This window comes from Galendromus occidentalis, unplaced genomic scaffold, assembly GCF_000255335.2.
Source record: "Galendromus occidentalis unplaced genomic scaffold, Mocc_1.1 scf7180000077451, whole genome shotgun sequence".
NCBI classification, from domain to species: Eukaryota; Metazoa; Arthropoda; class Arachnida; order Mesostigmata; family Phytoseiidae; genus Galendromus; species Galendromus occidentalis.
The window spans coordinates 1235720-1288550 of NW_003805439.1; the positions used below are offsets into that span (position 1 = coordinate 1235720).

General features: G+C 51.7%; 1 protein-coding gene across 1 annotated transcript; it reads right to left on the minus strand.

Annotated features, from left to right (window-relative positions):
- Nucleotides 1-752: 752 nt before the first annotated feature.
- LOC100903561 (monocarboxylate transporter 12) lies at nt 753-38830 on the minus strand. The gene is made up of 11 exons (XM_003743844.2): nt 38404-38830; nt 7912-8091; nt 7178-7331; nt 6103-6235; nt 3971-4114; nt 3108-3269; nt 2777-3002; nt 2454-2646; nt 1851-2125; nt 1357-1538; nt 753-1252 (listed from the first exon to the last, which is right to left on the minus strand). The coding sequence occupies exons 1-11, from the start codon at nt 38828-38830 to the stop codon at nt 1079-1081; spliced, it is 2250 nt and encodes a 749-aa protein (XP_003743892.1). The 3' UTR covers nt 753-1078.
- Between the last annotated feature and the right edge of the window lie 14001 nt (nt 38831-52831).

Consider the following 52831-nt stretch of genomic DNA (forward strand, 5'->3'; position numbering starts at 1 on the left):
GAGTCTCACGAAGCTCGGATGAGCGAGCGCTGGGAGGCTCTCCATCGTTATTTTAGAGCCGGAGCGATTCTTCCTCCTCTGGGAAGGCTCTCATGATCTCTGTGAGGTTTGAGCCCGGGTTTTTTTCTTTGTTTACAGATGACTTTTGTTCCGTTTACGTATCTGGCTAGAGTTCCCTTCATTGTACAAGCTGCACCTCTCCGTTCCATAGTAAATATCACAATTCACACATCACATTCAAGTTCACCGATCCGATGACGAACGCAAGAAGAATTCCCCGTGTGCTAATCGAAATACTGACATTCCTCATGTACCCGTTGAGTGATCCCTCGATACCCTCTCTAAGGGCAAGTTCTAGAAATGCTCATTCTCCGGCTATCGTCACGCGGATCGCTTCATTCAAGCGTCGCTCTTGAATCTACCGAATACACATTCTTCATCGTCTAGAAAATAAGTTCTACAGCACTCTTGCGCTCATGTACAAATCGCACAGAAGATTTACAGAGTCTATCTAGCCCATTCGCTAGCATCATTCAGACAGTCGCGCTTTGTGCTCGTTGCCCCCATCCCTGGAAGGGGAGTCTTAGCCAAATTCCACACTATATAGGAAATTCGAGTGGATGAAAGTCAATGTCTCTGAATGGAGTCAATTCGAGACTCCTTCTCGTGTTTACAGATAATGTATGACCTAAAGTGGCAGTTGAGTATTTCGGATTCCCAGCATCGTTGCCAGTTCTCAATAGGTGACTCAAAAATTGGATATATGATTCGGCAGTTTTCTCTTGGTATCGCCTTAATTCTTCGAGGACACTCGACCCCTTCGTAATGAATAGTGAGATGATTTGCATATCGTTCCACAACTTGGGACCCGGATCTTTCCTGGTCCCGGCTCTACCATCGACTAGCATCGGAAGAAGTCTGGCCATCGGAGACGGGTAAGACTCCCCGCTGGAACGAGACTCCTCGTTGATGCGGTGCAGGTGACATGGACTGGGTGGAGAGCTCTAGATTAGGTCCCTCGAATCGGATTCGGAACCTATCGGCTCGATCCTAGAAATTATTCTGTTCCCGAAAGCGACTACACGGTTGAAGTGACTTCTTCGATTGGCGTCATGGCCGGCTGCCACTGATGCAGATGGCCGAAAGAGCCTTGAGGACGTTTATCCTTTACTGGAGATTCCGGCGACGGACTCAAATCCTCATCGAAGGGTTCGCATTCACAGCAATCCGAGAGAAGTATTGTGGGATCCACCTGAATAGAGCACCGAGAAACTTCTTTAGACTAACGACCGAGCCGGGACCGCTCGGAACGCCTCATTGATTCCCGAATCGATGTTCGGGTTGCACTCGACATACCATTTCAACGAGACCCTCTTCCGATATACACGTGAGGAGCTCTGGTCGTTTGCCTATTTCGTTGAAATCGTCATTGTCCTCGAAATCACTGATTTGCGCGTTGAGCAGATCAACTGAAGTGGCCCACGAAACCGTTCTTTGAAGCCGGTCCAAACGCTGGCGACACGAAACGCATTCTTCCGCTGCAAGTAAATCAGGCCATCTAGGAGGTCTGAGGAGTGAAATGCCTAGACATGATGACGCTAATCTCCGAAAAAAAAAGCAGACGAAGAGAAGAACGGAGATCAATGTTCCCTTTGGAAAGATCAGGCGTTTCCGAACCGAATAGCGACGAAGGGGAGTATAATCAAATTGCGTACCCGTCTGCGATATGGGGGCGCCTGACACTACTGCTCCCCAACCCCGTATCTAACATATTCCCTCTCTCCCAGGGTTTCCGGAGCTCGCTTCCTGGGGGAGGCAGTTACTGGAATTCCCGGTTGCTTGTGACTTGCCTTCAGGTGGCCCGTTCATTCCAGAGCCCGACGCAACTGGTCCCGCTGACAGCGATATCCCGACCGGGGTGTGGGGCCTCTCTCTGAACCTCGCACTCCCGTTTCCAGATGATGTACTGCCGAGCGCGTTCTGTACAGCTCCTGCTCCGACTCCTGTACCGGCGTTCCCCACGTTGACGTTTTGAGATGCTTTTCTCCTTGATGCGCTCGAGTTATTGCGAATACTACTTCCCGAAAGACTGCACGTATGCCAACTGCTCGACAAGCTACCGTTCCTGAAACACGAGCGCATTATTCCTGCGCGACCGTTTCCTCTTGAGACTGCTGCCATTGTCTCTTATGCACCCGAGAGACAAGAGAAAAAGTACCTAGTACATGGGCAGACGAGCAAGAAGGACAGAGCGAGACTTGGCTCCAACCTCGGGAGCTTTACCTCATGTGCCCCACGAAAGGTCAGAATGAAGTACATATTATGCCTATTATAGATTCAAGGGTCACCGGGAGACTCCGTTGCCACCCGCCTGTCAAACACGCCGACAGGCAAATACGCTTTCTTCGTGGATCTCAAAGGATGCGGCATTCCCGGAAACAAAATCAACAAACCTCTGAAACGGATCGGCATATACGATTCTACAGGCTGCCCGATGCGATACGGGCAGGGCGAACAGCAGAAGGCACGCGAGCAGAGCGCAGCCCGAGGACACGTAAAACGCCGCGCGGAAGTCCCACAGCGTGGCTCCCGGAAGAGCGATTCCAGGACCTGCGGGTCCTACGGCGGACGAATCCGAAATGAATTCTGCGCAAGGAAATCGGTTATTTGACCACAGACTTTATATCTGTCACTCCTCTCACGACTATTCGGCTGACTATCGAATCTCAACCTGAAATAAATTGCCTGTTGATGAACTTGCTGAGTTTTTACTCACGCGTTATCGGCACGATGAGCACGATAGGTAGACTCATGGCCCAATGCACGAAACCCCACGCCCTCGAGAAGTGCCTTGCCCGTAGACGTTCGAAAACTAATAGTTTCAGAGAGTAGCTTAGACCTCCTGACAGGGCTCCGCATAAGACTGCGAGTAACGAAAGACCTCGGAAGCCCCCAAGAGCCAGCGGAGATACACAAGAGAAGCTTAAACCGAGTAGGCCGGCCTGAAAACGGAAAGTAGCCTCAGCTCCATCAGTCATTGTGTCATTCAATGACTTAGCAGCTCGATAGACTCGATCCACGTCTAAACAGCTTAATACCAAGCCCACCTGTGATAGGTATCTTCTGCCGACATAGCAATCGTCGCTATTCCCCACGACCAGCATGCCAAATAAACAGCTGCCGAACGCGTGCGCTAATCCCACAATGGTTTGCAGTAAATACGAGTCTACAACTCCAGCTCCGCCGTCCTCATTGTCCGCCAGAGGAACCTGGAACAGAATTTCATTTGACATTCGTGGCGAGTTCAGCTGGTGAACGAAGCGACGTGAGATCATAGGCTAGACAACCTCCCGAGCGTGTTTTACGCAGGAGAATAAGCTCGTTTGATATGTGCCGCTGCTTCCACCTGTGAGCCTCCAGCAGCCGACGCCGCAGCGACCCGAGTCGTCGTTGTTTCAGGATTCGTTTGGAATAGTGGGAACGGCCGTGCACTGCTCATAACAGCTGCGCTGTTGGGGGCAATTGTACAGCGCCGTCGACGAGAAACAGAAGGGAGGAGTTCGTCCAAATGGGACAACGACAGCATTTCGACTCAGTCACTACTCAACAAAATATACGACTGGCTGAGTGAGAGGATTGTATGACGACCTTGCAACCATCCGGTGTCATCGATGCCCGGATTCTGCTCGTGATAAACATCGATTTGGTCACCCGCCCCTTTCGCTGGTTCCTTGCAGATATCGATGCGTCGACATATATATGTACCTATGTGATCGGCTCGCTCAATCGTGATCGGATTCGACTCGAATCACGATGAGAAATCGTGCGTTTTCAAATTGCGTGGGGATTTTTAAGCATGACTATTCCACAGAAAATGAATAAAGATGGAGAAGGCTTCGAAATGAAACAGTCGGTTATGAAGTGTGGTCGTCGGCTGCGACGAGTGTGAACAAAGGTAGAGGGAACTCACAATGAACAGGAAAGGCGTGTAGATGGCGAAGGATGCCATAAAACAGACTGCCATGAGGACTTTGACAGTCTTGGTTCGAAGGGTGGAGAATTCGAAGAATGGAGCTTTCTGTGTTGTTGGATTCTTCTCCTTGATCTTCCGTCGCTGGAAATACAAATCGTCTCCATGTTATTGCTGAAACCTCCCATGCTCATCGACGCCGAGCTGCCACCATTTTTCCAGCTGTTTGCGAAAAGATCTGAAACATGTGCCGTTTTCTCTCGGATTAATCACTTAAAAACGATTAGTAGGAGCTATTCGTATGCGAAGCGCGAGGATCGGGAATACCCACTTCATCCGACGCGTCCTCTGACAAATTGCTCGTCGTCAGTTTTTTCCGAGGACTAGATTCCATTCTAACTCGCTTTATTCTGCCCGGGATGAGCCACCGTATCTCGCAGCGAAGTCTCAACCCAGGAGAGAAGCCCGAGCAAAGGCTCCCGATTCAAGGAACATTATTCAAAAAGCTCACTAGGTTGCCCGAGGTCTCGCTCGTGTTCAGTCTCAATCATTCACAGCTCTTTTGTAGACTCGCATATCACCTCTCATGGCATCATGTCTATTTCGAGCCGCGGCCCGAGCTCTCGAGTCGGAAGGCGACATGCTCTCCGTCTGGTGATTTCCACCGAAAAAAGCCCGGTTGGTCCGCGAAGAATTATTCGCCCTCTTCATACCGCTCTCGATCAGAGACCACGACAATCCCCGAGTCGGCAATCAAGCGCTTTCGAACTTTCAACTAATTTATGGACTCCTCGATGAGTCGCCGCGCCGTTCCCCGGGAAATAGCGCAGCGCAGCGGGGCTCGATGCCAAGAAATTCGTATTTTTAGGTCCGATTCTAAGGGTCAGAGCGTGAGTTATGAAACATCGTCAAACAGGTCACAAGGCTGTTGGGTGTTCGAGGATATTTAGCATGACATCAGGTGATCTACAGTACTTCCCCTTCAACAGCCGGCGTGTTACCCTCGCGAGGAGATCTCGTTTGTAAGGATCTTGAAGCATGAATCTTTTTCACGTAGGCGAGTAAACTGTCTGTCTAGACGCACGGACCAGGTTTGAGTTAGACGCATATCTGCCCGAGCAGCAGTTCAAAAAGCTATCGATGAGAGAAGACAGAGCACTAATGCTCTCACGGGGAGAAAACCTCTTGAGAATTCGCAGACTGAGTCACCGAAGAATTCTGATCTGCGCGGCATCGAAGCCCGTAGTCAGCTATTCCGCCTCCCAGACAGCAAGATGCTGTCATGATGTCTGTGAGAGATGCATCGGCTGCAGACCGGAGGAAGAAGAGTAGTCTTCTTGATTTATTGCAATGTATCTTCGATACGGCTCTCCGGAGAAGGAAATGGCCAATACCAATTCATAAGAATCGCCTGTTCATATTGAGAACGAGTTCATCCAGACCAGGCCCTCGTTGGAGCACTTTGTCGGGCCGAAAATTGCGTTGGACACATTGATAGGTCTGAGGGCGCACCCCATTCTCATTGCAGACAATTTAATCAATGATTCCCACGAGCTGATAGAGTTCGACGGTCCTTGGCGTCTCAGAGCGTCCGGGAGGTCCGTTGAACTCAACCTCAGATTTTCACTCTGAAGCATTATGCCCGAATCTGGAACAATCCTGGATCCTCCATTCGTTCGTTCCGGGCATTCAATCGTTCGACGAAATTAAACGACTGGGGGGATCAATCTAAAGCGATTTCCTCGCCCCCCCCCCGCCAATTTTTCGGAATCTCTTCAGCCTGAGGCTGATACGATAAGATTTAGCACCCGCTGAGAAGAGTAGTTCACTATTGAATTCCTCCTCACGTCCTCGGGGAAGAATAATTTCTAACTGACCAATTCGGATAAGGGAGGGTTCGTTCATCTTTCGGCGTCGGGAACCCCAGATTTCAGCGAACTCGAGTCCAAGTGAGCTCGAAAAATAATATTGCACCTGCGAGTTCAAATAATTAGAATCTCATTCCGGCGAAACCGAGGTGGGAGTCCTGCCGAATTCCATATTATGGTCACTCGAAGCGCAGCTGCAACGCGTTCGAGCTCGCATGGCACCGTCCTGGATTCGAGCCCGAGCTGTGTCTCGGGTGAGCTTACCTGGTTCTTGAGGTGAACTATGGCTCTTCGCTGCGGATGATAAAGCGAAGCGGGACGGTAAAGCATCCCGATGATGAATAGAGATGACAGGAGTCCTGTTGTCGCTTGAAGTCCGAACCTCCAATTGAGTTTACTGCAATGTGCAATCAGTGAGACCATTACGAACAACACCGAATTTTTGGTTTGAAGCAGTTCGTCTCGGGAAATCGCTGAAATTCCACGAGTTGTTCTCGGCTAATTTAGGGTACATGAAGAATGCTCGAGGTTGTGCGAGGGGATCATCAAGCAAATGTCACTTAAGCTAAAGGTCCTAATCACGCAGGAGCCACGCATCGGTTCAGCCCTTATATACATATATTTTGGTCGATCTCCGCAGAAAAATTGAGCATCTTGTAGATGGTGGACTGTCGCTGCGGGAAGAGGCAGAGCCACTTCTTCCAGATGCATTACATAGCGTGTCGGGGTCGGTACGCTCACGGAAAAGAAAAACACGGCCCTAGTGGTGCCCGCTCGCGCGCACAATCTTTTTTCTACTCTCAGTATCTTCTTGAGCTCCTGCTCTGGTCGATGTCTCCTACTCTCCCTCATGCTTGCTCTCTCAGCTTTCCACTAGGCTCTTTGAGCACAAGGGCAGTATCTGTTGTAATCTCAACGATCTGTCTTAGCTGAGCAGATCGTTAGTTCTGCACAGCTGATACGAGTTGCTCATAATTTATAACATGTTCGCCTCATAAGAAGCTTCATTGGCCTAGGTCGGAGCTTTCTCGCAGCTAGTAGTAGCAATTTTCTCTGTATTAGTGAAAGGATGGCGTTGTGCGCGCAGGGACGATCGCGAATGAGCTCGAGACAGCGATAAGCCGACGGAGGCGGAATTCATGATCGGACCAGTGTCTGAAGGGATTCCAGAAGAAATCCACAAATGTTTGCCAGTGCTCTCATCTTAGCCGTAAGCCGCGGGAGTCCCTCAAGCCTCGTTAGAGAGCGAACCCGAATCTCGGGAGCGGCTGACTGGGCTCTGACTGGTACTGATTAATCTGGAACAAGACAATCGTAATGCATTCATGACTTCACCAACCTGAGTACGTGATGTAGAAAATGATTAAATAGCGCTACTCCGATTCCGGTTCCCATGAGGCAAACTAGCTCGACTGATTCTCTTCTTCGTTTGAAATACGATCCGACCATTATATTAGCGGCTTCGCGGACGATCCCAAGTCCGATGCCCACAACTGCGAAAGATGGAGGAAGAAGCGTAAGAATAAGATCTGGTGACTGGCCGCATTCGGATGCACTGCTTCCACCGACAGCGTCTTCTGTGAGAGTGGCGACACCATCGAATATCATCTTTACCGCAATCGGATCAGATGTTTCATCGAGCAATTTTCGTTCGGGTTATTATCGCGTTTCCTTATGACGACGGTAGCCGCGAGCAGAAAGCGGAGGAACATATGTATATTGCGGATGGAAATCGAATTCATTGTCCCCGGTATTCGCTGAGTTTGAGCCACGCTTGGAAGCAGCGTCGTTTCACGAAGACATCATTCTGGCAGCGGGACATCTGTCTTGTCAGGCAGAATTAGCTTCATATAATGGATAGAACAGATTGAACTCTCGAGCCAGTGAGCGATTATACGCATTAAGGGACTGACAGCGAGCAACCGCACACAAACACGCGGTAGGGAACTCTGAGCCTCGGCCCACGCGTGTTTGTTCAAGTAAGCGTTAATAAGCATGGAACGTCCTCTGCGCGAAACGGAGACAACGGACGACAAGCGCGACATCAGAATGTTGATCCGCAGAAGCACTCACCGAAACACCACGACACGAAGATTTGGTGAAATTGAGTCGTGAACGATGTGAAGAGGCAGCCCAGCGTCGAGATAAGTCCGCCCATGATCGCGGTCACTCGCGGCGACTTTTTACGACAAGTCGCCACGATGATCGGACTCATGAATGTCGACAATGCCAGTGAAATCGCCCCGGGATAGACTGTGAAGACAAGGAAGATTATTAGATCGTTCAACAAGGACGAGCTGTCGACAAATACCACGCTTCGGAGACCCGAAACTAGGATCCGCAACCACAGACACTCTTCTTGGAACCGATTCGCTCGAGTAATCGATGTGGGCTGTGGTTCCGGAAAATAAGGTTGCTCCTATCACGTCTACGTCGTCTACAGATTTCGTTTTTCCATACCTAGATCGTCAAACAGACGGCTCCGCAACTCAGCCTCGAAGATTACCCAAATCATGAGGGATTTGCTGACTTTCCCCCCTCTCGGCGGTGAAGTCGAGAAAACATCCTGTTGACTGGGCTAAGATTCGGGCTTGCGTTGCTGCTGTCGATTTTGTGCCGCTGGCCTATGGGCCCCTACCGAATATCCTCTATAATTAATCCACCCTACCACGCTAAGAATAATGGGTCTAATGCCTCCCCCCCCCCCCGAGCGATGCGTGGCTCCAATGCAAATAGGGTTCTGCATGCTTCGATAACTACCGGACTCTCTAATAGACGCAAGGAGGAACAAGGACAGGATATTGATAGCGTGAGAGTGCACGTTGGGATGATTTTACAATGCTCTCCCGGAGCTGATCGATGAGGCAAGTCACATTCCGTCGATTGCCTCTCCGCAAGTTTCAGCTGACGGTGTACTCATGTAGCTGAAGATGAAGCCTTTCAGGCTCCATCGGGGATGTCAGCGCCCCCAACTTCGCAGAATTCGGTGGAGCATTTTCCGTCTCGCATGCGAGGAGCCAGAGGATTGGAAACTCCATTCTCTCCTCCCAGCACTCGGGCTCTTTACGAAGAAAGGCTTTTCTGTGGTATCTGGGATTCCCGTTCCGAAAGGCGCATATGACTCCGTGGAGCGACTCTCTCCCGCCTTGAGGAAATGCTGCTCCTATGGGAGCGGGCGTCTCAGGCGTAGGTCCCCGTCAGGCTGCTCCCGTCAGGGAACCCGAAACGGTTTTCATCAGAACTTCTATGGGGAAGGCTTCATTCGCGCTGCCGCCGGACCTATTGTGATCCTAGCCGGGAATTTCCGGATTTTGAGATCTGTCCTCGGCCTCCATTTCTCTCCGGTCATGCCAGGAGTGTCGAATGGACGGCTCCACGGCTCAGCTCACAAGAGTACTCAAAATGATTACCCACGATGCTCCTAGTCGTACGCCCGCTTTCCACGAGTCGTCGAACTCAAACTCCGGCTTCGAGTTGTAATACCTCGACTCGAGACAGATGTGATCCATGCTGAACTGCAAGCGGAGGAGCGAGAGACTGATGCTAAATTTTGTTTGTCGTCTCTACGAACGGACAACAAAACCGAGCAATAGCTGGTCGAGCGGGCCTGGGAAATCCCGGTTTATAAGCATGATGATAAAACCACAACAACGAGCGATCAATAAAATCTTTGTAAAAGTGTTTTGATTCTGAAGACTTGTTCCTCTTCATCTACTGGGCTATCTGTGTCGACGCGACGGATCGGGTCGACAAGACTTTCTCAGCCGGTGTCGGCCGTCCGGAGGAGAGCTCAATCGCGCCGAGTTCTGAGCAAAGCAAGCAAGCAACCATCCATCCGAAATCCGATATCATTCTCAATTGAAGCGAATAGGGGGCCCATCAAGCTGGTTTCCGCAGGTTCCGAGTTTTTATGGCGTCCAGATCGAAGGCCCAGGAGCAGTTTGCTGGAGTCCGGCTTCTGGCGGCGCGCAGTCACTCCATGAACTCCGAGAAGCATGCACTCCGACCTTTTAATCTGAAGCGTACCCGATGGGCGGTAGCGTATAGGACAAAAACGCGACGAAAGATAATGCGGGACCTGTGGATCGATGGACTACGCAGTTTTATGCACGAATGGGCTCCTGCCCAAAGATGCAAAACACGTATATAACCTCCGCATCCGTTGTAGCTGGCTAGCGTTCACAGTATGAAGGATGGCTTCATAAATATCGTACTAGGACGAGACCGCGGTCGTCTACGAGGCCGATTACACACGTGCAGGAGCGCGAGCGCGTTCAGGGAAGCCGCCGTGTTATCGCGCACCGTCTTGGTTCCGAGCTGGCGATGAGCGGGAGAATTGATTTTCGAAACTGGCTCCGAAAAAGCGCCCACGAACGAGGGCGGAATCGAAGCGAGCCAGAGCGGCCAGCATCGAGTCGGAAATGGAGTTTCGTTCCGCACAGAAAGTGCAAATGGAGTTCTGCGGATCGAGCCGACGGCGGTTAGCTCCACGATCCATTAATTTTAGCTTCCTGATCACGGAGGTGACATAATTGAACGAAAGGTGTTGCCAAATCGTTGTTACAGAACGAGGATTTATTGATGCTCTTCCGATGATTTACATACGTTCCGGCCCGCATGAGGGACAGACTTGAGGAAAGTTCCTCCAAATGAAATCACTCAGCCGAGCTCCCAGTGAATCATGGGCAGGAGCTGTTCTGCTACACCGACCCCTATATACCTCCTACTTGTGCTCACAAGGAGGGGAGGTCTGCGCGGAACATCCGACGGGCGAAGAAGAAAAATGAGCGAGCGGTATCCGACGAGTACATGGAATTTCTGTTCCGAAGCCTCGCGCTTCCTGACGCGTCCGTTCCCTCCTGCTCTACCGTCTTCCGGGAGGAAAAGCCTCACGATTTAGCGGATACCTACTAGCTCTCTGAAGTCGCGTGAAAAGCTCGAGACCGTCCGGCTCCAGGATCAACACATCGGAGGATCGTGCGCAACGGAGATCGATCCGACTTCAGTCCGGAATATCCGTCGGAGAGCTTCATTGTTCGACACGGGTAGCTTCTGGGAACTTCCCACACCAAACACATTCTTCCGCGGGGAGTGAGCGCGAACCGACTAACGAGCGAGAAAGCCTTCCGAAACTGCGGCTGAAGCTGTCAGCTCGCTTCAAATGCATATTCGAGCTTGGGATGTGGGCTCAAATATCTGCCTGAAGAAGGCCAGTAGCAAGGCGAGAAGAACAGGGATGATGACAACGTTTCAGACGGACTCGCTGAGTGATTGATCGATTGTAATGGTATAGACTCGAAACACCTTGAGGAAACAAGGCTCGAGAGACTTTCCTGTTACAAACTTTCCATGAATACCACCGCTCGTTTCAGGTGTACCTAAGCGAACCAGTCTCGAAGATCCTCGTAGAGTGACGAGACGACACGGTTTCTCGACAAAGCCAGAAAGTCGAATTTGTAACAGAGTAGCCGCGAGATTTCGCGAAGCAGATACCGTCGTCAAATTTCGACATCAGCTGAGAATGCATTATCATTCATTATTTCATAAAATCTCGACCGGCAAATACACGATACAGCAGGCCGATCGCTAAATCTCGACATCTCGGCGACGAGCGACATCTTGAATTCTGTCGTAAGAGAGTAGCCTGACCTCGACCGTTCCTGTGTGCTCTCCGGGTAAGTCAAGGAAAGCGAGAATTCGAGCTTGAATCGTCCGCCTTCCAAAGTCCACTCTGCAGGGGGCTCAGCAAGCCAGCGAGCGGATTGACCGACGACGTCCGAAACGGAGGCATCACCGCGCGTCATGTTTCGAGATCGATACTGATGTATCGTTCCATTGCGCTTTTGCGCAGGTCGTGACCGTAAAAGCGATCTGCGTCTTGTTTCTGTGCGTCACTTTCGAGGGAAATTGTCGCACTCGCCTCGGAACACTGCGGCCGTCGTCGCATGGATCACTAATCATCCTCAGAATTCCTCCGACGTTTTTCGAAACTGATGTTGTGGCATGCAACGATCATCATCGGAGCTGCATGTCTGACAAGGATTAATTGTTTCCCGATCTGACGCACGAGGCATTCCAGAACGGCAAGGAAAGAAAATGAACCTCGGACGATACTCCATGCTCAGGAACAACTCGTTGAATTATAGATGCGAACCTCGTCGAAGAGATGAATCGGGAAGGTGTAGGTCGCACCATTTCCATTGAGTCGTTCCTGATTAGTGGTTCTCATCGAACGAGTTTGGGTATGCGGCTTCTACGAGAGATCATCGCTCATAGACCCGTGTTGGTGCGATGCGTCATTATTAATTGATACAACGAGATTTCCATCATCACAAGCGGGGCTCGGTCGGCAAATTGCTCAGAAATCGATTCATCAGTGTACCGCGAGAGAACGATCCTCGGATCCGGTTTCGCGACTTCGCACTGTCGACGACGTCAAGCTTGATTGACAATTGGAGTGAGCGAACGCCTGCGTGTCACCCACGGTTTAATCTCTGCGAGGAGAGAGCATTTATTTCTCGATGCAATCCGATGCTGAAGATTAGTGTAATTGATAGGCCCGAAGCCAGAATACATATGGGGGTAGCGAAAATGGATCACGCTCACTTCGAGAGGGCCTCGAGGAAATCTGAAGGTATGATTCACTCTGGATACTGCTAGTGACTCGTCATTAAATAGACGGCGTCAGATGTATAGATAGGAGAGCTCGACTCATCGCATCTCCAGAGTTGCACTCGCGTCTCACGCTAGGGAGTGTGCTGAAGGGCTTCTAGATGATCAATGGCCGCGCTCAGAACTTGAATGAGGTCGAGGCGGTCATGTCGATACAGCTTCCAGCATCCAGGTGAACGAGGGATTCTCTAACCGGCCTCTCGCGCGCCTAGGCAATGATATTCGTTTGCAAGCGAAGAAAATTCGAGTTGAGAATTATTTCCCCCGCGCGGAATCAATCAAGACTCAGAGCACGTCGATTCAGCGGGAGGGAGTTGAGAGACGACACTCATCACGACAAGATTACTAAATACCTAATTAAGAGAGCCATTACTTTCCAAAACCGCTGCATCCCGGAGGCAGCCGATCACCGGAGATCCGAAAGCGTGAAACAGACGGATAATGCCGTCTTTTTGGGTTGCCGCCGCCGTTCGGGGCGGCGAACAGTTATTCGATAACAGTCGCGAATTCTTGTTGCTCTTGTTTCGTTACATCTATTCCGTCATTTTCTGGTGCTGGCGATTTTTACGGCTGTCATGCGATACGCTCCACCGATTAAGAATGCCGGTGTATCTCGAATTGATGAGTCTGTCGCTGTCGGTTAACTCACGTCCGAGGAGCGGAATCACACCCGAAACAAATCTCTCGAGTTTCGCAGAGCGATTTTGACGAGATTCTGCTTTCAACCCTATCCACGACTCGCTCCGGACGCTTCACCGCCCATATCATCTCCATTTTTTTCCTTCTCCTTATCCACTTCGCGCTCTTTTCCTTCAGACGCTCCCCTGTGTTGATATATTAGGCCCCCCATTCGGCCATAATTCCCGGTGCGATACTCGCACCGCATTTTTTTTCGCTCCCTTCTCTCGACCGTGGAGTCAAATGGAACGTATCTTTCGCTCGTACCCGCTTGCACTGTTATGCCGGTAGTGGCTGAGAATGGAAATTATTCCACATCGCGAAGATTATTTATACGACACATCGCGAATCTGAAGGATGGACAGCGAAGCTGCAGTCACGTAGCGCTAAACGCACAGCTAGCCGCTGGGAAAACGATCTGAATTCTGGACGGCGCATCGTTGGATCATTTGTCGTCAATTCGCTTATTATCCAAAGCCGCATCTGGGATATTTGACGACGATGGTCATACTTCGAAGAATGGCGATAAATACATAGATGGCGAATGGCGACCGACAACATGCGCTTCGACAGAACACCTCGTACGCTGCTGCCTTGAAGGATTGTATCTCACGGAGTGACAGCAGCGCTCGCCATTCAATCGGGTTGATTCGTGGATCATCATGTAGACGTTTATGAGAATTTCTCATGACGACAGGCTCATTAGAAGTCACTTTTGAGTGGAAAAGAATGACGACCGATATTTTGGGGAAAAATCGGACCATTGGAGTGCTTTCTCTCAGGTGGCATCTCGGAGACCCCTCTGAAGTCGGGAGCATCTCGATTGAGGTTACAAGGCTATCAAGGGGTCGAGATGTCTATAAAAATATAGATAAACTCGATGCCAACCTAGTGGACCTGCCAGGTAGAGTGTGGGCTCGTTCTCCGATGCACATGAAGGCATAGAAGATGCTGTCCCACATAGATCTATGCACGGTTGGCATTGACGAAGCCACGAGTCAAGCCAGCATAAAACTACGGATCTTGCGCTTTAGGTGGTTATGACAAGTACGAGCTGATCCGTACAATGTAGCATGGAGTCGACAATTGATTTGTGTAACAAATGATCTGCCTATTGTTATGGGAGCGATGCTTTGGAGCCCGTCGATCTGATCTCCCGACGACGGACGAGGTCCTATGGCTCTCCGTCTGTAGGGTAATGGAGGTTCTGGATGGCCTCCGGGACTTTCTTTGGTTCAGTGTTTGAGACCATAGAATACGAGCTGAAGCAATCAAGATCTTGATGAACGTCGTCTGCCCTTTGTATAATTGTATAACGTGACGGGTAGCGTCAGAAACCCGATAGACTCCGAATTCCCCGTCTCAGGTCGACGGTATTCGAATTCAGCCGAAAGGCATCGGAATCATTCGATTCGGTCATTCGAGCAGAGTGACATTCCCGGGCAAGAGAGAGAGCGAGGGAGGAGCCTGAGGAAAGTTCAATATTTCGAAACACAGCATCAAACATGCTTCGATACAGGAAACGCAAATGATCTTCCGTGTTGGCGAGGAAATCGTCGGCCGACCGATTTCGTGTCGAGCAAAAACGCCAGCTCGACCGAATCCGCACACATTCACACGTACATCGGAGCGAATCTCCAGATGTATGGGTATATGCATGGATGGAAAATGAAAGAATGAACGGGGACACGGATGAATGAGCGGGAAAAGTCGAGGAAGTTGAGCAAGCTCTGGAGACATGCGCACAGCGGTAGCATGCAAAATGTCCCAAAGTGTCCTCATCGATCAAAACGACTCATCGATCGCCAACGGATCCTGTCAGCGCGCTTCCGCCGACGTCTTTTGAAGTTGGACTCGACGCCAACGTTTTCGTCGTTTTTCTCGTCGTCGTTGTCGTGGTCTCGGTAGTCTGCTATCGGCTACGAGGTCGAGCGTCGTGCCAGAGATCACCCATCATCAGAATGAACGCCCCGGTGACCCCACCGGAGAATTCACGCAAATAAACGCAACATATACACCGACTGGTGGTGAATAGTCTGAACCGATTCGGAATCCCTCTCATAGATCTCACTTGATCCGACTACTCAGCGAGGAGCGACGGATTCCCTGGGTGGGATCAAGAGGCTTGAGCTCGTCGAGGCGCAGTCAACCTCTTGATTTAGACTGGGATCGAGCGTTACGCCCGTAAACAGGCGTTCCCTCGGGAAACCTCTTCAAAACGCTTGCGTCAAAGCTTCTCGAGCGGCAATTCAAGGCGACTGAGCCTCTATGGCGGTGTCCCGGGAGTCGCCGCGAGAGTGTTTCCGGAAAGTGCATCATCGATGCCAATAGTGTAACATTCGGTCCGCCCCGCGAACGGATTGTTCCGACGACGCCCGTTTCGATTCTGCATCACCTGCTGTTCCCAGCCCTTTTTTTCTCCCGGTCGACTCGCGCTCAGCGATGATCAGGAAACTCGAGGGCACAGGGAAAAAGCTCGACGTTCGATTGGACATCGACCTCCTTGCCGTATCGATGATTGAAAGCTATTGCATTGCAGAGAGGAACGAGAGCAATCTCTAGGAGAGCAGAGCGCGCGAACAGGAGCTGCTTTCTGTTCACCGGTTCTCCCACTTTCCCGGGGCGAGGTTGACGACTGTGGCGCTCGAAGCTCTTCGAGCACCCGATCCGCACAGACGCATCGCCAGAGGAACGGCTCGACAGTCTAGTTCGAAAGCTGCTCCCCGTTCGTCTACCGAATCGCTTCCGCGTGAGACGAGTACATCTCGGCCCGGAGGACTTAGCACCTCGACACGATGGATAGACGGAGGAACGGAAGCACGGGCAGCCGAAGTGCGTTTCACCGAAGGGGGAAGGGGCGGCCGAAAATCCCGCGGTCGCATCCGACTGGGCGAACTCGAACGCTGGCGGCAGGCGGGTGAAAGGAGTCATAACTTATCTCAGTCAGGTAGGGGTTGAGATTTTCCGCGCGTAGATTAAGCCAACTGGAACTCACTGAACGCCGACGATGGCTCTGGCGACGACGACGCGTCATAGTCAGCAGGCGCAGGAGCGACCGGCTCCGGAACGTTTTGTAGACGTTTTCAAAGTGCAAGAGTGCCGGCCGGATACGCATGACGCTGCAAGCCTTTCTTCGAGTCACGCAGAGAACGGGCGAGCGAATGAATGAACGAACGGATGAATTCGAAGTCGGCCGACACCGCAAGCAAACGTCGAGGAAGCGGTGACATTGTCTCCCCAGGTCCGTACTTTATTCCTCGCTCTTTCCTTCCACTATAAGAATGTTGTCTCGCGAATTTGCATCGTTCTGAAGACTTTTTGTCCTCGGCTCGTTCTGTGGATGCGCGTGGCCAGATAGCGAGTGTGTGCCTTGAAAGAAATGCCGCTGACCTGGTTGTGGTCGTCTCGGTCGTCGTTACCAGTGTGCCAAGTCTGGCAACGACAGCGGTTGTACATTAGGGAAGGTTTTCTGGCTCCGTTTTTCTTCTTCCCTGTGCGCGGTGGGAGCTTCGGGATCCCATGGGGCGCGAATCCATGCCATCTCGAAGACCCGGCTCCGCGGAGCGCCCAATAACCTTTCATTTGCATCGTGTCTATTAGCAAAGTTCCGCGGTGCCGCGGCTGCTTTCACCGGCCGTAGACGGCGATGACAAAAGAAAATAAATCGCCGAATACCTTGTGACCAGACAACGGTGGCGGACGGGCGGGTGGGCAGGCCGGGTGGGAGCGGCAGTCGGAGGTGAGGGAAACGCGAGAGGAGAAGAGGGACAATGGCCGCTCCGTGCACGAGTACAATATCTCTCTGTCGGATGAAAAATCCCACAAGAGTCTCGACTCGACCTCTAGAGAGAGAAAGCAAACGGTGGGCGGACGCTTTCTCGGCGGGAACGGTCGGCCTGGCACCGTTGGGAACTGGCGCCGTCGACGTCGATCGAGAGAACCCCCAGGCGCTCAGCGGGGGACGCTGCACGAGGAAATATCATTCGATATCGACACCAACTTGATGATCACAGAGCGGCAAAACATTCTCACAGAGAGTGAGTTGGTCAATCGTTCCGACTACCTCTTTCGGTCGACTTATTGAAGCGATCCAAAGAAGCGAGATGTGTTCACCTGACCTCTCTCCGACTCGAGACGACGACTCTCGATCGACCCTGTTTCCGTGTTCGATCACGTTGAACAGTGGACCGACGACGTCCCGACTCTGGGCACCTCTGAATGAGGGGCCGCTCAACAGTTCCGTCTTGCGGGGATTTCTTCGCGAATCACCTCATTTTGATCGGGGATTCTGTCGGAAGCGGCACCTCATTCATTTGCTAATCATGGAATTAGCATCGACTCGCTGAAGGCAAGCTCACGGCAGATGGGGGAAAAAAGCATCCTGAGAAGCCTCTGGCGAACTCAGTTACGATCACGCATGGAATCCAGTCAAGATTTGGCGGAGGCTACGAGGCCCCGGCTTCGCCAGAAATTCAAGTCAGATGGGTGTCCGAGCCGATGCCACGATGACAGAAGATGTCTTTCGCTATTTAGCACACTCGAAACAGCAAAATTGCTCTCAGTCAGCGAAGCGCTGCCCATGTTCGACCATGACTGAGCGATCGAATGATCGGCCGCTCACAAAGTGAGTCTGTATTTATACAAAAACCGATAAATTTGCTCAGAAATTGCCTCGCAATTATACTCAGACATCATTCAGAAGCTGCGACGGAATCATCAGCCTCAGGCGAACGTGGAGTCGAAATCGGTTAGTTCTCGATTCCGGCCGATTTCAATCGAGTCAACGTGTCTCTTTCGTCTCCAGAGGCCTCCGGTTATTTTCGTACGGTCAGATCCGGTCGATCTAAACGGGTGAATTTTACGCAAGCGTCGAATTCAGAGGCGTATCCGCGCCGCGTTTCCCCCTCTAGTCCTCTCAGACTCGTTCTGACGGAATGGAATCAAGGGGGTGGGCTCGAAGAAAAATGAGAGAATGAAAAACACAACGACCGGGCAGGATCGGGTTATGCGAACTCCATGTGTTGAGGCAGGCTTTTGCCCCAAAAGCCTGGTCTCCGCTGGAGACGTTTGTGGAATCTTTTCGCGAACAGCATCGGGCCCAGGGGACGCTCGCTCAGGGTTCAGAACCCACGATCTCTCAAAACATTCCCAGACAATCAGCATAAATTATTTATTGACGACGGATCGAAAACGAGCTGTGGAATGGGAAGAGCTCCTCCGGAATGCCGAAGATTGATGAGGCTGGGTTTAATCGGCATCATCTGCGATAACTCTCATTATCGCCGACGAGTGGTGCGTTGCGGCATGCGCGCGGAATCATCAAGGGTCCTCTCTGGATCGGGATATCTCTTCACGCATCGCTTTTTTTGTTCCTCGTTAACTTTTTCCCTCGCGCGGTTTTGCGTGTTTTGAGTGTTTAGATGGAACATGCGCTCTTGGAGAGCTGCCCAATGCTCGCCCGAAAATACTTGGGCAGCTCCGTACAGCACCGAAGTCGAGAGTAGGAATTGAGCCGAATGAGCGAGGGAATCTGCCATGAGAGGAATAAATATGTATTATGCAAGTGCCGGCGCCGACGCGGAATCCAGTCGAGCTCAGCTGACCGTGTTCACCGTATTGAATCGGTCCGACGGAATCATGGCTCGCCAGTCTCATCCCACCTTGACAGCGATCCGGACCGTGACATACTTGTTCGCTGCGCGAGGCTTTTTTCCTCGAATGATAAAAACGTAGAGACTGTCCGTCAGAAGCTGCGGAATTGAACCCTTGCTCGTTCAGGAGAAAAAACCGCGCTGTCGTTGGAGATGCTCCTGTTGGAGGGGCTACGGAACGCGTCCCTGGTGTTCCGAGCTTCGATGTTGGAGCAGATTTATGCAGAGCCTCCCTGCTCGAGATATATCCAGAGGTTTTCAGGTATCTACATACAGCACCTCCGGACAAGAAGCTTGACGGCGATCCAGCGTGGAATCTAAGGCTTCCATCTCGACTACGGCTCGGTGTCTCTTCGGTGTCGGAGTTTTCCCGAAGGCTTTCTTCCTCAAGCCACCAAGTGGGCCAAACTCCCATCGGACTGTGACCCTGATGATCGCGCCGACGCTGTTCGTATCGATGCTCTCTGTTCTGCGGGCTTGTTGCTGTCAGAACCGATACAGGATAGAAGGAGTCCCGACTCGTCCGGAAGAGTAATCCCTCCCTTCCCAGTTCCCCGTATCTTTTCATCACCTCCTTTGCCATTGCGGATCTCCCGACCAGCGGGAGCGTCGGACTTCCTTTCTGGCGACTCCTGACCGGCTCGACTTGGTTGGGATCCCGATCCGCATGCAATAATTATGTTATTGTGCGCATATCAGATTCGCATGCGTGGGATAGATCATTCCGTCCAGCTGCCGTCGGAGCCCAATCAAAACGGGAAGTGGGCAAGGAATTCAAGGAAGAGAAGCGGAAGGATTCGGCGTGCATCAAGCTCGGGTCCCTGGCTATAAGGAGCGCAATTCTGATAATCCCCGAGATTGTTTACGGGGAACACACGAGAATCGGAATCCGAACTTAGAAAGGTGATCAAGTCAGAGATTTGTCCGCAGCCGGAATCGATCTTCGATTCCATTTCATTATTTCCCTCCCGCATTGAAACGCCCAGTAAGATTCCGGGGAGAATCCTTCATCGAGCCGCGTTCGCGGAAAGCAAGACCTGGCTCGAGTCTTCCGTCTAATAGAACTGAAACTCAGTGCGATAGAGTGTCAGAATAGAACTAGAAAATAGCCGGGCTTCTCGCACCTCTAAGTATGTTGGCAGAATCGGCGGCACATGCCGATCATGGGCATGATATCGTAACCTTCTCTGACGGCATGATCGGGTAAATGATTCAATCTCAAGCAGCGATGGCTTCTCTTGTCGTGACATCTCGCCTCGCCAAAAGTGATCGCAGGGAAGCGGCGCTCCCCCAGAGCAGCCGCTGATAGCGACAGCCGCTGTCAGAACTGTAAAGTGCAACAACAATTACAGCACAGAACTAGAGACAGCACTCGTTCGAAGAAACGCTCCGACAATTCGGCAGCGGGAAACGGTGGATGTCGTCGTCACGAAAAAGTTATCCGCAGCCTGCTCATGCGGTCGAGAAAGCCACCGAGACGCGTGTTCGGAAATCGATGTCTTGTTTTGTCGTTTCATTCGCGAGAATCTCAGACGCCACCCCGTACGTTCTCTCAGAAGTCCTTCATCGAAAATTAAACGAATGACTCCTGTTCCTCGTCTCAGGTCTCAGCTGAGGGTCATGCCGGGAACGATGCCCGACGCGTCAGCTGATTCGACTGCCACGATTGAAACAGGTCTCGGTGTGAGGGTATTCAATTCGAAACGGGTTCGTAGAGCAGACGGGCAAGGCTGTCAAGGGTTGCCCGTGTGCTCTACTCGCATCGAGGAAGGTCCAGAAACGTCGGTCATATGTCAAGCACCACATGCCATAGATCATAGTTTCCTTAAGCGACAAGCCTTCCGAATTCCGATGACATCATCCGCTCGCCGAACATTCTCCGCTGTCAGTACCCAAGGCTCGCGAATTAGACCGCGGAATTAGAGTGCGGAAGTCTCGCAGAAACCACAAGACACGGGCTTTGCGAATTGCTTCTACCGCATTATGTGTATCGCCCCTCGACAAGGGCGATCTTTCGCGTACTATCAGCAGCATGTGTGGATTGCAGCCTGATTGGGGTACTAGCTCAGACATGGCGGAACAGTACTATGGGGATGTCCCTATTGCAGGGTTGAGCGTTAAAACTTGAGGAAGAATATCAAAGGGACACATCAAGACCACAATCCAAAAAAATCTCAAAGAACCGCTCAGCCCCCGTCGAATCAGAACTCATCTCTCGAGGATTCGGAACGGATTCCCGCTCGGTGTACCTGAACTTCTGCGAACCCGGTGGCGATAACTTTCTTCGACCGCGACGACGAAAGAACCACTCGCGATGAGCTGACCACGGTCGCGACCGACAGCGGCCCGCGCAGCGTACTACACGACCGGATCGAACTCACGACTCAACGATCCGACACGAGTTTCGAGTGACTTATTCACTATTTATGCAGAATCTCTTATACAGAGCGGTCACATCAGAGGAGAAGATCACACGATGAATGGCGCAAATGAACACGAGCTGTAATTGCATCACCATACCCGTAGAGAAAGGTGATTGGATGACCATATCATGCGAGAATCCCGTTCAAGTATTCCCAAAGCGATCCCACTCGACACAAGTTTGCTTTTGATTCCCTCGTTTGCGAAGAATTCGAACGTATTGCTAGCGAAACTTCTTAATTGAATACCGTCCTGCAAGCCTGATCAATCGTTTTCGGGTCTTTGAAGTCGACATTACAGGAAGATCGCCAAAATCTGCTCCTCGACCAGGCGGCCAATATCGGGCAAGGTAATGAGTCGGAAAAGAAAAGTTGTAAGAAGATTTCACGACGGACGCTTCTAATGATTCTTTCGTGCCTTTGGGGACAACACCAGAAGCAACAGGTGAGCAGTCTGTTTCCAGTGTGATTAAACGTCCAACGCTTATCTCATCGAATTCACAATTAGGTACGGAACGCTGCGCGTAATGAGCAATTTTACCGAAACAAAGGGTTTTCTGAGCGACGTGTTGTCGTAATTTCTTGATCGGATGCTTGGCACCATGACGCAGACAGGTGCTCGTCTTCCGAAGGACCTCTCAATGATGAAAATTCCATCGATCCGGACTCTGAGCCGAGTTTCACGCCGATCTTCGCGTCAAATGAATTTCAGCTTGTGATAGGAATTGGTGAGCGCCAGGTGAATCGAAGGAAAATTTAATTCTCCGTCCTATGCTCTCTATCCCGCGTTTCTGGCAGATTAGCGATAATCAGTTCGGGACGGATCCTTACCGGGCAATTCGCTGGCTTTGTTCGAACATGCTTCAAATAAATGAGGCTTTCCAATACGGAGAATAGAGCGTGTCTAAAAGAAACTTTCGGCGAAGCTAATCTACACGGTCTACGCGAGAGAATCCCGAACTTTCCAATTAGCTTTCGGAGCTCATTGAAAATGTTCATTCGAGCCCGGGCGTGATTAAGATTCGATGCCTAATCTGCCCACATTAATCGTAGATTTACTCCGCTCCGATTCTCGACCGTTCGAAATTTTCCACGGAGGGTTCCAGGTAGCTATACTCCGCCGAGTCGCCCCTGAAAAGCGCCCTCCATGGAATGGATCGGGTCCGAATCACTTTCGTTCGTCGCATTCCTCGACCCGCTAGCCTTTCGAATCCTTCCTCCGCCGTCAAGATGCGACAGCCTCCGCTTCCGGAAGGAGTGTTCCAACAGGCGGAACGAAATCTCGGGCTAACTCAAAGATGAGTAGCGAAATCGAGATACATCGATACCTGAGAACCCAATGGATCTCTGGCTTTCTGTAAAAACTACGGTAGAACCACTCCTGTTTCAGAGCGGAACTCTTCGAGGGAATCCTATCCGTCTGTGGGCGACCCGACGTCTCCCAAATTACGCCTCCAAAATCGTCATCGGCTGTCATTGGCGACTTCTCGGGGTGGAGCTCACCATGACGTGAGCGGGGCTGGATCGCGGTCCCGCATGCAGTCACCGGCAGAGGATGAGGAGGGATAGAAAAACGATAATCGACCGTGACTTCTCACTTTCGCATTAGACTTCTTCTTCCGCTGACGACGAAGCTCCTCAGAAATTGTAGAATCGATTACAAAGCCGGGATCATCATGGAAGTCTTGCGTGTTTCGCGGCGACTCAATCTGAGACGCATGAGGACTCTGGGATACTATCCAGCGAAGAGTCAGGCCCCGAAGAGAATTTGATTGGGATTTCGATTCCAGTGAACAACTTAAACTCCGGAAAACCAAGCGTCTCCCGACACGTGGTCACAGTTCGGCGAAGGCAGCGCATGCTCGAATGTCCATGCACTTTTGGCGTCGGCGTCGTATGAGAAAATCATATGATGCAAATCACGGGGACTTGATGGACGGCAGCCACGTTTTCAATTAATGACCTGGCAGGCTGCGGAAGCCGCGAGCCTCGCCGAATCTACTGGAATAAATTAATATGTATTGATAATAATAGGGGGAAAACGATGGAAACTCCGTGCTTCTGGAAGAGCATTCTTAGAATGCCGGTGTTACTTACAAGTCCGAGCGATTATATAGACTGCCTCAACACACTTCGGACTCGATAAATCACACTTTGCACAACGAGTTCGCGCTCGTGAGAGATTCTCGTCGACAGCGAGCTTCCCGGATCTTCCTCGGACTCTAACACGAGCCGAAACTGTCCCCCTTGTTGCTGTGTTGTGTTATTAGGATAGCAATGGACTTAGTGACCCATGACTCATTTGACTGCTTGTGCATCGAGGGAGAATTTCCACCGACCAGGCTCGAGCATGAGAGTCTTTTCCACGAGTTTTTCATTTCTTTTTTTCGGCATTTTGGCCGTGAGACGATCGCAGGTTCATTGCGCCGTCTCGCATCCAACGCTATCGCATGCCAAAAGGATAAGTACCACCGAGTGGTAAGCTTTTTGTAGATTCCATCGTCATTGCTCGTTGGATCCTCGGCCCGATCTCGTCCCCGGAAAATATCAAGTGGAAAGTTATCCAACGTCGGGGAAAGAATGGCGGTCATAAATGAAGAATACACTGACTTGACAAGAAGTGTTCTGAGGATCCCTCGATCTCCTCCGCCTCACCGGCCTTCATCTTGAAGAAGTCTGACGTGATGTGCTGTCTTGACAGCGGTATTCCCCGAGCAGTGTCCAGGTGAATCTATTTGACGTTAGTGAGGTTTTCTCGAGCCTCGATCGCGGTGAGTCTGTCTCACGAATATCTGTATGGAAGCGTTGCATTCATGCGACGCAAGCTTCACTGGCGTCGTGTCATGCGGCAGTTATTCGTTCCCCGCTCCATACTCCATGAGCTCGATTCTGCCCCACTTCCTCCCCCGACGCGGGGCTCGACGTATTTCGTTGTTTGCGTTTTCACACAACGCCTTGAAAACCCTTCGTATTCACCGTCGTTTGATTTCGATCATCATTGCACGATAGCTTGCTCTCAATATTCTTGGAAACAACCATAGGACGCTCATCCAGAGGAAATCGATCAAAACTCTCGTAGACTAAAACATCATCATAGAATTCACATATCGGCTTTGTTCCACGACACGTGCGACGTTTCACAGACGGTGATGAAGCCTTCGAGGAGCCTTCGGAGAATTCGAGCGTAGCGTCGTCGCTCACCGCCAGCAATCCTTTTTAGATATAATGCTGATGATAAAAATCACAGTTTCAATGATTTCATTCGCGGTGGATGCGCCTCAAATGGGGCGTGCGACCGCCGGCGGAAGGTGTTTGACGATGCGACGGGAGCGATTTCAGAATTTTCGCTGCCGAAGCCATCCGATCGGATGCTCCTCCCGACAGAATACGCCCGCGTCGACCGGGTGCTCGCCTCAGCTCCCGACGCATTCGCATAGGGCACCGACGTGTGCGGAGATCGTCACAACATGTTGTTCTTATCTGGCATCGATCGCGTCATGTCACGCTCCCCGTGCTGTTCCCGGCGTCGTCGGAGACCAACCGAGCAGAGCTGGCGGAACAGCGTGGACAGCCAGCGAGAGAATGACACGAGGACGAGGAGGAGGAGAAGAATAGCGGAAGGACAAGGCGGGTGGAGAACAACGAGATCGAGGACACTCACTCCTACCGGGAGAAAAGACAACGGAGAAGGAGGGGGATCCGTTCCACGAGCGCTGACTACCGAGAGGACAGTTAGTCAGCTCAGTCTTTCGAGGAAGCCGTTCGAGCCCGGGCCGGATATTGGACAGATGACCACGCTCCATTACTCACTACACAACGGAATGCCCAGGCCGCAGAGACTGGGCTTGCGGAGGCCGGTCCGTGGATAGCTGGCGGGTCGTTCCGTCGGTCGAGCGGGTGACGCGATGGTCCTGAGACTCATTCTCTCACTGAGTCAGTCGGTCAGTGAGTCGATCAATCACTCACTCACTCACTGAGTAAGTTCGGTGAAGCGACAAGGGTCAGATAGCGGACTGCATCACGGCTTTCGGCATCTCCCCTCTCGAGTAGTTGACGTATGTTTTCTTCTGCCATACGTGGATTATCGGTCCAGTTGACCGAGCGCCCTCTCATCCTCGCTCCCCCCGATTGACAATGTGATCGAACACGTCGATGCATTGTCTCCTCGCCGCAGTTCCGCCGCTCGAGGGGTCCATTGAGTTTGATTAGCGAGCGCAAGCAACCCTCCTCTCGACCTCGCAGAGCAACGACGACGGGTGCTCCGAAAGACCATCCGGAGAAAGACCGCGATCGCTAATGTTCACTCCGGCCTGCGATTGGCTAATCCCTGAAACTTTCCAGCAGCTCCGTGGCACTGAAAAACTTCATATCCCACTCACGGACGGATCCATAGCGAGTCGGTCTGACGCTGAACCGAAAATGCCGAAAGCACTGTGCGCTAGTCAACGGTCGTATAACGAGAGAGAAAACTTCTTTCTCTCCTTGGATAGCGTCCCTATGTTTAGTTTGCTCCCTTCTGTTTCGAGGGGAATGCCACGCGGTCCCCGCAACGATAGGGAGCTCCGACCGCAAGCATGGATCTTCTCTGAGCAGTACCGCCTCGACATTGAGACTGATCGCTGCGTCGAAACAAAAATCCGCCGTCTTGTGTTCCTGTCCCCGACCGAATCCATTGACGAAGATCTTGCATTTTAATGGGCCAGTCAGCTAACGCAGCGTCCAGAACAGCGATGACACAGGCGGGAAAAGCTTATCCTTATCGCATGCGTGTGGCCTTGTATGCGGATGCTGTTGTACGCCGCCGTCGATTTATGGGCTTGATTGGAGCGCGGTGCACGCGTACACGCTCGCCGCCGGTCTGCCGGCTTGCACGTCCGTTCGTTCGTTCCTCCGTCTGTTCGTCTGTCCTGCCGCCCGTCAGTCCGTTAGCCATTTCGGGTGTTTCTGCTTACCCTAAACGGACGCCGTCACCGTCGTCATCCTCGCCGCGGCCGCTGCTGTACCGGACACCCCAAGGTCTTTCTTTTTTTTTGTGCTCGGCCCACGCGGATGATTGATACAGGATAGGCTGAAATCGCACCATTGATCGGACGTGTGTGTTGGAATGTTGAGTAAGGAGGCACGGCCGAAATGAGCCACTGCCGCAATGGAAACATCGTCCTTTTGAAGACATGTCCAGCTCCTCATGGCAGCAGCTTCCGCCCGCGCTTCAATAGGAAAGGGGTAACCGACGAGCGGATGGATGATCTCCAGGGCAGACTAGCAGCCGGGGCCGGGTCGGAGCCCCTTGTCGAGGCCGGGACACCGGGTTGAAACACGGCGACCCGAGCCAAGAGAAGCCTTGGATTCATTTGGGGAGGCCAACGATCTGTCGTCGTCCGTCGCTGTGGAGCAAGGGGCGCCAAAAACCTTCGAACTAGCGATGGAGCGAGTCTCTTTATTTTGTTTGATCAGTCGGATGGGGTGTACGATCAACTGTCCAGGCTAGTTGGCAGAGCAGATTTTTTCCACCGAGCTGCTGAGAAATGTTACGTTTCGGTGACAGCCATCCCGGGCACGCGGCTCGTCAGACTGACCGGCCGCCCCGCCGGAGACGACGCGACGTACAGATGACGTACAAGTCTCCGAGGCTGCTGAAATCGGGCAGGCTTGCCAAGCCTCTTTAGCGAAGGAAAGGAAGCAGCCAGGCAAGCAACGGGCGGACAGGCGGCCAGCCGGTCGTTCGGCCAGGCAAGCAGGCGGCGGCTCGGCTGACTAGGAAGCCGACTTGGCGACCGTTGATTCCCCAGAGTCTTTTTGATGGCCCGAGGGTTCTCGTCGAGGCATCGGGGAAACGACAACGGAGACGACGGCCCACACCACGTGGGCTGTGGCTTGCTTGTGGATCGGGCTCAGTGAAACTCGCGCTCGCAAGCTTGATCTATCGAGGAAGCCATCAAAACATCCGGTTGCACTCCGTCGCTATTTTTCGCTTTTCGTAGCCCTTGGAATGTATGTATCTGCGATTTTCACTTCCTGTGTTCACATCGTCGCGCACCAGCGGAAGACTCGGACATGATTCATCTGCGTAATATTTTCCATTAGTCGTTCGTTAAAGATGTCTCATCACGGCAAGACAGCCGGACTTCCAAGCGATTGAGACTTCTTCGAAGCCGAACTCATTCGAGCCGTCACATCGAATTAAAACTCCGGCCCCACTTGAGGACGTTTGCCACGGGAGCTCGCTCCCGAAACGTTGGGACGACCGCGAGGTTTTACGACGACTCCGCTTGAATTAAATGTCGTTTCACGAGCCCGCGCAACTATTAGCGAGCTCTCGTCGATTGTTCCACGGTCGGTGATACTATCTAATTGATCGTAATTTATCGAATCCCGATAAGCAGCAAAAAGCCATCGTGGATTCTCAATCAAGCGACGACGACCACCGTATGCTGCGGCTTTTTCGTCAATCGAGGAGAGAAGAATGCAGCAGGAAGGGCGACAAGTCGAAGGAGTGGACGGGGAACTTTGTCGGCTTGACAGAATGGGTTCATTCGCTTTCTGTAGAATCTATTTTCATCGTCTCCTGACTTAATTAAAACCGCAATTAACTCGAGCGTGGCACTAAGACTGCGAGGCGGACCATTCCGACACCGAGGCTCTCGAGAAAGAGGGGAAAGAAAGATCAAACGGTGACCGTGCCCGTCCATAGAGTGATCACGAACCTCTCCCGTGAACTAGTTGGACTCCCTAGCTGCGCTCATATTCTTTCCGGGTAAATGCTCTCCGTGAGTACCCGGAGGGATTTCCGAAAAAATTGGAAAAGTTAGTCCCTGCGTGATTCTAGCTCTCTGAGAGAAGACCTCTTTGATGCAGTGGCGGCGCCCGCCCCTGAGATGAAACACTAATTATTGTCAGGGGCTCTGACGCAGCCGATTGAAGAAGCTCAGGAGTGTGAGTGTGTCCCCCGGGCCGTTGAAGGGCACGGGCTCAATAGGGATGGTCTCGATAACTCATGATGCCATATTCAACGTCTGTATTGTGGGAGGTGGCGAGCCGAGTCATTCCAGAATTTAATATCGAACTCTTGTTGGGAGGACATGATTCGGATGACCGGAGCCTCCTCCCAGGCTGGGAGGAGATCAGGAAGGGCGGAGAAGAACCAGATATCCTGAGGATGCTCAAGATAGGGCTCCGTCGATTTCGATCGTCTCGATCCGGGTCATTCTGATACCTCTCTCGAAAGGGATCCGAATTGCGGCATCACCATGTTCTAGGGCAGGGGTGTCGAACCCGTGGCCCTCGGGCTACATGTAGCCCGCGAGGTCTCTTTTTGTGGCCGGCCACTATTTCCCCACATACTCGAAGCCGACCGTTTGGAATAAGTGCTTGCAGATTGAATGAGATCGGTGGGATGAATCCCTCCGTAAGACCGAACAAACGAGTTTTCCCTCGATCCCCGGAAGCTGGAAAAGCATTGTTCCATGGACGATAGGCATATTTTCTCCTTTTATGCGGAAGTAAATTTTTAAGGTGGCGCGCGGGCACGGATGTGGCCCGCCTAAAATTCAAGCCTGACATCTCTGTTCCAGGGAATGCATCACCTGCGTTTTTGGATAACCGACGTGATGTCTATCAATGTGAGAGCGCTGATTTCGAGAACTTTTTCCGAGGATTCTGAGCTTAGTTCTGAAGAGAGTCAGCCCGACCAGCCGATCATCGGAAAAATAATCAGCCTATCACTCAGCGCTCTCGCATGGAAAGCGTCGTGCATGCAGACACGGATTACAAAAGAGCGATGCGTGCGTGCAGGCGCCAGCTCCGTTATCCCAAGTGCGATTTTCACAACGAATACGGTCAGGACAAAAAAAAGCAGCGAGTCGTCGTTGCGCTGACAACCTCGAGCGCAGCCGATATTGAAGGTTCATTCCAGTGAGTTTTGCTGCAGAGCATCGCACACCACCCGTTCGCATCGCTATCCTGCGAGTTGAACACGCAATAGGCGTGAAAGTCAATTTCGAGGAGTCACAGATCGTTTCGGTAGTGAATTGGTCGATTTCAGTTTTTTCTTCTGATCCTCGGGTGATTCTTCCCCCGCCATATCAGAACGCAATCGGGATTTTTTTTCGGTCGGAACCGAACGGCTCCGCTCTCGGATTGATTCGTTTCCACAAATCGAATTTCCCTCCCCGATCCGAGCTCATGCAGAGAAGACTCTTCACTGATATCGCGCGATAACCACCGCACCGTCGCACAATCCGCTGAGCACTCATGAGAGAGCCCCATGGAACCATTTTGTGAATCTTGGCAGCGGTAGAGCTCTCGAACAACAACAGGTGTGAGTGCCCAGCAAGGCATCGGCCGCTGAAGTATCTCTAAGCGTGTCCAAGCCCCAGCTCCGGTACTATCATCGATGCTGCCACAAAAAACAACGTGCCCACCCGGAACACGTACACACACACCAACGTGACATCAGCGCTGCGGCGTATTCCCGCTAACGGTCAATATAAATAAGCCACTCCTACGAGTGAAGCCGGGTACCGATGAATATCATGTACAGCCAGCCGGTGGGTGATACGCAGCGTGTCCGAGTCCTCGGGGATTCGTTGCTTGATGCACACACATTCTCGAGCTCATCGTCAACACCTGGGTACACACATATTATGTATGAAGCCGTTTAGACATCCTCGCGGAAATTCCGCCCCGGAGGGGACCGAGCCATGCCAGTGAATTTTTCCGAGTGTTGAGCTTTTTAAATAGCCTCTCTCCACATTGAGATTCCCAGGAGATCATTCGGCTCCGTTGTGGGCCCGCGAAACCAGCTGCTCGAGTGACTGAGTGTCCTAGCAGGGCGTTGTTGTTGGTAATTGGGCGGGCTGACGGAATATGAGCTTCAGTCAGCAGCCCGTCCGTACCTCCATCGGCCGGGCGAACGGGCAGGCAGGCAATGAATTCCCGGGGTACATGTAGGTATTACACTGCCTGCCCTGCCTGACGTCTATAGGGCAAGGGTCCACAGCTCCGTCTAGACTGCATTGACTGAGACCCGTCGTACTTCAACACGGGCCCGCATCCTTGTTCATAACGTTGCTGCTGCTGCTGTTCATAGCTCGGCAAGAAGAACACTCGGCTTGGGAAGTCTCGAGAGACTATGTTGATGAAGTGGTGAACCCTGCTACCGTTGCGACATAGCTTCACCCCATTGATTGGTTGCATAACGGAATGGTGAAGTCTAATAGACGAATACCCGGATCTAACCACATCGGCAAAATATTTCACATAGAGGTGCCACCAATTTAATTGCTACGGGTTCATTCCGCACCAATGGAGGCATGCTCTGCGGTAGGCTTCGGGGAATAGGGATACGGCGCGACAAAGGTTCGGGCTTTTCGGGCTATGCGGCATAACTGAGGCCGTTGGGACGGTGGGGGCCTTCTTCGCTACCGTACTAATTCCCGTGGAAATAGGTAGCAGATGAATGAGTGCCATGATAGGAATCGATTAGCTCTTAGGGGTTCAATCGTCGACCAATCGTAGCTTCTCCTACGGTCTAGCTGCGCGATGAACGCCCTCCTTTCCCTCGGCCCGGGAAGGCAAGGCGGGAGAATCCGTTTCCAACATCGTCTCGAACATTGCCCCGGTGAAGAATCGGATGGATTTGAAACTCTCTGAGCGAGAAGAACAGCTGGTGTTCTTGACGACAAGACTAGATGGAACGGGTGTCTATTGGAAGAGAAGGGAAAAACGATGCGATGATTCCCGCTCTGTTGACAGCCGAGGCGCGCAAGAATTCTTGCGTTGACGTCTCGGAACCGATTGAAACTGTTGACTCAGCGGTGGGGCACAAGCTCTTGTTGTTGTTGTTGTTGTTGTTGCTGTTATTGTTGTTGTTGTCAAATGATTAAAGCTGCGCGCCGATGCGGAACGCGCTCCCCGTTTTAGCGATGAACAAAGTTCGTGGGGAATGAGACCCCACATGGTAAAGCAGCAGCTTGGCCCGACGGATTCCTGAGTAGCGTGGCGTCTCCGTTTTCAGTGGAAGACTTGATATTCACTTCTCCTGTTTTCGAGGACTCACGACTGCTATAACGAGTCGAGGACCACGAATGGCGATGGCAATAGTAGGACTTCCGTCATTCCGTCGCATGGGGAGGCAAAAATAAACATAAAACCCTGCGACGTCAATCCTCCTTCCGGTATAGCGTACGGCTTGGATGATGTCAACCCATCGAATGAACCGGAGACATGATAGAAGTCTCGCCAAGTAACTCCGTAAAGTATTCTGGTCGTTTTTCGAGAGCCGTCTTTCTGACCAGCCAACATCAAACCGTCCCCTCGAACAGCCGCTGACCTATCGCGACGGACTGAACTCTGTCGAAGGATACCTCGTTCTTCCATTTCTTCGCTCCTTATCAAACCACACAGTGGCGCTTTTAGAATGGATCTCGTTATGAGCAGGCGCTGACTTTTTAGCCGTCGCGTCAGCCGAACGGTGTCTGCACGCTGCACGGGCAGTGCTTATATCGGAGGTGAAGTCAGCCATATCGCCTTCTCCCCACCGAACACATCGAGAGCAACCGTGAAACATAAGCGATCCCCGAAAAAAACCGAACTCTCTCTTAAAAATCTCGGACACGCGCGCGGGGGCCAATTGTGGTTTATAGCTGTCGATGCATTCGAATTTCGGCCAGACCAATCGTCGTCACGACGATATACAAAGTAGCAGCTCCAGGGGGCTGCGAGCATCAGGCTCGAGCCGCGTATCACCGGACGAAACGTTACGAGTATTGCTTTCCCACTCGATTCTTCTCCCAATATCCCCGCATTCCGCATAAACAAATAATCACGGGGTCACTCGAGGGTTTTACTCGACATAAGGGAATTCCGGTCGGGGTACTAGAGAGTAGATCCCTCAACAGAGCCCGATCGATCGTTCGGGGCAAAACCAATATTCGATTCCAAAATGTTTTTATAGCACTTGCTCCCACCGTCCATTCTGCCTTCATTCCATTTTAGCCGAAGACGGCACAATGCGAAGAGCGGCGGCTGACTTGCGATGGAGCGAGCGATTCTTTCGACGCGTTCCATAGATTTCTACTTGGGGAGAAAAGAAACTCACAGCGGCAGACATTCGAGTCTCGGCCCATGCTCTCGTGAAAAGCTTTCTGGTCTCTCTGTCTTTTTTGGATTTCGTGGTCCCGGGATGTCTGCTCTCAGGTGCCCCGTCCCAGCCCAAGCCGAAATTGCAGCGTGATTCTCCGAACGATCCGCCGATGAGAGAATCTCCGATGCTTTCGAGAGATACGCTCCAAAAGCTGTTTCCATTGAAAAATTGTTCTCCGATGCGAGAGGCGCAGAATTTGTCATTCAACGCTTCTTCGATCCGAAACCACTTTCCCGCCCACTGTCTCCCGGGACGGTGGTGGTTTCCCTTCGGACGAGTTCCTCCCGAATTACCATTGAAACTAAGTATTCTGCCTTGTTTCATTGAGAAGAAATTTGAAGGCGAGCCAATAAAGTTCGATTCGAGACGGACACATCTGTCTCTCGGCTTTTTCCGTCCGTCCGGCTTTCTGTTCCTCGGCCATGTTGCCCTCCGACGAGAATCTACCCCATGTTGTTCGAGGACTGTCTCTCAGAGGTCATTACTCACACTGCGACGACAAAGTCATCTCCCGCAAAAACTTTACTGCGTTCTGCAATCCCCGAATGGATCGCACAGCTGGTGTGGAGCCATGCTACAATGTTAATTGCGGCTCGAGCCAGAATCCTCCGTCAGAGAGGCTGAGCTAGATTTTGAACTTTTCTCTTCTCTTTATATAATTGCTTCTCCCGCTCGATCTTTCTTCCAAGCGACCAAAAACTCGAGGGTGATCAGTATGCCATTCAGCGGATCTGTTTTCTCGATGGTGCACGAGCATATCTTTCATTTCCTAGGCTCATCATGGGATAGACAGAGAAGCAACCCGTGGGAGATTTGAACACATATCACGGCGACTTCGAGGGCGACCACGCCTCTCTAATAAGTTGTAGCTTTTCATTAGGGCACGGCAGGAGCGGGAATCCCGGAAGAGGAAACCAAATGACCGAGGAAGGCATTCGAGAAGCCGAGCAATAAGGGCGATAGAATATCGACTCATATGAGACCACCTGAAGATAGAAGTCCCGGAAAAGCAAAACGAGATTTCCATCCCAGATGGACTTTCCGCGTGGGGGGAATACGGACCATTAGCATCCGATATTGAGAACTCTCTGCCTGGCTGAACGTACAGCTGATATGTAGCTGATTCATTACGCTCCCAGATGCTTTTCGTCAATCGGAAATCCACCTGCGGGTCGACATATGCCGCGCCTCTGTTCCCAACTGTTGGATCAGCGGGAGAACCGCGGGATCGATCCGACTTCGGACGAGGAATAATAATTCGACCGAATTCCCTTGGCACTCGGAGCTCTCTCAATTCTGAATCTCTTATTATCAACTCGCTCCCATAGCGAGCAGAAGCGCCATTCGCCTGGGAGCTTCCTCGGAAACCGCCATCACGTGGAGCGGACCACGTCGATTGCTGGAGCACTTGACGGTCGATCCGACAAGGAGTCAGGATCAGACGATGGGCGAAAGAAGCTCCGAGGAAACGTTTCGAGATATGTATGTGAGATAGCGGAGCGATATGAATGGGCTCCCGAAAACAATGGGGATACTTGGGAGGAGGACACGGATGACCGAGACTCAGGAACGAAGAGCCCAGCGGGAGGTTCGAGCAGCCGTTCGACGACATCCTATGAGGGGGAATAGTTCTGGAGTCATTCGAGGAAACCAGTGCGAGACCGAGGCTCAAAATGAGGGAGAGAGATAAACGGAACCGAAAGTGGAGGGGAATCCATCTGAACCCCATCACCGGCGAGCGATGAGAGGGAGCATCAAACGCGGACCGCCTGTGTGGAACAGCGAATGGGGCGCGGGCCCAGGTCGTGATGGACTGAAAACATCAACTGAAGGATTATGGCTTCCGCGAACCTAGTTATGAGCCTCCCCTGACAGTTTGAGCACCGGCCTGTTCCGCACCTTGTCCTTCGCCGTACAAGTTAACGCTTGAGAGCTCGGCTCGAATGGCTTCTCACTTTGGATGAGCAATCCGAACAAATCGATAGGAGGTGCTTGACACAAACGAGGAAATCCCAGGTATCTGCTGTGCAACGGTGCATGGATCATATTAAATAGGTGAGCGTGGATTCTGAAGGCGAGATGTAGAACCTTCGTTTCAAGGTACTCGAAAACATTAGCTTTCGAGATGGCTCCTCATCCGGGACAGGATAAACGATCGGGAAGGCCGTTTTCGCGGGGCCTGGAAAGCTTGCTCCGGATTGAATTCAACGCCTTCCAGGGTTCGCAGGTTAATTTAGAGGCATTCCGATGTGGAAATTCGAGCTTAGGAACTTCGTTCCGGCTCCGGAATTCCGATCTTTCGCCTCGCAAGTCAGAAGTCCCGGAGTGGACCGTAGGGGGCGTACAGTCAGAGAGAGTCGTTCGGAGTCGGTCCGAGTCTAGGTGCCCTCATCCGCCAGAGCATCCTTCCTGCCCAATTGATTAGGTGCTCTATGTTTCTTGCTACCCGCCGCATTCTCCCCGCTTGATTAAGCGTTCAACGTACAACGATGTCAACGATGAGGACTGCTACGATTTGTTATGTTGGATAGTCGGCTGTATCTGTCTCCACGACGACGGAGGAGCCGGGATCGCCTGTTGCCCACCCCCTTAATTCCTCGCAGTCTCCGGGTAGGGAATCCAGAGAAAGGCTTATTCCTAGGTACTGCTTGCATGGCAATATATATCGTTCATATAAGTCTCTCGAGTGTCTGGATCCGCCCACTTCTGTTCTTCTTCCCCCGAGGACACAAGCGGTGCAGAACACTGTTGTGAGCTCCCGAGCAGAATTTTAGCCTTCGTGGAGACCCACTGAATAAGTAGGCTAGCTCCGATTAAGGCTCGGTATCACTGCACTGAGCTTCTCTATCAGCGGCAAGATCCAGACCCTGTATTTGGATTGTACTCTTGTGAAGATGAATTTCGCTCGAAGGGCCCAGCCGGCAAGGCTGTGTTGCCAGACCAGAATTCCGTCCCGCTCTGACGGATCGGGCTCATGTCAGTCTATCCCGACGGGGACGCTGCGTTTGTCAAGCCTGAGATGCTTGATTGGGGCGGATCCTTGATCAGACCTGAGTAGAAGCGAAAAATGCTGAAGACGAAGGAGCGAGGAGTTCCTCCGGAACGCAAGCGATAGGAATCTCGAAACGAAGACGAACTAAGATGGAGGGAAGACGAATGGAGAACACGGGGAGAAGACTTCGGGAGATCCTCTCCGGGAAGTTTGCGGTCGAAAATTGAATATTTCGAGAGGACCATTGTTGCCGGTCGGTGCGGCATGGCGAGACGTGGTCCGTTTGGCCGCAAGGTCGAGTGCTCCTTTTTGGAGCAGAATTATGAAAAAAAACACAGGGCAGCGAAGGGCTTCCGGGTATGTAGTCGAAGTAATTGTCCTCTTACTCACCCAGCTTGAGCACTTGCTTGCTTGGGTGGCGGTTCCACTGGATTCTTTTGGTCGAAGGCCACCAGCACGGCCGTCCGCGACTGAGGACGTCGCGAGCAGGGGCATAGAGTTCATGATGAAGAGGAACCTTCCTAAGAGACTGGCGCGGCTCCGTCTGCTTCCGTCTTGGGCTTTATCTCAGTCAGTCAGCCAGCCAACCAGCCGAGCGACCGACCAGCAAGTGCGTCCGCTAACTTGCTAGCTCGCTCGCTCGCTCGGCGGTCTGTGTATCTCGGGACGCCGTGTAAAAAAAGGAAACGACGTCCAGTTCGTAAACTGAACCAAGTCTCCACAAACTCCATGAAAGCCGACCCACTTGGTCGCGTGCGCCCCTCCCTCTTCTCTTCTTCTCTCTCGTTTTGGGGATCAGAGACCGGAAAGATTTTCACTACTTAATTTTGCGCGGAGTTCAAACACGAAAAATGACAATGTTGAGCGGGCAACTCGGTCGATGCGGGTTCTGACTCTGATTTCGTTGCGTCTCGCTCGTAGGAGATGATTTTTTTTGCTTACGTCCCCGACACCGGCTCTGACAGCGGTCGCCCCGAATGAAAGTTTCGATTCGGGCTCCCAAGCATCAGTTCTTATCGGGCTGAGCTGCCGAAGCGGTCCCCGATGACGGTCCCGGTACCCTCGGCTGCGGCTGGGTTCCGATGCCCTGCTCCTGATCCGCAATACAGGCGTCCCATCCCGCTCGGTGGAATTTTTACGCCCGACCCAATCTCTGATCGAAACTCTTGACCGCAGAGCTGGCCGAACTCGGGTGTTGTTTCAATAAGTTTACGATGCCGTCGCACGGAAGGAGAGAAAGACTCCCCGTGTAGAGGTTTCTCGGATGTTTGCAGTCGCACGTCCATTGTTCCGAAGAATCTGGGAGACGTAACGAGAAGAATTGTTTTTTTTTCGCGGCCGAAAAATGTGCTGTAGACTTTCCGGTATTCGCGAGGGGGGCAAATCGAAGATCGAATCGGGGATTTCCTCCGACCCTTACCTCCTCGTCCATTTACACGAGCCGGCATTGCTGCCGCACAACCGTGACCCCCACTCCCTTCTATTTACGGCCTACTACCCTGTGTTCATTGCTGCGCTGGATCGTTCAATGTTCTACGATGTCAAAGGGTCTCACCGCACAATTCCATTTCTCAAATGCTACGCCGAAAGCCTCTGCTCGAACGTTCACAATCACTCGAGGGGCCGTCTCTCTCGTTCTCCTCACCCCTTTCCTCTCGAATCCCCGGCCTACAGCTTTTTTCTCCCTCGACCGGGTCTCTCCGCTACCCTTCATCCTTCTCCGACTCGCCCGTTTTCTCGTCTTTCATCCTCACCCCCTCACCTCGTCGCGGTACCGATCCGGTGAGGGGCTTAGGAGCCGCTCCCCCCGACACGTTCCTCGAATGCCGAGTGGAACCTATCTAGATCCTCGAGGGGCATGGGAGCTAGCGGCGAGTCCCCGCAATGGTCATTGTAGTCACGGGAAAAAAATCGAGTCGCCACCAGCTTCTCAATCGAGTTTGGAATTCAAGCGCAAATACTTCTTCGGAATTCCAGGAACGGTCGTAAGGGTGGATCGTCGAGGCGAGTCGGCTATGGCACGTCGAACCTTCGCAGCTGTCATTGTCGTCCTTTGCGAGGAAATAGCACCCGGTGTCAACGGAGACGGTCACAAGCAGTTAGGTCGAATGAATGCCTCATTGAATGAATTCGAAAACGCTCGCGTCCTCTCCCCGATCGTATGGCGGTCGGACGATCTGGTGTTCTCGCCTCGCCCGCGAGGCTCGTAGACTTGGGGCCATTGGATCGATGATTATGATCGGGACCATCACAGCGCTGGCGATAACAACGCGAAAATAATGACGGCTGTCCATTGTGCAAAGACCTGAAGCATGGGGGACCATGCGACGCAACACAAGGGACTGCTGAGCGAGCATGCGCTGAACGAACTCCAAAACGAGCCATGACTACGCGTGAATCAGATTTTATTCTGCTTCATCACGTATATAAGGCAGATACTATGAGCGAGTCATCCACGGCAATCAGCTGTCTGCCAACAAACACGTCACGTGCCGCAAGCTCACCGGTCCAGGTTCAGGTGAGTTTGAATCGACTGCGAACCTCGTGCCACGAGGATGCTCGTGTGAATTTAGAGCAGTAGCATTTGATTGCGTACCTCACGCGTCACGTTGGCGAATCCATTCTCAAAAATGGACCATACAGAGAATGTTTAAACTCAAATTAGCGAAGAGGAGGGCCGTCAGTCACGAGAGAAGCGGAGATGATTTTTTTTCGAGAGGTACTCTCTCACGGAATTGTTTCCTGGGACCGACCCAGTCCCCATCCCTCGGAAGGTTTTGCCTGCGGGGGAGCTATGCGCAAAAAATGCGATCTATTGACGGAGCTTGGAAATTGGCATTTCCTACCTAGAGCTTAAAAGATTCATCGAAATTCGAATTACCAATTCCGATTGCAACTACAGAAACCCACGCTCTGCTCAAGTATTCCCGAAGGTTCCGAGAGGATACCAGAAAACAATGATCGTATCAAAGTTCAAGAAGAGATCCATCGTCAGGAGAGAGTACTCACATGCGAGAAAATATTTATCCCGTCCGTGGCGTTGAACGATGTATTTGTGCATGGCGGAGGCATAATTCAGCTGGAGCCCGTAAGTGATCGCATTCACGGTGAAGCAGCACACCATAACGACCCAGCCCCATTCACCTTCCGGATAGTAATGCTGTCGAATAGTTGCGATCTTTTGCTCGGCTTCTCGTCTGCTCAAATTGGCAGCGGTAGCTGTCGGGGGTGCCGAATCCCTTCCGACATAGGAGGAACGTCGATGTTCCTCGAGAGTCGTCGGCGCCGGGACTTTGAATGTCGGAGCGTCGTCTCCGGTGAGCGTGTTCGTCTGTTGCGTAGACGAGCTCCACGTTCGTGCTCGAGGTCCGTCATCGGCATCAGTGTTCGTTCCCGAGCTCGTTGTAGAGTTCGAGAGAAGTTCTTTCTTTGACATCTCTCCAAATGCTTAATGCCGAATCTCACTACGGCGGGTTGAGGTTCGGCCAATGTTCACAGATCATGGGAAGCGCTCTCTGAGGATCTATCTCCTAGGGGACAACGCAAACGACGACCGCACCAACGATCACCACCCCCGATAATGCCACCGTCACTGTCCGTGGAGCCGCTGCTGAGAGCACCACCGGCAGAGGGGGAAGAGGAAGAACACCATACTTCGATGAGCAAGTCTAATGAACGAAGAATGAGCCCGGACCGGCCTTGCAGGACAGTACCTTCGGGATTTTGAGCCGCTGCCAGAAAGAACGCGGCGTTCCAGAACCAAGTCCAATAATTTAGAACAATCACCAATCGATGCAGACACAACCACACATCTCGACGAGCGCTTCTCCCACGCGCCGTGTCCTCACTGTTTTCTATTTGCTCGTTTCTTGACAGTTTTTTCTGGAGTTTTCCTTCAGTCAAGGATATCCGGGAAAAAACACCTCTGCCGCCGACGTTCGAACCTCCTCGCTGTCACTCAAAATCTGTTCGCGGTTGATAGTGCACAGGTGAAGATCAAGCAGCGATGGAAAAATAATCTGGCAAACTGTCGACTGTGAAATACTTCCAGAGCCGAGGTTTCAGACCGAGAAGCCGGCTTAGGGAACAAGATTCGAAGCCGGCTTATTTCCACGCGCTGCTCATTCCCGCTGCTTCCCTGAGAGCCCGTGGAAAAAGGAGGCGTGGTAAGGGAGAGGTCCCTTTGCTCCCTCGCCTCAACTACCCGAACCAAGCGCCGGTCCGTGATGTAGTAGTGGCGGCAGCCGCGGGCCGAGCAGCGGTCGCATCCACGACAACGAGTCGGAACGACAGAGTCGTTCGCACTCTGCACAGATGCTTACGAAATTTTATTTGTCGTTTGAATGAAGCGTACTCCCGAAGCTCCGTGGAGTCCGATCCACACTCCGGAAAAACTGTATCGGAATGATTTCCCTCCCCGGTTTTCCGGTGAACATACTCCATCGCGCGAGGAAAGGGGGCGGAGGCTCGATGGGAAGAAAATCGGAAGGACTTGGAATCTCTTGCATTGAATGAAGCGATGCCGTGAACATCCGCAGTCCTCGACTAAGAAGACTCCGGACTCACGATGGCATCGCCTGCGAATAATCGTTTGATGACTCTTGATACTTCTAATGACTTTCGGCCTCTCGTTCGTTCGCGGTCCCACTTGAAAGGGCATCCGCAAGACTCGATTCCGTTTCATTTCCATTCGAATAGATCCGATACGAGCATCGTGAATATCAGAGTTCGCTCATGGAGTCGTCTGCTTGTGTCAATGACGCGGTTAAAAAAGAAGCAGCGGCATTCCAAGTGTATTCATCACAAAAAGAAAACGACTGACCCAGACGACTCTGGTTCAACGTGCCCCCGAAGACTTACTCGCTCTGGTAAAATTGATTCTATGTTCTGGGAATTCGGTACTCGCATTCTCGTCTCTGATGACAGTAAATCTGCTGCATCGATTTGCTTCATTTACGGGAAACAACTTTGTCCCCGGCGGGTCCAGAACTGTTCGGAGCCTAAAAAATTAGATTCGACGCGAAGATCGATTCCCGTCGGACAGGTAAAGAAGCTCATCGAGCTGGGGTCTGGCAGCAAATTAAATTTATTGATTCTAATCAGGGAAGTGAGTTATTGATTTTTGACAGGGAATCGGAGAAAAGATCCCTGATTCGCTCGGCCGATCTGGTGAGAGCATAAAAATATCTGATCCCGGCCTCGGAACAAATCCATCAGAGACTCCTCGATTCTCCTACCCTCCCAAACTGAGACATACATACATTAGACTAGAAATTGGGAACCGCCCCTCGGCGTAGCGTTTCACGCTGTCGTGACCATAACACCGTGGCATCGGGCGGCGCCGTCGCCACCTTCGGGACTATCATCACCACTGCCACTGTTATCGTTGTTGGAGCTCCCGCGAGGAGTGAAGAACGGAAAGGATATTTGTTCTCACAGGCGAGTACGTGTTGGAAAGATGAACAGGATTTTCAACAAGAGCGCGGCACGTGGGGCGGTACCGAAAATCTATCGATACACACGCCATCGCCTCCTCCACTCTCTTTCTCCTCGTCTCCCTTTTTCGTTCGTTCGTTCGCTCCGATCGGCTGCCGCGGGAACATAAGAATACCGCCACTGCCGCTCAGTAATTATGGACAGCCGCTCGCAAGTTGATTCGCGGATTGGACGGAGCGTCCGAAGAAATCTATTGTACTTCGATGTCCCGTCGACGGTTAAATCGATCGAGTGCCGACCCTGATCACTCATGACTCGGCGACGTCAGTCCCACGAATGGTTTTTCTGGGTTACCATTATCTACTCGAAGCTCAGTAGTAGAAGTCACTAAGTGGGACGTTTTCATACTTTCTGGTTCATCGACTAAAGAGGAGAACGAAAGACGTTACGAGTAAGTGCGCGGACACTTCGATCGATGGCGAGCGGCCCAAACCGGCTGAGCCGAAGTCGACAGGCTGACACGGGAGAGTGGCTCATAAATTCTCATTCGTTCGCTCGGTCCCGCCGCCGAACGTTCATTCGTCGGTGGGTCTGTTTGAAAATGGCGCCGCATTAAAATTCGTTGTTGACAGGCCTCCGCCATACCACCAGCGACCGTCAACGCCGTCGGACCACACATGCAAACGCAGGAGTAGATCCTGACCGTCTCGTCGTTGAGGTTTCTTGCGTGTTTGACCACTTGTTCGAAACGTGAAGCGGTCGCTCGTCCACCGAGCGCGGCTCGACGTTGAATGATCTACCGACCGGATTCGCGCGTTCCCGTGGCAGTGGACGAACGACGGAGATAAATATCCGCTGATGCATTCTGCTTACGTAATTACTGCTAATGTCAACATTAGCCCTCGGGACCTCAGTCGACAAACTTCGACGAACCTCGATAAAATCTACCACAGCGACGATCGAGCCATATCCTTGAACGGGAGAAGATACGGAAACCTGCTCGAGAGCGGTTACGCTAATCATTGTCCCACCGTCTTGGAGCTCGGAGAATGAAAATCTAGAACTGAAGGATTACGGAAGTCTGAATCACGAAATCGAAATTTACTGATAAGCTCAAGCCAGCGCGGTTTGAATCTGTTTTCAATTCCGAGCTGGAGCCAAAACCGGACCGAGTCGCGATCCAAGAACCAAGACAATAAAAACATTTGTGCTCTACCGCAAGCTCAATGATGGCTTTCTACTTCCTCCAAGCGGTCCTCGAGTTGGTCGATGACTTTTCGCAACGCGTGAACATCTTGACAAGTCTTCTGCTTGAAGGCTCTGCACTCGCGGAGCAAGCTCAGTGTCTTCTGCAGCTGTTCGTCGCTAATTCTTTGAACGAGTGGCATGAAGAGCATTTTCAGTACGCATCCCGACAAGCCGATGAAAGGGTTCCCCGTCTGACGCATACAGGGGCCGAAAACTCGCTCGAAATTTTTCACGAACGCAGCGCACAGCTGATCCCGGTGTCTTCTTGCACCCCAACGGTCTGCTAGTGCTAATAGCGGAACAAGCCAAGCTTCTAGACCCCGTTTGAGCACGCCTTTGTCATCGACGATTTTCGCTCTCGCTAGGTCCTCGGCATCGAGTAAAGCGAGCATCTTCTCGACCAGTCTCGAATCTTCTTCAATCTGGAGCTGATAGCCCGATGTCGTGGGAGCGCCGAGTTTGCCGACTTCACATAGATTGAAAATTCTTGATTTCACGGCTATGATCTTCCGGTCCCTGGTTATCAAGCTTATCACTCCTGTGATGGGTTTCACCTCTCCTTCGTCAGAGTGTGGAGCTGATCGAGAAGGGTTAGTCTGAAGTGTAGTCGGGGAATCCCTCCGTAGTTTGCGTCCTGAATACAGCATCCTATCGGCAGATCCTCGCTGGAGCTCCTGACTGCTCACTTCCGTCTCGAAGGAGCCGCGTGAGCCGTTCGGGCGCTTCTTGTAAGTAGGTTTACTGCTTTCGGCGAGTGATGTCAACTTCATTATTCTCCGAGTGACTGTGACTGGCGAAGACAATGACGGTCCCGGGACTTGTCGTTCTGCGGCTGATTAGCCCGCGGGAAGGACAAAGTTCGTTCGAGTCGGCAACACTACTGCACCGCTTAGTGAATAAAAAATTGTCGAGCTCACTAGCTCTGAAAGGTGATGCCCGAGGCTCAAGAAGGCTTTCCTGTACAGACTTGACTCCCCCACAGGCAGCTGATTCAGTGTTTTCGCGCTCTGTGGCTTCCCAATCTCACGATGGATGCAAATCACTCAGATGTTGTATTTTTCCGACGATCGGTCCTCACGCGCGAGTAGCCGTGATTGAACCTTCCGTACGGTCGCCGAACCTCGCAGAAACTGTTCCGGAAATCCCTGCGGGGCCTCGAAAATTTTGAGTCCCCACTGAGAAGCAAGAGAGTCCGCCATGGAATATTTTCGACGGGGCAGAAAACGGTTCCAGAGCGGTCGTTCCAAAGGCTGATATTTCTCCGTCGCCATTCGTTGACCATCGATCAAGCTGGACTTATCAGAAGCTGCGATCTCTAAATTTCTTCATATATTCTTCAGATGTCTCGCGTTTTCGAACTGAGGGGTCAGCGGAAAGATTATATCCATGCAACAGCCGGAACCCCCGCTATTATCAAACAAATCGGTCGTGCTCTGTGATCGGAGTGCGCAGATAACTTTGGAAGGGTCTTCGGCAGCTTCTGTACGACGAGAAAGAATATGTATAATAATGACGTCTCGTTTTTCGAAGGCCGAATGCAAATGAAAGTTGGCTCGGAAAGAGCGTGCAATCATGACGGGGAGCACTAGGGCGACGCCTCCGCCGCCGTATTGAGTGCGTCTCCTCCCTATGACAAATCGGAGTCATTAGCCCTAACAAGCCCCGTGATCTAAAACAATATTTTCAGAGTTATTCCACCTCCCGTGCTCGGACACATCTAAGATACCAGAGTCGTAACTCTCACAAAACTCATGCAGTCTCGTCTCGAATTATCATTCATTATTTTGAATTATTATACACCGCGCGCGCGAACTGAAAGAAGACGAGCTCCGCCTATGTCCATCATCATCGATCAATACAACAATTATTCAAGCAGTAGTAGCTTGCGGATTTTCCGATGGCGGAATTTTTCGACAGCGGAACGAGCCGCGTAAACCTCGAGGGAGCTCGAGTCGGTAAGATGAACATACCCAGGAAGAGGAAAAACGGCGGCCCACTTGAACTTCTCGCGAGACGCGCCACCCCGAGTCACTCAGTCCACGGCAGCGATCATTTGTCTCGAGCACTTCCGACACCTCCACGCTTCAGTGGAGCCATAAATAAACATAGATGGCTGCAAAATCAGATTTGGGATGGTGATCCGTACACTCGACCAGAAGCATCGAGAGTGGACGATTCCGAGGATTCTCACTAAGAGCGTAAGTCCTGTCCGGGGGGGAGGAACCGAAAGAAGAGGTATACTGTCGGGCATTCCGATTTGAGGATGACTCGAAGTCACTGAGCTCGGCGGAGGGGGAACCATCATTGATAGGGATGTAAATTTTTCGCGGACTGCCATTTCTCCGCGGATTTTCGCGGAAATTTCCGGCTACTCCTCATAGAGTTTCAATGGGGGCCGCGAATTTCCGCGAATTTGGCGGGAATTTTCCGCGAAAAATTTTCATCCCAAATCATTGATTACCCGCAGTGGGCAGCTCGAGAATTCATTCTGGTTCATATGCTGATCCGATATACGTATGTCGGTGGAAACAGGAGATGTGTCAATTATGATCGTAGGTCCCGATAGACTCTACGTATCTGCTAGCTTATTGATACCAATCCTCGAAATGCAGCCCATCAATGATTATTATGGATGAATCTGCTCCCCGGCAGCTTCATTGATGGACTTAGGTGGCCCGAATCCGGGAGGCTCAGAGTCTTTAGGGTGGATCACTCGAAGAGACTCCCTTTCACCCCACATAGAAGTTCCCACGATCCCTCCCGCTCCTGTCCACCTACTTTCTCTACTCGCCGGCTTCTTAAATTGCCCTGCTAATCTCGGAGCGAACCATCCACCCTTGACTGATGATACTTGAGTTGGCTGACCCTTCAAACGCTCGTTACAGATCGCCTCGTTCTAAGGTCGGTTGATCGCCTGATGGCTTTGGAACTCAATTCAGCGATATCTCGGCAGCTGATCAAAACTCTCCGTCGCCGGCATACGAGATGTGACGGGCTCGGGTCTCTTCTCAGTAGACACTCTGGTAAAAGATCCGATCTCGAGTCCGCTCTCGGAATGCGTGAAGACTCAGCAGGCATACCAATAATTGAGAATCCGTACAGAAACCGTCCCATGTTAAGATCGAATGACTATGGGAAAGTTCTCAAGTACCTTGGGCCCGGAAATTACTTCAACCTCGATCGGGAGCATCGCCCACCTCTGGATCCTCTGAGATCGGAGTGTCCCCATTGAATATGCAGGCGCGGAGAATCAAAGCTTCGAGTTTCAATCTCTGCCTAAACTTCGCGTCGGCTACTACTGAAATGCGAGAGGGAGCGGAACCCCGAGTGAACCCGAGAAGGTAAGAGTCAGAGCGGTCGACGTCATCGTAGTGGGCCTCTGCTGCGTCGCTGTTTGTCTACCTGTTGCTATCGATGTAGCTTGCGGCTCATCCAATTTATCACGCTCTATCGCGAACGTGCCGTCATATGCAAGCGTATCGACAGAAACATCCGGAAACGTCAGGGGACACCGTACCGTAATATTCTTGCAGATCTCCAGAGAGAACTATGGAAATCGACGAAAGCATATTTCTTCATTCCGTTTGCCAGGCTTTACATCGAAATTCGACAGGACTCATGGTCCGCCTCCGAAATCCGAGATTCTCGCGCCGCTGCGCTGCCGGATACGGATCGCGGGGGAAGACGTCGTGGAAGAACGGCGGAGTTGCCGACCGAACAAATTGAGAACATGATTGGATCCGATAAGTTTTCCTTTCGTTCCGGGAACCCCGACGAGAACGTCCAGGCGCGTCTCTCGTTCAACTAGGTTTCTTCTACTTCCTCCCCTCAAGGTCGGCGGAAACTTTACCTAGTCGGACATTAGTCTCCTTTTGGATTCGACTATTTCTCACAAGATGCCCGTTACCGTCGCGTCGTCACGCTCCACCGGCCTTGTCGCTGACTTTTGCAGTTGGCTAACGGCGCGGGACACGGACCTGGGATCAAACGTTTCGGACTTCAGCCAAAAAGCGACTTCGATTCTCGGTGTCTTCGCCGGCGACCTTCGTGAGGCATTTTCCCGGTGTAATTCCAACCCCTTTCCTCCGGAGCCGATGGAGCAGAATATTCCGTTTTACTCACAGGCTCCCTGCTTAGCGAATCCGAAATCAAAATGGACATCCAGAGCTGCCTCGGTGATAATCTAAATGAATCGCTCGCACAGCTCATTTGGAGCTCCAAAGCTTCTATCTCAGCGCTCGCCAGCCCGGGATTCGAGCAGAAGGGGACTCGTTCATCCGTCCAGAAGGCCCCGGCCTTTTAAAAACGTGCTTGGAGTTTATGCTCATCGGAAATGTAGAGTTTCGGAGCGCTGGGCTACTCTGTGGGCGGTTCTCTGAAGGGGTAGCCGGAACCTAAGTGAATGATGAGGACTTCCGCTCGTACCATCTTCAATTAAGGGATACGAGGGCGCAAGCCGTTCCGAAACAACAGGTTCGAGTCTCTAATTAATTCACGGACTTCTTCACGAGTTCGCTCAGTCTCTAGCTTGGAGCCTCGTAATGCCTCCGCAGACAGGATTTCCGATCCGCTGGACAGTTTGTAATGCTTCTGCGGTCTAATGGAGAGGATCCCGGAGAGCGTCGGACGGACTTCCCTCGGTACGTGAGGAGAGAAGTTGTTTTGAATAATCAGCTCAGACTTGTTCCTTACGATTAGATCCAGGAACGTCCCGATAAAATTGATCAATCGTATTTCAGCAAAATAGCAGCTTCGTTAAATAAAGCTGAAAACGGTGGTAGAAAACGAGGGTTCTTGAGGGGAGCGTCTCCGGCTTTCAGTGTGGTACATCCCGTCGTGACCGCGGTGGGGGCTACGTCCCTCCCGAATCCATCGCGGTATTTTATCATGACTGGAGTCTGGATACTGACATAAGTTATGTCCAGCAGGGGAGTTGATCGCTTCTTTTTCCAAGGAGGGACAGAGTGGAGCTTAGGGGTGTGAATCGGAGGCTTCAATGTTCTTCTGTCGGGAATTCCATGCATCAGATCGAGTTCGAGGAAGAGGATCATTTCACCAGATGCTCGGACAACGATTCATACGCCGCTGGCAAGCCGCGGTAAGTACATACATTATTTATTTGATATTCGATAGCTCAGCTTCCTCGCTCATATCAACACAATTGAACACTTGAACGCATTCCCATTCATTCACACATTTAAGGCTTAGATCCTTCGATTTCGAGTGGTTCCTCCGGAGCAAGGGAGGCTCTCAAATTAGTTCTTATCTACACCCCTACCAAGAATACGCTTTATCTCCGCTTTCGAAGGTATTTTGTACAGACCATAACCTTCCCGGAAATCACGTGCCGTTAGACGTCTCAAATCCTCGCCTTGGGCAATCCTGAACCGATTTCTATAGAGTTCCAGAGCGTTCATGAAATTATCCGGAAGTGTCCTCCGAGGAGTACCCGTGGACTGTAAATCAGGAGAAGGGCCCCATGAGTTGTTTGTATTGTAATTATTTTGTCACTCTCGAAAGGAGAATGACTTGTGACTGGGATTGTAGGTGATACTTTTTCCCTAGGAGTCTCTCCCCCTCCGAGAGTGAGAGCCGGACACCAAACGCGCTTTCCATGGCCGGCCTTTCGGCGATTTTTCTCTCTGAATGAATCCTCCGATGGCAAGATGAACGCTCACGACACACTCGCTGTCAAAAGCGTCAATGTGTTCGATATTCCAGTGGAATTCGACGGCAGCGAATACGGAACTCTTCTCGAAAACTGTCTCGGTGTGAGTCACTGCCTCAGTTCCCAACGTGCCGACTCGATCTTGTTCAATTATGTGATGGTCGACCGTCCACTTACCCCTAAAATTCCCGCTCCTGTTGTCACTTTAGCCAACGATGTTGATCTGTCGCTTTCTGCTTCGCGCAGGACTGTATCTCGCTCCGATGAGATAAATTTGGTCGATGTCGATTCTTGGAGCACCTCAGGAGGACCGTTGAATTTGATAATCAGAGCCGTGAACACAGTACCGACCAGAGCCACGAGCAGCAGGCTCGATGCCAGGGCCTGATTAAAGCGCATTGTTGGTGACAGAGTTGACTATTACAGTCTATTCCGAACAGGTAGCGTCTCATGCTCATGCCACGACGATGGTCATGCTTCTGTCGGAAACAGATGGCGGTGTTTTTGTCTCTCTGTCTGCGGCAGAGTCACCTTAGTACTACCTGACTGAGTGAGAGAACTTCTCTAGGAACGGCTCCACTGCTTCTCTGAGTTTGCGGTCACATCGCGCGCAGAAATTACTTTCTCGTCGGCTTAGTCTCGAGAAAATTTCAACTCAGCACTTACAGTGAATAAGAGCGCCAGCGGTCCCCCTGGAAGACGAAAATCGCGGCGATCCGCTTGACAGGTTGACGAACGATCCTAAATAATTGAATCGTAGTCTCGAGATTCAGGCAGCATTTATTGTGAAGTGAGATGCCCGCGTTCGAAAACCGTGACATATGGGCAGTGGTTGATTACAGGCGCGCCACGCAATATTTATTGATTTCTTTCTCGCGTTTCCTTACTGGAAGCTTGTCTTCGATACCCAAACTGCGGCGGGCTTGTCGACAGCTGAAGCAGACGAGCAGATTCAGAAGAATCAAGATGCTCCCGGCCACAATGATAATAAACACTTCATTGGAGAGCCATTCTTGGAGAAGATTGGCGCAACGATAGGAGCCCTCTTCGTTCAGGCAGTTCAGGTACCAGGCACAAGCCTCGAAGCCCAGCGTGACGCATTCATCGATATCCTCGCAGTGAAGCCCTTCATCGTAATGGGCTCGGAAGCCGGGCAAGCACCGGCATTCGAACGATCCGATAGTGTTGAGGCACTGCGAGTTTTTCGGGCACCAGCTTCGATTTGAGGCGCATTCGTTCACGTCGACGCAACGTTCTACGCCGATGGTGAGCTCTTGCGAAACGTATCCGGGCCGGCATCGGCAATTGTAATCTTCGAAGCCGGGAATGCGCTCGCAAGACCCGTCGAAACAGCGTTTCTTCTTGCAGGTCACAACGGGCACGCACAACGATGTCGTGGGCACGCTCTCCGAGAGCGGTTCGTCGGGTAGATGGTATATGAGGCCCTGGTTCACCGGGCAGTATCTACAGACGGCGTAGCTTTCGCCGTGCGGAATCATGCACACTCCCGGTTCGCCATCGTAGCAGTCGAGGGATTTCGTACACGGGCAGTTCAAGTGGATGCATTTCATCCAATCGTCGAACGAACGGACGCAGGGCACGAGGAGCACGACGACGACTGCATGCCAATAGTTGGACATCGCTCCGTAGTCGGATGGCGGTTGCGAGCGTCGGTGGAAGGGACTGAGAAAGTCATTCAATTGAAAACTCGATCGTTTCTCTGACGGGGGGAAAAACTCACTGTCCGCCTCGATGATCAACAAGTTGACAACTCGTACTCGCTCAATGACGAAAGTGTCCGCGGAGATGAAAGAACACGCTGTGACTTATTGTCGAATCAATCTGTTGGAATGGGGTCAACTCAGTCTGAATTATTACGGAGAATACGCATCGGTTGTGAGGAAGCGCGAGCTCAAGTCATGACCGCAGTGTTTCGATGCGCACTCCGAGCTCCCACAGTAGCTAATGAGTGGCGATCGGGGCAGAAATCTCATCTTGAAAAGTATTTCATTACCCAGCTCAAACCATGGGAATAGTTCCTATCCATTTTTTAGTACTATTCCTTCCTCCTATCTCACGTTAATTAATGGTGATTGACGGCACTCTTATGCGTAATCCAGATAGGCGCACGACGAAATTACTAACTGACATTGCAGTGATAATCGCCTGCGACCGTCGAGGACAGCGTGCAGACTCTTGACGCAATTCAAGTTTGCAGGGGACTTCTCCGACTGACGTGCAAGCAAGGCAACACAAGGTCTCTCGAGAAACAGGTTCATCTCGGAAATCAAGAGACCCTCGCTCCACAGTCCAGTGACCATTGGAATAAAGAGGAAAAAACAGATAATAGAGGATGTGACCGAGATCTGGCGGGCTTTGTCCACTTGACGCTCACTTGAACTTCTTAATAGCGAACCAGGAGGAATGGAGAACAGGCGGACGGCTAGTCAGCCGGGTGGGCGGCGAGCAAAGATCTCGTGAACCGAGGCTGTTGCGTCCTCTGTAATTTATCAAGAGTCGCCGAGTGTCCCAGAACTCTCCGTCCAACAAGGACGTCCTAGACATAGCCTATTCTGGTGACGACCTTTCCACTCTGTCTCTTTCAGTGACTTTTTCTCTCGCATTCTTACTCGTTCTCCTTCCCTCGGTAGATACCCTTTCATAATTATTATGTCCTGCGTCGGCCAAACGACCGAGCCACCCAGCCCATCCGTCCCAGCGAGCCATGGACTACAATGGAACAACTTTTCATCACTTCTTCCCCAAAGAAGTCACTCTCGCTCTCTTTCGCTGTCTGATGGTCCTGCTCAGGCCTTCTGTCCTCCTCATTCTCCCCAGTCGTCGACTTGGGCGAGCCATCTAAAGTTTGTTCAAACCGGTTGCCTCTCATTCAGAGCTCGTCTCCCCAGCGACGTTACCAGGTTCAAGTCATTGGTCACAGTTTGTCGGCAGCTTCATTGAATATAAACTAGCGTGAATCACTCTTCCCCGATTCAGAGAGTCGGTAGAGCGTCTCGACCGAGGCCGAAACATTTGAACCTCAATGGACCGGAACTGTGATGAAGAGTGAGCTGCTCGTATCCATGAACGGATCTCTTTGTCTCGACGCGCCCGGGAACGGCGCTCATGAAAGAGGGAAATTCGCATACGCATTTTCGCCCGCCGTAGATACGAGCCTCTGTGCGTCCGCGGAGATACGATTTACAGCGTCCTCTTGCAAGGGAGAGCCAAGTCGGATAAGATTACGGGAAGTCACCTGAAGAGCCGAGGAGGAGGAATAGCATTTCCCGTGAATAGCATTGCATATCTGCTATTTCTTGTCTGTATCTAATATTTCTACTCGGCCAGAATGGAGTGGACCAGCGATTTTGGCGCACACTCTTCCATGTCGGTATCAGATTGATGATGTGAGGTCTCAAACGAAACACGCTTGAACTTCGAAGTTCCGCTCGAGCTCCCAGACGGAGCAAGACAATTCGGCGCCGGATAATTCGGCGCCGAACGATTCGGCGCTGGATAATTCGGCGCCGGACAATTCGGCGCTGGATAATTCGGCGCCGAGGACGATTCGGCGCTGGATAATTCGGCGCCAAGTCGGAGACTATTCAAACCGGGAAACTACGGAAGTCAGCGATGTTAAAGATGAATTGATCAAAGGAAGAAGGACAAGTCGATCTCGGGTCAAACTAAGTACAAATGCCCTGACTTCAGGCATTCAGAGGTGCGCTCGACAAAAGGCGCGACCCGAGTGTGGGTTTTTATTCCTTATATATTCACGTGCTTTAAACTTATGTGTCTTACAATTATAGTCTCCATGGTATTGAGAAAGACGACAGGTTTCTAGTTTTCCATGAGAAAATTGTGCGCCACCCCCCGCAAGAAAGCTACTGGCTCACGAGCCTCAATGGTTCGTACCAGCTCGAGCAACCTGGCATCCGTGTCTAGGTATCTGCGCGTTTCGGGTTTCGGCAGAGTACCGGCATGGTACTGCTCGAGCTCAGCGTCTGCCTTGTGCTGCACTTGGCGGAGACCATCGATGAACTTCCAGATCGAAGGATGACAGACGCCCTGAAGTCTTCAAAGCGCTCGCCGTCGACTTGCGTAGGAGCGCACGATTCACGATATCGTGTATCGCGCGTCTGTCGACGACGCGACGGCGACGTCGCACGTGCGAGTGCATCCACCGCCGCTGAACGAGGGGCGTCGTAGTTATACAGAGGTATATATATCGGAGTCTATGAGTTTAAACTCCCCCTGAGCTTGGGATCAAGGGGACTTTCTGAGCCTTAATTGTTTCCCAGCTTCAGAACCTATAGCGCCGAATCATCCCTCGCGCCGAATTATCCGGCGCCGAATCATCCCTGGCGCCGAATAGTCCGGCGCCGAATTATCCGCGCCGAATTGTCCAGCGCCGAATTGTCCGGCGCCGAATCGTCATGTACCGGCTTCCAGACCACAAAAGTCGATTGAGCTCCGCCGTCATACTGATCCGTAGGCGCCCGTTCGACACCTCCAGTATAGAGGTGGAACCTCGCTCGGTGGGAAGTGGATTCTCGATGCGCTCAATGGAAGCAGCCAACAGAGGGATGAAACAGCCACGATTATCAGAGAGGGGGATGCATGATCACGAACTGGTGCGGTAGCCGACAAGCAAACCGGAAGGACGCCTGAACTATCTGGAAAATGTCTTCTGTTGGAGATGATTACCCTGGAAGGGCAGCCAACAAAGTCCTATGCGAGAATGGAGGAAGTCAAGCTCAAGTTCCGATGTGACACACTTCAGATCGAACATGATGAGCGAAACCGAGCCCTCCTGGGTGCCTATTATCGCCAGATCAGCGGAAGAATAAGGACCACGCAAGACGTCGCCTGGGCGGCTGGGATATCCGGTAGAGCAATGCTCAGACTCTATCGCACAAAGACTCTAGACTCTAGAACATCACCGGTCCAAATCTACGACAACAGCAGAGTGTAGCAGACCGCCCGGGCGGCCATTCTGTTTAGCTGAGATATATAACAACGAAGTTAAATAAACGCTCTCTCGTTACACGACGACCCAACTCGCCGTCTCGTCTGTATCATACT

Excerpts from the sequence above, each read along its gene's own strand:
- LOC100903561 (XM_003743844.2), bottom strand. The coding sequence starts at position 38,830 with ATGTCAAAGAAAGAACTTCTCTCGAACTCTACAACGAGCTCGGGAACG. Across the intron at positions 7,332-7,911 it reads CTTCGTGTCGTGGTGTTTCG|TTGTGGGCATCGGACTTGGG; the intron begins GTGAGTGCTTCT and ends CATCTTTCGCAG. Across the intron at positions 2,647-2,776 it reads GCTCATCGTGCCGATAACGC|AATTCATTTCGGATTCGTCC; the intron begins GTGAGTAAAAAC and ends TTCCTTGCGCAG.